Source organism: Dromaius novaehollandiae, chromosome 4, assembly GCF_036370855.1.
Source record: "Dromaius novaehollandiae isolate bDroNov1 chromosome 4, bDroNov1.hap1, whole genome shotgun sequence".
NCBI classification, from domain to species: Eukaryota; Metazoa; Chordata; class Aves; order Casuariiformes; family Dromaiidae; genus Dromaius; species Dromaius novaehollandiae.
In genome coordinates, this window is record NC_088101.1 from 60,909,316 (window position 1) to 60,981,404 (window position 72,089).

Consider the following 72,089-nt stretch of genomic DNA (forward strand, 5'->3'; position numbering starts at 1 on the left):
TCATGGCAGGAAGTGACGAGTTTCCTTTTTCCTCCTTTCTTCCTTCTTTGTGTTTGCTGGCTTTCTGGACATACTTCTATTAACTCTTCAACAGCCTGAGAGGAAGAAAAACCATTGTGGTTTTTCATCACAAGGTCAAGAGCAGTATTCTTCTCTTATTCTTTATAACACATTTGCAAGTAACTTTTTGTAGCTGCAACTTTCTCTACTTTAAGCATACTTCTCTCCCAGAAATGTTGCAAAAAACAGAATAGTTCTGAAAAAAAAAAAAAAAAAAAAAAGGATGAGAGAAAAAACTGTTTCAATGCTGAGGAAGAAGTTACCACCCTGAGGGATGTCTATGGTCTTATTTTCACCTCACACACAATGCTTTCTTAGGCATTAAATTAAACTCTAAATTCAAAGCCTGTACTTCCCTGCTTTCTCTTCCCAGAATTTTGCAGATGTTTCTGAAGTTATGCCATCTACATTAGTTGGGTCTTGGGTCCACTTGGAAAGTTCTGCCCAATGAATATGGAACAGAAGAGGTGAGAACTGTGCTTAATATTCTCAACATGCAGCTAGTCAGAGGAATAGGAAAAGAAGACTGATCTCTCACATACAGTAGGCACAAAAACAAGAAGAAAGAAACTTGTCATCAAGTCTTTTTCTCTAGAGAAGGGAGAATTGAAAGGAGACATGACAGTGGTCTTCAAACACATGAAACGCTTCTACAAAGACAAAAGAAATCCTTGTTACCATGACCTTTGTGGAAGCAGCAAAAGCAACTGTATCAAATTATGGAAAGCGAAATATAGGTTAGACATCAGAACAGACTTTTCAGTAGTAAAGACAACTGAGCATTGGAGGAGACTACCAAATACCCATCAGTAAAGTTTTTAAAGAACAGTGTAGACAAGAATCAGTCAGGAATGTTACAGCTATATCTGAAGCTGGGTAATGGACTAAACAGTCTCTTAAGGTCCTTCCAATCCAATACCTTTTTTAATGACTTTGTGATACCACATACAGTTGTAGCCTATTCAAGCCCTGGATATTTCCTGAAAACAAAACTAAAAGCCCAGAACTACTTCCTCTATTTTCTTTAAAAAAATATATATATATATATCCTTCTGATCAAAAGCCCAAGCAGGAAACCTTGACCTGTGCCTGTGTTTTGTACCTGGCGGTAAAATATTGTAGAACTGCAAGTCACTTGCCTCCTGTAAGTCATATGTTGCAGTGTGCTCTCCAATTTATTGCATTTTTGGGCAAGAAAGCCTAACAGTACCATCAGATTTCCACATTTTCCAGAATTTCCCATCTAGGTCCAAGAGATCCAAACTTGCTCCTGGTATGGACCATGAGGTAAGTGACAGAGACAGCAGCAGAATGGTCAACAGTTCAGTCATTTTATGACTGACTGTAAGAATACTTTATCAGATACATTATATATTTGTTCTTATGACTGAATAGCTTCAAAGATATCACATAAAGGGGAAAGGACAGCAAGGGAAGAAAAACAAGTGCTTCCTTGAAACATGGTTAAAAGATTTTGGATTTCATGGTTGTCTTGCTGATGTCTCAAGGGATCCTCATCATACTGCAAGTTATATAAGCCAGCACTAGCAGAAAACAGCAGATGAAAAAAAGCATTCTTAAAGAGACATGCATACCTTTCATATACTGAGTCTGCACAAAAAGATCACTCCAAAAAAATGTGGACAGAAAAAGCATTCACAGGCAATACAGACATCTAAACTCATGAAAACCCAGAAAATCTCTACCATTCTTTCCTAAGTTCCTGAGAACCACAGACCACAATGTTTTCTCATTTCTTGATGTTCATTTTCTGACTAAAGTTGTTTGTAAGCTACAAAGTCATCATTCTGAAATTAAGTCTCCCAAGTGTCCACCTTGCTGGGCATGTGCGTCTGTGTGCTTGCGTTGCTGATGGACTCTTGATTGGCATTAAAAGGTACAGCAAAAGCACAACAGACCCCTTTTGAGACTCACTACAAAGTGATTAGCTGTGACAATGGTAGTGTAATTTTACCCAGTTGCATAAAGCAGCACAGAAATATTGCTGTGAGATCACCTCAAAATATAAGCTTTACTGAATTCCAATTCAGCCACATCAGGTCAAATCTTCATGAAAACCCTGAACTGCCTTGTACAGACAACTTATGTCCACATGAGTTTGAGGGGAACAGACCGCAGTTTCCTCTCACTTTCTTTGCTGTGATCTTGCCAGTTTTCCAGGGACCATAAACACATGCAAATATAGGTTAGAGCTACTCTTGGAATTTTTGCTGCCTCTCCAATACATGGCCAAGAAAGCACTGGCACAAATTGGTCCATAGCTTCAAGGATTTAGAATAAGTTCCTTTAAGGGTTAACCCTCCCACAACAGAGTATCTTGAACTCTTTGGCCACCTACCTGTAAAGCAGCAGAAACGGTGATATATGATTATGAGACCGTCTTCACTAGACTATGGCCTTCACAGGTAGGAGCATATGTAAACACAAATAAAAGGCCCAAACATGTGTCAATATGCTGATAGCCTCTAATGACTGCCCAGCTTCTGTCATGGGTCACATACATAGGAATACTGTAAGCTCTGCAACTGGTTCAAGATTTCTAGTTGCTTTATTGGCCAGTATGTAGCTTCTACAGAAGTTCTCAGGTGCTGGCCATTTTTCTCTCCTACAACTGTGAAAGAAAACATTCTCTTTATTTTAAATATCACACCTTTTTAAAAACTTCAGAAATACCCTCCTGAGATGATGCTTGTATCCCACTTCCAGCCAATGCCTGTGCTATAGTGACATCTCAGAGACATAGTATTTATTGAAAATGACAGCATGACAGATGGCAGGGCAAACCTCTTCAATCCTAGTTCCTTACACCTTAGTAAATGGCCCATCTGATGCCAAAGAACATTTTACTCATGTACACAAAGCCATGTGTTCTATGAAAGTCTTCAGAATCCTAAAGATATGATAGCCGTGTCTCACTTGTTGTAAACAATACTATGCAGGCCCCAGAAGGTTAATAAAGCATCTCTGGTATGCTACATATTGCACAATATAGCATCTCCCTAGATGAAGAGCTAGACAGAAAGGAAGTGGGAAATGGTGTTAGTGGAAGAGAAGGAAAAGCAAAGATTTTGAGGAGAACGTCTCAAAAAGTGCCTCCCATGCACCCGCCAGGAAACAGCACTCTACCAGTATGAGGCCACAGAAGACAGTGTATCTTTTAGTAGAATACCTTTCAGTAACCAGCTGCCAGAATTAGGAAATCAGAAAAATGAGATGCAGATAGGCAATTTCTATAAATCTCATCTATCCATTACAAAGAAAAAAGTCATTTTTTTTTCCAGACATCAATAATTAAGCCTAAGGAAGAAAACAACAACAACAACAACAACAACAACAATTTCTCAGGTTTTGTGCTTCACCGCATATGAATTCTAACACGGGTAAAGACAAAATGTAGGTTACAAAATGTAGATTACAAGCACTTTGACAAGGTTTCCTCTGAATCAGAATTTTGCTTTACACTTAATATCCATGTTAAAATTGTGAACTTAAATAGCATGACCTAACATTTCTCTGCCTTCCTCCTTTGCCCTGGAGGAATTCAAAGGAAGTTCCAGGCCAGATGGTTGGGTTTTAACACACTTTGGCTCTTCCCTCTGCTCACTGGACCAACTTGTGAGACATGCAGGAACAAGCAAGTGCTTCAAGCAGGTGCGGTACCTTTCAGAATGACTTGTGGGACCTCAGGGTGAAGTATGCAATGATTTAGTTGCTACTTGCCCAAAATACATTGTTTTCCAGTGCACCAGGAGTTGGGACTCAAATGAGGAGTCCCAGATTCAGAGAGAACTCCCTCAGCAAGAATCTCCGTCCAACCGAGGTGAGGGACATTCATAGTTTGTTGTGTGTATCCATTGCCTTACAAAGCCATATGGTCATGCAGACCAGCTGCTCTATAGATCTGGAGAGAGGAGGAGCTCAGTGGCAGCTTGAAGTGGGGGAAAAAAAAGGAAAACATTACATCTGTGCTTTGATGAGGATAATTATGGCTGGTTGTGAGAAACGAAGGCAAAAAGAGGAGGTCAGGCAACCTTTCTTTGGAAATTCACTGGATGAGGTGGCTTAGTAAAACGAGCACAATGGAACTTGGACAGGTAAAAGGCTTTGCAAATGAAATGCATGTGCATGGCTGAAAACCTGTAAGAGTACACTGTGCTAAACACTGACACAAACTTCCTTTTGGCTCATTATGCACAGATGTGATACCCAACCCTCCAGCCTATACCTGATGTGTTGTAGGTTCTGGAGGCAGCAGAACCATTCTTCTTCCACCTATGGTCTACTCTCTCCAGTGGTTATCTCCTGCAAGCCTATCTTCACTTTTCTCTTAGGGTCCCTCACCTTTTCTTTATGTTTCCAGCTTATATTGTTTTCCCATGGCATTGACCAACAGCATGTTCTCAGCTAGCATCTGCTGTGTCAGAAATGCTCCCAATCTGTAGACATGCTTGCAAGCCAGTAAAAGTAAGAGCCATGTAGAGTTAAACCAAAGTTCAATCTAGCTCAGCATTTTATCTTGCAGAATCCAGTAAGGACAGTGGCTAGTAGCAGATGTACGTGGGAGAGTATAAAAATAGGACAAGAAATTTGTGATACTTTCCCAACAGGGACCACATCAAACATTTTGTCTTTGCATTAAGCAGCTTCAGATGGATCTTTCTTCCATCAGTTATTTCAGCTGCTTTTGGAAGCCCTGTAAATGCTTAGGCTACACTAGGAGACAAGGCACCGCACAGCTCAAAGTCTGTGTCACCTCACTAAATGGCAAATGCACCATTTATCCCCCTCAGCTTCCTTTTCTTGAGACCCCTGTGCTGAGACATGGAGTTTGCCAGACATCCCCTGCTCTGTAAATGTAACTAGCTTAATACAATTGTTAAGACACTAATGCATATATAAAGCATATGGTCTAGGTGAACCAAAAGGACAGGTGAAGGCTGTTTTAAACAGCACAGCTCCAGCTTCCTCCTTCCAGGCACCCAACTCAGGAATAACAGTCTTGCAAAGCACCTATTTGCCTGGAAACTCCTGTAAATTGTGATTTGACCATAGAGCTGTAGGATGGCTGCAGATGAGGCAAGGGCATTAACAGACAGAATCTTTGAAGAGTAGGCCAGTAACAAAAGGGGGAATGGCAGAGGAAAATCTTGTGTGAAAGGCCTAGTTCCTATACTCTGAAATAGCATGGAGAATTTTGACTATAATGTGGTGCATCTGTTTGTGTGGGCTACGGCAGAGACAGTTTTGTGAGGAGAAAAGGAATTCAGTGTTGTGGGTGACATTTGTTTTTGAAATGTTTGGCAAAGAAGCTGAAAGGATGGAGGCAATTGTCCCATATTTTCCATCAGAGAGATGATTTATCCCCAGAATTAACAGAGAAAGCCTTTGTTAAGCAAGAGTGGTCATATGTATGCAAAAAATGTCTGTGTGACATTTTTTGTACTACACATCAGTGAATCAGACAACAGCTGACTCCTTCCATCCATTTGTGGTTTCTGAAGTGACTTGTTTGTGGATTCATGCCTTGCATAAATTGAAATCAGCAGGAGCATCTACTCCTAGACATAATCTGGCTGTGTCAGTTGCCAACAGTAATTACAGAAACTCATGGGGTACATTGGCTGCAAGTTACCGAAACAGATGTCAGTTGTAGAAACAAAAGCATGAGATCGAATTTCAGAGTGCAAGCAGCCCTATGTGCCATGTGCAAGTTCCAATAGCTGCAGCCATAAATCAGATCAACAGCTGAAAATCATGCTTTGCAACCCTCATTCACATCCAGAGCACTCCCTACTTTCATTTGCCTCATGGAATCGCATACAAATCTATGATTTTATTTTATTTTATTTTATTTCCTGTGCTGGGAACCTTACCATAGGCATGTAAAGCAGAGAGGTAGAGATGTGACAATAAGCAATTAGAATCACTACATGACTGCTATTATGCTATGACAGGATAGTCATTCTAGTAATAAAGCTAATAAAATTGAGATGCATCATACTGCCTGATTTTTCTTTTATAATCTATTGTATTTTAAAGTACATAGCAAAAAATGTGTTTCTGCAAGTTTTGTGTTATCTTTCACACAAATGTGCACCCTTTTTAATACAGATCCCAGCTCTGCATAGGTGAAAAGAGGAAAACATCTGGAAAATACTGAATACACTACTCAAATGAATACACATGTGTAGGTCTACCTCATGTTAAGATCAGGTTTGAGCCTGCCTCGCCTTGTCTCCTGTTCACAATCCTATGGTCACAAGCTGTCTCCAGTTCTTCCAAGCTAAGGTTTAAAAATTCTACATGCTTTTAAAGCAAGAGCACGATCAGCATGGCAGAGGGAGCTTTAGCATAGCTTTGTAAACAGCACAAGTCAGGCTTGCGATCTAAAAATTCTTCCAGTTCCAAAAATACAAACCTGCAGGTCATCCTATTCCCTCAAGGTACCCCTTCCCCCTCAGAGAAAGCTACATACAGCCTTTCTGCATTATCTGGGGAGTGCTAGAGCAGATTGATGAAAAAATACTTCCCCCTGCACAACCAATTATGCCACTGAACATTGGGAAACAACTTGAAACTTCTGAAAGGAGTTCAGCATAAAGCACGTTTCCACTACCAAGCAACACATCGGTATCTCCAATAACAGAAAAACTAAACGAAGGAGGGTACTGCCATAAACATTGCCTACACAGAATAAAAGCAATCTGAAGGATTTTAAGCAGGCTAAAATGCCAGTAAGCAGCCTGACACCATCAGAACTGAGATTAGTTTTTCATGGAATTTGCTGAAGTACTTGCTGAAACAATCTTCAGTTGTCTGCATAGTTCAAGACAACTATCCTCCCTGCCACAGGAGGACATCAAGAATGGTAAAGCCACACAGGAAGAACAGTGTAAGAGGAAGGTGGAGTGGGAATGAGTGCGATCTTCAAGGCTGAAACGCTGATTTTGCGTACTCATATATTCTATAAAGCTGTGTCTGCAAACCAAAGACCAGCAACATACCAGTCCGTATGTTGTGAGGAATATGCTTTCTAACCCCCTGCTTGGGTGAGTGTTTGGCCATGCCTGTGTCACCCCTACATCATGCCCACAGGGAGAAAGGTATTCATTTTGTCAAGCTGTAGGTGCAATTCCAGGTGCTGAGTGCTTAATGAACAGTAGCCACCCTAAGCATTTTCCCACTCCTGCCTTTGCTGTTACTATGTGATTTGCCTTTCTATGCTCCTAGGAGATGCAAGAAGAGGCAGGAGTGGTGGAGCCTTTCTGCACTACCTACCTAAGCCAGATCCTGGCATAGTTCCAAACCTCCCTGAGTGTCCAATAAAAGCAGCATTTGAAGCCAAAGATCCTGTCAACTGCCAATTTATTTCCCTTCCCCGACTGCACTATGCTTGAGGTGACATGCACATTTTTTCATATTCTTTTTGGGCCAGTACTATCCTACCTGTAGAACGAATAGACTTTATGGGTTTTGAAGTAAATGGGTTACATTATATATATTTTTAGATCTCCAGAAAAGAGATGTGTCTGCAATGCCTGACTTTGTGAGGACTTTGTTAAAGAAATAATGGATGGGGTACCATATTAGAGAGTCAGGGACAATTCTGGTCTCAGGTCTTTCCACTCCTCTGCCTGCTGATCACCACCCCTTTAGCTTGAGGGGTGACAATGAAAATCAGATGAGTCAATTAAAATACTGAGCTATTTCTATTTATTCCAATAAAAGATTTTTTATGGAGGTTTATTCAAGTCCAAATACTGTCTCTGATTCCATGTTTCACCACATGACCACTCTTAAAAAGAGCAGATTAAGGTAGTTTATGACACGTAAATAAATTTCTTCAGGGAGTATTTAACACTGCAACAGTCTATATCTCTCAAAGTTCAAAACAAGACTAACAAATTGGTAAGAATGATCAGTACTGTTCAGTGCCATAGCCTGATGCAGGTTGGGCTGCTCCCAGATGTGTGGAACTACCCCAGCTAGGCAACTGGATATCCGTATGAGATCACTTGGTACCCAGGGGAGAAAAAAATCCTGCAAAAAAAGCAGCTATGCATTAGGAAGACAGAAAAAGACTTTATAATCTGGGCTCACCTGGAGATTTGCTGTTTTGTCTCTAAAACTGCAAGAAGTGCATTTGTACACAGCCACAAATGGTACAATCAGCCGAGAACAGCTTATCCTCTGGAGAGGAGCAGTCACCAGTGTTTGTAGGTATTAAAAAAAAATTCTCCTGGGAGAAGCAGACTTTGATAAGCCTGCTCTGTCTCCTTAGCTCTCCAGATGGGACAAGAAACCTAGGGAAAGGTGTCCCGTGGGTTTGCTGCAACACAGGAACAATAAGAATATCAACAGCCTTGCCAAAACCCAGAAATGAAGGATAAAGACTGAGTGTCAGGATGGATCCGTACAAAGGATGAAGCTTACAAAGCTCTGGTCATCTGCTGAGGCAGAAGGACACTGTGGAATAGTCACCTATTTAAGAGATTAGGTAGTGCAATATTTTACAAATTTCCAAGTAACTATAGAGAATGCCCTACTCCTATGCACTAGAAGTTGAGTGTGCCTGCAGTTTTTTTGTTTCATCTTCATATGAGATATTTAAAAATAAAATTGTGAGCTGCTATCTCCACCCCATAACAAGTGTATGTGTTACCTTTTATCTGTGGTTGCATCAAAAATGTAGGAGGTATTCTGAAGTCTGCCCACAAAGATACCTGATGGTTAAAATAGTTACAGTTCCATTATCTTCCTTTTGGGAAATAATGACCTAGTAACCAAGCTCCAGCAACTGAACTGATAACCACTTTCTAAGCTATACTTCACAATGAGTGTTAGAACTTTTTAGTGCTAAGTCGTTTCACAAAACCTCTGGCTAAAATGATAACTTAAAGAATATCAAGTCAGAACAGATAAAGATCCATCAATAGTCTGCAGCATGTTCTGAAAACTACATACAAACATACTTCCGAACTTCTGTTCAAGCTCCACCCTGATCTAGCCTCGCTGAATGGACAACATAATAAAGAATATCACCAGTGTTTCCAAAAGTAAAGTACTATATGTTGGAAAAAAATCATCTGGAAAATATAACACATGAATTCCATTTTACTGGATTATATTTATTTTCTTTAAACAAGAAAAAAATTGGAAAGGAGCATAAAATTGATTAGGATTCTCTTTCATGCCAGCTACTGAAATCAAGAAACAAAACAGTAAGAATTTAAGGAATATAAGGTGTTAAACATTAAGTAGTTAATGAACCAATGGTTTGCTTCACTAGAAACACTGAATTCAGAGTTTAAAAAGAGAACGGAAACAAAGCAAAAGCAGAAACGGTCTGCAGGGGAAGTCAGCAGTTTGAAAAGAGAATACCATAGAAATCATAGCATTACCGTGTGACGCTCATAGCACTATACATCACTGAAAGCCAAGAAGGTTTTTCCAATAAATACCTATTTACATGAGTAAGGAAGATAGGAAGAAAGCACAAAAAAAGAAACAAGCACTCCACTTCCAGGTTGAAGAAAGTCTGAAATGCCCAAAATGTGCCAACCTTTTCTAATCAGGTGAGTTGTTCTAATAACGGGTACGGCTACTTTTCCTTGCCAAAGTACTCGCCTCTGCAAGGCCTGCACAAACACGTCCGCCACACCGCTGCCGCGGCTCAGAGCTTATGTACCTGCAGAGCGGCAGGGAAGAAGGCTTCCCCCCTCTTCCCTCCCGGCCCCGCCGCAGCCGAGGGCGGCTCCGGCGGCACCATGCTGCCACCTGCCGGGCGCGGCGCGGCTCCCGCGGCCCCGACCCGAGCCGCTCACCCTGCGAAAAGTACCGCATACTTCACATGCAGCTAGTCTGTTAAAATAGCCATTTTAAGGAAAAAATGCCTTTAACTCTAAAATGCAAAAGATAACGCTAGAAAGATAACTCCTCAGATCAGCAACCTTTGTTGGCAACTTAGTGCCACAACCCATTGCCTAGTTGCTGCTAAAGTGCTACAAGATGCTCACATGCTGCTGCTCGGATTCATGCCAGCAGGTCTTTCTGGAATCTCCATCCTGTGTTGTGGTGGTGTCATCTTCGAGGAAGGGGAAGTCTGTCTGAGCTGCTGCTCCTGGAGGTTTCATACCTTGTATCAGAGGCACCTGATACTGAGATGCTGTTGCAGAGTAGATATGCTTGGCCACTTGGGGCATAGGTCTCCTAACAGAGTACAGCCTGCAATCCTTGTTCTCCAGGCATTCACTGATGTGGAGGGAAGGATGTCGGAGCAACAGAATAATTCATGAGAGTTCTGCCTATATCAGAAAGTACTGCAACACAGTATGAGCAGACCTGCACAGTGACATAATCAGCGCTGAGGCCCTGAAATCCACAACACAATTTGAGGGTTTCACTTCAGAGCAGTCCTGAAGAGTGTACGTTGTGTACATTAGGTCCTTAGCACCATCTACATCGCTTTACAGATCTGCTCCTATAGTTCTGCATTACTTCTGAAAATAGCCAGAAACTATATGACTCTTGTGCTCCAAGCCCCTTCTCTCTACAAGTAGAGCTTGGAGAATAAAAGAGCACAGACTTGACTCTACAAGGAGACTCATGACCCCAAAGTAGCCCAGCACATCCACTCTAAAACAGCATTTCAGTGTCAGGTGCCTCTGATATGGTTTAGCTTCATCCAAAAAGAACCAATCTGCAAGCTTTGAGCCTGCTCCGTGACACAAAGCAAAGCACAGTAAAGTGAGGACCATCAGGAGATGGCAAAGGTACACCCACCCCTCATGCCTGGAGGCATGTCTTTCCTTCTTCTCATTCCTGAGCAGATCAGTTCCAACAAGACCTGCACAAGCAAAATGAGGTGACTTTTTGCATGCCTCCTGGAAGTAAAGAGTAGGGGAAGAGGAGTGTTACATTCCACATCACAGGGGTGCACAACACAATCTCAGATATTGCATGGGAAACACAAATAGAGGTGATGAGGCCTGCTGGGAGAGCACTAGAGGACTTTGAGCATGCCAAAGTGACCTCTTCTAGAACAGCAAATGGGAAGGTTCCCTGTAAAATTCTGACTAATGGACCATGCACAAGTTATCTAGGAAGAGTGCTATTTGGAACAGACCAAATTCACACCAAGGAACATTTTAACAGTTTACAAACAGAGATGATTGTGTACCAGTGCTGGGTACATGCCTGAATTTACCAGAACAGATGCAGCCATGATATCCAGCTTTACCAACTTTTTATAAAGCAAAATACATTGGTTTATAGTAACTTTTGAAAAAATCTTTTGAAATGGAAGTCACTAGGATCCAGCTTGTGAGTTCTGCAAACTGTGAAATGGACCAGATGTTAGTACATTAAAGCTGCTGTCTTTCAAAATCAGCAAATATGCATTAGCAACATTAAAAATTCATAGATCTTAATAATAACATTAATAGCATAATCACTTGGGACATTATACCCTTCTGCCAAAACTATAGTAGCTCATATTAGGCCAAGATAAAAGGCTGTGTGTGGCAGACAGATGAATGAATTTTTTGCCTTAAACATTTCTTGGTGCATGGGGTGCAGGCAGGCCATAACCCCGAATAAGCCATCTGTCCCTGGCGGAAACAGGACTGGGCTGCTGCGACTCCCGAGATTGTCTCCCTGCGACCACCCGGAACACACCGAGCCTGCACTGAACGAGACCACAATCGGGCAGAGACTTTGGGATCCGTTTTTAGCACAACTTTATAAAACTTGCTTGGCATGAGTGGCTAAATTTGCTGAAGCCTTAGGCCGCACTCCCTAGTTCGGTAAGAAAGGGCCCCAGAGCTGGTGCAGGCGGGAACGATAAGGGAGTTACCAGCAATTTGCATTCCTGTGCACTGCTGAAACAGTGCTAATTGCTGGAGTTACCACCTCTTTGTCAAGACCTTGAGAGATGATGGTGGGACCCGAGGAAGGAAGACACACCTGTCTGCAGAAACTGCAACAGAAAAGATAAGGGAGAAAAGAAACAGCCTGCCTAGGAACAATGATGAGATCCAATAAGGAGCAGGAGACCCCAGACTCAAAAATTACTATTGGTCTGAACTACCACGTGGGGGGGTGGGAAATTTAATTTGAAAAAGCTATAATTGCCCAGGGATCTCTTTGTTCAGGGTGCCTCTTCGGAGGTACCCAACTCGAGCTGTAACCACTGCACGCATGTCATTCCGAGCTAACCTAGGGTCGGACCCAACTCGAGTTGTAATTACTGCACGCGCACCACCAAAACTTACACCCAGGGTGAAGAGGACCCACCTACCACCAGACGGGAGCCCCCCCACCGCCGAGACTCCCAAAGGAAGAGGACCAACAGGACGCCGCTGGATCCACGGGTGGTGATATCTTTCTCTCTCTCTCTCTTTCCCCCTCTCTTTTGTTGAATGTTGGTAAGATCTGTTTTTGTCTAGCTAGTTGCAGTATTCGCCATTGAATTATCCTATTTGACCACATGCCTTATCTTTGTGTTAATAAATCTTAAAACCGGTTGGCTGGTGTCGTTTCACCTTAATTCAGTCCAAGGGCATCACGAACTTGGTCGTTTGGCCCCAAGGGGAGGGAGGTCGTCCTGAACGACTCCTTTCGGGCCACGACACTGTGTTACCTAGACTCAACTGTCTCTATAAAACCATTATTGATTCCACTGATTATAACAGTCTGTCCAGGCACTGATGATGTGGAACAGTATGTTGTGACATGAGTATAAATGTTATTAGTGCTGGCATAGTGACTTCCTGAGAAAAGATGATCAGAGTATGGATTTTCCCACCATGCATTGAAAGTCTATTTAGATAGAAATCTGAAATGAGCAATGCTAACCAAGTTTTAAAAGACTGTCACCTGGGGTGCAATTCATCTAAGTGTAAACCTCCACTTTCAGGCTATTCACATTTTCTGAAACAGATGCTTAAGATTAATTAGAACATCAACTACAGATGTCTTATTCCTTCAGTCACCCAACAGAATGCATTCTAGAAGCCTAGGCCTGCAGATGATGTGAATCAGCCCACCCACACTGTAATGAGGATGTCTAACTGGACAGAAAAGAGTCTGAGCAAATATCCATATCCAAACCCCTTGACATCCACTCTTGCTCCTTCTTAATTGCTATCACAGTACTCCTTGCAAAAAAGCCTCACAATCAGTTTTCTTGACTTATAAAACATCCATGAAGTACTAGACCAAATAGGACTCTTCGCAGGGGGAAAAAAAAAAGAGTGGCTCCCCATCAAACTGCTTAAAGTAGGGGTACACTTTTTATCTCCAGCTTGTTTCATACCTCTTATCTCTATTTTCAGAAACAAGTCCAGTCAATGAGACAACAGACAGGTCACGTTGACCACTTATCGTACATAGGTCAGCCCAGTCATACTCTTGCTGGAAGAGCTCATTCACACATTCAGCCCAGAGAAATGGATTAGGAGAAAAGTGGGAGGCGAGGAAAGGACAGACAGAAGATTTGGAGACTACCTCCTGAACTATGCACTTGGCATGGGGATAGGCTTAAACAACAGCTGAGAGCACTGTCAGAAGTTTCCCTCAGCATCGAGAATCACAGAACGGTTGAGGTTGGAAGGGACCTTTGGAGATCAGCTAGTCTAACTCCCCTGCTCAAGCAGGGTCACCTAGAGCATGCTGCCCAGGACCGTGTCCAGACAGCTTTTGAATATCTCCAAGTATGGAGACTTCACAACCTCTCTGAGCAATGTGTTCCAGTGCTCAGTCACCCTTACAGTAAAGAAGTTTTTCCTGATGTTCAGACAGAACTTCCTGTATTTCAGTTTGTGCCCATTGCCTCTCGTCCTGTCACTGGGTGCCACTGAAAAGAGTCCAGCTCCAAATGTCCCATACAAGAATACGGCCAGCCACAGATTTATGCACTCACACCTACCAGGCAACTGATACATCAGTAACAAGGGGAAGACAATCACCTGAGAAAAGGTAACAAGCAGCTCTGCCTGCTGGTTTCATTAGGAGATGCCTGGGGAGAAACATGTTGGCATGCCAGACACACACTGGAAAGCCAGCAGGACCAACATCATTTCTTCCTGCATGGCTTAAGTAGTACCAAGTAGCAAACTCTAGCACTGAATCCCTGCTTAACTACACCGAAAAATTTACCAGTAATGAGATGACAGGTTGATGGCGTGATATGTATGTCATGCTCCCCCCACCCCATCATATTTATTGCTTGTTCTGTAGTGACTCTTGCATTCAGAATCAGCTTGCACTCGACGATAATTGCCTATTTTGATACAGATTCTACCAGAATACCCATAGAAAACACCAACACATGGCTTAGGGGAAACAGAAATTACAAACAAAAGCACAGGGTACTTATTTGTTGCATATTCCTGCACAAACTCAGTCAAAGCCTTGCCTATGAAAAAGAAGATGGTGCTAAATAACCATATGCTTCATTTTGTGTCTCTGTCAGTATATTCCTTGTATCAATCAATCTGACGTTTCCTACCTTACTGGAAAATTGATCGAACTGGATTACTGCATAAAAGCAAAAGACATTGCATGCTGTACACTCTCCAGCTAGTAGGAATGTGGTGAGGTCTAATATAATAAAGCTTTGAATAAAATCATGACAAGTACAGGGAAACATAAGCATGGGGAACTATTTTCAGTCTTTGCAAGCAGTAACCAAGGCTTCCAAGTAAATTCAGCCCCTTCAAGGTTATGTTTGGAAGTCAGGTGAAGTTACCAGAAGTCCAGCATGCTTCAGTCACAGAAGAATGGAAACCTATTGAGCTTGTGGCCTAAAACAGAGTCCATCAAAACAGGACATCTGAAAATTAAAAAAAAAAAAAAAAAAATCATTTCCATTGCAGTTTTCCTCCTTTTCTCCCTACAGTTATTGCCCTTTAAAAGGTTTCAGTTGCTATGTTATTTTGTATCCACATTCACCATCTGCCTGGTACACAGCAGAGTTTAATTTGTAAGAGAAATAGTCACAGTCTTTCTTTTTTTTTTTTTTCTTTTCCATCTTTTCATCACTTCTTTGTCAACCTCCACTTTTAATCCCTTACTTGGCAAGAATCTTCTTTGCAACCTTTTTTGCTTTTTCTTAGAGTCTTTGCTGTGTATTGATTTACTACAGTGAACTTCACTGCTAATTGTCCCGCAAAGCGGTCTGATTTTTACTATGTTTGCTGCGTAAACTGGCTTCACAGATCTCCACATGTACTTCCCAGCACTGGTTAAGCACTAAGGACTAACACCAGATAGTTTGAAGTGAAGGCGTCAGGCCATTAATTCCCCATGGAACTGCAATTAAAATTTAAGCAGATTCTACTGAAACTCATTAAGTCCACTGTGGTCTGAGCAGATCAAAGTTTTTGAAGTGCAAGGTTGTACTCTGTCCCTAGTGAAACACAAGTGGTCCTGTAGCGCTGAGTTGGGAATATTTTGCCATCTGGGGATCTGCAACGCAGCCACTTAGCGTCCTAGTTCTACTGAGGCTAGCATTAAAAATGAAAGGTGAGGGACACAGCTGGTCCTTGGATGGGCAGTTGCTCACCCTGCTTGATGAGTAAGAAAGACAGGAGTGTGTTTCGAGCCGATTGTATGGTTAAATGCTATTACAAATACTTAGGTTGAGTCATTTTACTTTGTAGGTCCCAAAGTTGGACAGAATCCTTTGTTCCTCAAACTGAAAAGGAGATTATCACATCACAATCTGAAAGGTTAACTACTTTCTTAAAAGACTGGATTCACCCTTCTCAGTTTAGGTGACCCTCCTTAGGTAAAACTTGATTCAGTTTGGTTGCTATTGAAGCACATCCAGTTTAAATTCCAAGTCACTTGAATATATAGACACCTAAAGAGTTACAAGTTAAAAAAATAAAAAATAAATAATACAAAAACCACCTGATCACAGTGGATATATAAAAATCAGATCAACATGTTGAACAAATCACTTAATACTAAGCAGATGAATAAAGCATACAATACTGAGCAGAAAAGGCCACTAAGAAAAGAGCAGAAAAATGTATCAAAAGGGACTGTTTTTAGAAGCAGTAAAAAAGCACTGGGATTTTAAATACTAGGACTATGAAATTTTAAGAAATCTCTAGCCACACTACTCAGCGGTCTGAAACCTAATAAGAAATTAAGGCTTTGCCTAATTACTTGCAACAACATTCAGTGCATACACTGCACTATATCTACTATTAATGTGAACATATTATTAGAAAGGAAATTCTGTAGAAAGACTTGGGGAAAACATAACCTATGCATTAGCATACTAACAAGGAAAGATAGACTTGAATAAACTCACAAAGAATGAGGAATTTGTCTGACTATGACTAGAAGAAGCAATTGATCATATTGCCAAGGCATGCTAAAAGACAACAGACATAGAGGGCCATTCAGAATTCAGAAGTGGGGAGAAGTGCAAAACGTCCAAAGCAGGAAATAGCATATTGCATATTCTCTAACCTCCTAGAGAACATGCAGTATAGGGGAGTCTACTATTGGAATTTTAAGCTAATTTTTCCATTAGTAATGATCAAAATGCTGAATTTAAGTGAAATTTCCTGTTGTGGAAACTAGAGGAATTGTATGAAAGACTTAAGATTGCTATAGCAGCTCTACTTGTACAGTGATAAACAAGGCCAAGGGGTCTAATTATACATATAGATAGGGTTATGAATAGCCTTGGAGGGAAGAGAAACCTGAAAATGGAATGACACTGTTCTGCCACTCTGCCCAGGGAAACTGAGCTAACGCAAGTGGCTGCTCTTACTGTACCATCCATTTCAGTGTGCTCCACCCTCTTCTTGTCAACCCCATCGGCAGGTAGCAAGTATATGTTAGAGGAATAATCCTCAAAAACAAAGTACTGTTTTGAGACTAAAGCAGCACAGAAAGAATTTGAGGAAGTAGAGAGGTTCATTGTTGCTACCTTCAGGAGCATGGTAAGGTTGTGTCACATAAAAGCAGGCAATCCTAGGGATGCTGAGAGCAAAGAGACAATCTTAAACAGAATAGCACTAAGCTGATGAAGGGGGACACAGTTATACAGATGGATACTTCACCATCAGAAAATAACCAAGTAACCTTTTATATTAAGCTTACATTTCTGGGAACAGTGATTACCAGCAGAAGGAAAGGATCTCCCCTACAATTCTGAAATGTGATTTTCAGGTGTACAGGTGTCTAGGTGTGCAGGAATCCCAAAGAAGGCTATACATTAACTTGTCTGCTAGATGCAGAAATGGATTACATTAAAGTATGGTCAGATAAAAAATGTCAGGGAGAAGCACACAGTCCGCCTGGGGAGGAAAGAGAAAACTAGGGGCAGAATTTAGGTTGTTACATAGCAGCTGAAAATCACAGCCTCCACAATAGCATACTCTGAACCGCTCCTGGTACTACACAAAGGCTGAGAGGAAAGCAGAGGCTCAGAGTGTGACTCAAAAAACATATGTAAGAGAAAACACTATTCATTAGTATCTGGTGAAACTTCTAAAATAAAGCCTTCCTAGGAAGAATAGGCTTCACCTAAATCAAAACAGGACCAAGCTGCTGGTATTTAAAAGTTAAATTCAGAAAGTTAAAGCACATATTTTAAAACAAGGGTAAGTTTCTTAGTTTTCTGTTGAGCCCAAAAGACTCTGGCAAAACTTACTCTTCCCATGGCTTTGCAAATGAGATCTTTTATGCTCATAGCAAAGCATTTCTCAATCTTTTTTCTAAACCATCTTGCTGTAGCTCTAGAGTCAGGCTACAAAAAGGAAAAAAAAAACTATTCTCCTCACATGGGTATAACTTTGCATTTCTGACATTTTTTTTTCCTCTTATTAACTTCCCTCACACTGGTCTTCAACCACTTTCTCCAGTACTTTCCAGTAACAGATTTACCCTGGTCTCCTAACACAGTAAGTTCCAAATGATCCCTATAACATGCATACACATATTCAATTATATAGCTTGCTCTTAATTTTTGCAATTTCTCTACTCAATTTTGAAGTTGCTCCCTTTAAGAGCATTAGCCCTTTTGCAACCACTAAGATCTACTGCACAATATCTATGCAGAACACAGCCTAGCTGAATCTATAAAACTGTCTGACCACTTTTAAAGAAGAAAGTAGAGAAGGGGAGAAAGAAGCTCATGGTAGGGGGGGTTGCTTTTTTGCAATAACTGAAAGCAATCTCTTTAGTAGTTGCTTCAACCACATGCCTAAGCTCAGAAGAGGGTTTTTTTCTCATCAAGATCTCAGCACTCAGCAGAGTCCCACTACCTTCCCCAACTCTTCCTCCCCCAGAAGCAGGTCCTTGAAAGAAAGACCTCGACTAAAGGCCCTGCCACGAGCCATAAGGACACAACTGCAAACGCAAGCAGCAGCCTCCAACCGCCCCACAGTTTCCCAGGTACCGGAGCAAACACTGCCCTTCCAGGGAGAGCTCACAACGACCCCACCACCCAAACCCTAACCGCCATCAACAACCGCGCCCACTTTTAACGGCCGCTGCCCCGCGCATGCGCGGACCCGCTCCTGCCGAGGCTATTTCCGGTGCTCGCCGGGCGCTTCTGGCCGGCCGGCAGCGGTGGGGGGTCTCGTCGTTGCGGAGTGCTCGGGCGGGCTGGCGGCCCTTCCCCGCTGCCGCCTGGGACGCCGCCAGCCTCCGGGGGTGAGCGGCGACCGGGGAGGGGGCTCAGCCTCACTTCCTTGGGGGGGGGGGGGGGGAGAACGTGGTGCGGGAGGGGAAGGTGGTGCGGGAGTGTCCGCAGGGCCTGGGGCGGCGGCCGTTGGGGCGGCGGCCGCGGTGGGGGGAAGTGAGGGCGTTGGGGCTCGCCGGGGGCCTGGGGGGGGTGGGGACGGCCCGGCGGTGGGTCTCCTCCTCTGAGGCCGCTGTGGTCTCGTCATGCCGAAGATGTTTCCAGCTGAGAAGTCGTGGTCGTTCAAATGCCTCTTCCCGAGCCCCCTTTTTCTCCCCTTCCCTAACGAGCATTACCATTTTCCTTGGGGAAGTTTGTTTTGTGTTTCAAACAGAATATGTTCTCCTTTTCTAAGGATAGTAACTTTTTCTTTGTAAAAGATCAAAATTCAAAATGTGGCTTTGTTCTCTTCTTGTTTTAGATTTTTCTTACAAATTGCTTAAATTTTACATTTGAATTTGAATAAGTAACTTCTGGCTGGTATTTATTGTTTAGATTCTGTAGGTGCTTTTTTGATTGTTCCACAGTGCTGCAGTTTGAGCGAGGACTGCAAGAATACAATATATTTATGCAAGTAAAATATCCTTTTTTCATTTAATGCTATGCCTAATCACTATAAAAGGTGATTGTTCAGCTCATCTTATTTAAGAGGTTTATAGGTATTCATATGGTGCTTATTTTAAACTTTTAACATTTTTCCCCAGGTTTAAGTTTATTTTATTGTACAAGTCCCTCACTGCCATAATGCGACTAGTAATCCTTGAAGATTACGATCAAGCTAGTGAATGGGCAGCAAAATACATCTGTAATCGTATTATCCAATTCAAGCCAAGTCAAGGAAGATATTTCACACTTGGTCTACCAACAGGCAAGTTTTCTTCACAACGTCTGTAATTGACTAAACCTAAAAATGTATTTGCATCATTGCTGACATAATTTCTGTAAGAACATGCAAAATAATTATATTTTTGGTAATACTCCCAACATATTTCTAATTTAAATATGAAATATTCTTGTTTTAAAAGAAGCTGTGATAACGATAGATGAGACATGACAGTTTAATTCTGTTGAAAAGCATTGTAGCAAAATCTGACTGTGAAGAGATTTAAATGCACTCTGAAAATGTCGTGTGGATATATAGCACAGTAGAAAAACTTTATTCAACAGGGAGTACGCCTTTGGGATGCTACAAGAAGCTAATAGAATATCACAGGAATGGAGATCTCTCTTTCAAATATGTAAAGACTTTCAATATGGATGAATATGTAGGTAAGCTGTGGTGTTCACTATTTGAGAATATGGTACACAAACTTTCTTCATTGAAGTTGTTAAACACTTAGATAAAGGACAAGATCAAGGTCTGATATGTTTGTGCTTCTACATTAGATTTAGGTACACTGGGTAACTTAAGCATGTGTCTGTCTTATATATTCTCAAAAATGCAAAGAGTTATTAACTAGTCCAAGTGGATCCTGAAATAAATTCAATACTTGTAAATAACTGAAATACTCTCACAGGAAGTACTTTGTCACATGGTATTGTCACTTCATATCTTTTGAAGATTTTACCTCCTTTGTGATGTTTGTGTGAAGTGAATGCATTAAACCAATTACCTTGCTGCATAGCAATAGGGAAAAACTCATCAGTGTTGTTTCAAATACTACTTTGATTTGTTAGATTGTTTTAAAAAAATCTTTGTCCTCCATGCCATGTTTGTTACATGTAGACTAGAATGATTAAGGTTGGTTAAATAAATCTTGTAATATGTTAATTTCACTTTAAATGGTTGCAGGGCTTCCCAGAAATCATCCAGAGAGTTATCATTCTTATATGTGGAATAATTTCTTCAAACATATTGACATAGATCCAAATAATGCTCATATCCTTGATGGAAATGCTCCAGACCTACAGGCAGAATGTGATGCATTTGAAAAGAAAATTGAAGCAGCTGGGGGGATTGATCTGTTTGTTGGAGGTATGACAAAATATTCTGTGATTGGTTAATATTCAAATGAATGCACTAAATCTGAAGTCACTATTTTTAGAAATTTGCTAAAAAAAAATTATTCTCAAATATAGTACAAGAAAGTTCTAAGACTAACAAAGAACCAGTATGAATATCAAAACAGAATGGTTGCTGTCCAGTTTCCAATAATAATGTACTCTGAAATAAGTTTTCAGTGTGTTTTATTGAAAGTAGGGGACTAAAAAGAAAGAATTCATCCTTTTCTTTTACAATGTCTGAGGATACCTGTTGACTTGTAGCTCTGGAATGATTTACTTTTTTTAACTTTGAAAAGGCATTGGTCCAGATGGCCACATTGCATTCAATGAACCAGGATCAAGTTTGTCTTCAAGAACAAGATTAAAGACTTTAGCAATGGACACCATTTTGGCAAATGCTAAGTACTTTGATGGAGACTTATCTAAAGTACCAACTATGGCACTAACAGTTGGCGTGGGTACAGTGATGGATGCTAGAGAAGTAAGAACTCATTTAGTTTTAGTTGCATGTATCTGTTTTCAAGACCTTAGCTGGTGTATATATATACTGAGATTGAAAGTAAACAGAGACCTTTCTTTTGCAGGTGATGATTCTTATAACAGGTGCACATAAAGCTTTTGCACTGTACAAAGCAATTGAAGAAGGGGTCAATCATATGTGGACAGTTTCTGCTTTCCAGCAGCACCCTCGCACTATCTTTGTATGTGATGAAGATGCTACTTTAGAACTAAGAGTTAAAACTGTAAAGTACTTTAAAGGTGAGCACTGAATCAGAACAGTTACCCATATTTGAAAATTAAATTTTAAATTTTAAGTCTGTGTTTTCCAGCACATTAAGGTAGCTAGTATATAGTGTTCTGTATTCAAAATATGAAATGTTAACTTCTGTCTTGAGTGGAACAATGCTAAGAGACATCTTGTGTTCCTTACCTATGAGGTCAGAGTCTATCAGTTGATACTCCTGACAAATCTCCTTTGAATAAGATCTTTCCTTTGCTCCTGATCTGAAATTGTAGTTGAGTAATCTTCAACTGCATGTTTAGAAAACAGCAGCAGTCTGTGTCTAGAATACTGGTCTTAAACACACTGGAAAGTGTTTCACTTAAAGACAACTTGATACATCTATTAATCATGATATATTCCATGATATTTTTGTTATGACTTGTTTTGTTATTACTGGCAATTTGATATCTTGTAAAGCATTGTCTGGTAAACTTGATGTGTGGTGCAGGCTTTGGAGTTAGTTGAGGACATCTTGCATACAATGCAGTTTGCACAACAATCTCTACTGGCTTTTAATACATTGCACACCTATTGTGCTTTTCATATTTGCAGTAGGTATATTTAGGTAGGTTTAAGGTAACTTTGAATTTTTGATAGTCATTGAGAATTCCTACTTGGAAGTTTTGCTCCACTGAGGCAGTGGAGCTGCATTTGCTGTGCTAATAATAGGTGAAAACGGAAGAATTCTGTTTACATCACAACAGTCTTTCTCACTTGAATTTTCCTATTACTGAGGTATCTGAGACTAGACTATTTATGAAATTATTCTTAGAGTATTGTATCAGTAGTGTCCATAGATGCATTAGATTCCAAAATCTGACATTAACTAGATTTTTAGTGTCATGTACTTTTAAGTAATGCTTTAGTTTTGGAGTTTTCAGTACCCTGTTTGTGTATTGGGGAGGGATAGTCTTCACCTGCATCACACTACTAGATACTACTTACTGCTGTTTTCAGAGCTAAACTTCAACGAGTTTAGATTTGTACCTAGACTACTTGGATGAAATGAAGCCTCCTATGGTATTCATACAAACAAGCTTTGTTTGGAAAAGATAGAAAAATACTAATGTAGAATTACTAGGTATGACACTGATACTCAACATTGCTTTAAAAAAGTTAAGGGCTACAGTACGTGAATGTATGCTAGTCTTTCACACCTTATTTAATTACCCTGTAATATGTACGGAGGAATAGAATTTTTAGAAATTGTTTACTTTAAATGGGTAAGTTTTCCTAACTCAAATCAATTTGAGGTTTTTTCATTTTAAGATGGAAGAGAAATCAATAGTCAAATTTGGAATTCTTTCTGAATGCTGATCTTCAGGTTAGACTTAAGATGCTAGATAGTTCTTAAGGGCTGGTAATTATGGTAGTTGATTACTACAATTTCTCACCATTTAAAAAAAAAATCAAGATACTGTATGAAACTTCAAATACTGTTAGATAATAAACCATCATGCTGGCTGATAGCTAGAATAACTTTTACTCCTCTCTGCTTATCCATAACTTTTGGAAAGCCTATGAAGAGGCTGAAATCATCAAATCTACTTAAACCTGCTTAATCAAAAGAGAAAGGTAACTTCTATTTACTTTGGAGAGTGAGGCCAAACTAATTAGCTTTTAATTTATTGATTAGTCTGCAGAGAAGAGTAAATGCATGAAAGCTTTTTCCATACCTGTGCATGCTTCTCTGAAACTATATATACATAACATTTATTCAAAGAACACTTGAGTTGAATAGGTAGCAAGATTTTTCCTTTGAATTGAAGAATGTTGGATTTTTTTTGGCCTCCATCAACCAAGGGATTCTGATATGCCTTGTAAATATCAGCTCTTGTTTCTAACTCTGTTCTTAAAACACACTTTGACCAGTAGGATTTAAATACCCTTTATTAAATATGGCAGTGGCAGTACTTGTAAGCATTTTTCATGCCTCTAGGAAAAAAGTGGGGAATTGTCTCCTTTTCTTTTCTAAAAGAAAAACACTGGCGGGAAGTGGAATGCTTTGAAATTCATAACATGGGTTCTAATTTGAATAGTGACTGCAGCTGTTTTTTCTGCATCAGTGACTGTCAAATGTCTACATACTATTTTCCCACTTCCTGTTAAACTCCTCAGAAACACTACTGACTTTCTTTCCCTTGTATGTCAAAGCAATACTTATGCTTGGTGAAATCTGAGAAACTCTTCAGTAGTACTATTATGTTGTGCAAAAAAAAGCCTTGAAGGCAAAAATCTGAAGCTAAGTCATTATCTTAAAGAAAAAAAATGAAGAGTTCTTCAGCGTGTTCTAGCTGTTGGCTATTCAGTATGGCTAAATGTATTACTCAATGGAAAAAGGAATAATATCTGCATTTTTAAATAACCATATACAGATTAGGATCAGGTGTTGCATGGTGTAGTCACTTAAAGTAATAACTTTAGATTGTATAGTTAAATATTTAAATTTAATATTACTACAGTGACAGTATGTTTGCCACATGATGCATCATGTGTATTCTTGGCTACAGATAATCTTTGGGCTGTGCCCTACTGTCAAACTTGAGTTTCAGGGTTTCTAAGAAAATCTCTATATTCTTCCTTATTTTTAATATTGCGTATTACTTACATTTGTGTAATTGTAGAAAATAATCTTTAGTCTGGTGCTAGACTGGACTCTCAATTTGCAGATTACTGAACATGGATTAGTTACTGCTATTAGTCATTAAGATGGCATGAGGTTAAAAACATCAAAGTGACTAAAGGCCATACAGAGATGTAGGTAACATTTTTACTAAATCAGCTTTAACATAAAGAAGAATGCTGCACCTTTTTGATCTCTTCTCAGCACTCTCCAAAATTAGGGTACCTGATAAAATACTCCCCTACTTACTGTGGTAACTTGTATATGACCAAAATAACAATTCTGCTAAGATACAAAACAGTTGAATTACTAAAGTTCTGAGGCTGCATTAGTAGTCTAGATATTTTTAGTTATTTTCTCTTGCTTAGGACCACAAGTATAGCATTAATCATAAAGATAGTAACACCACAATGCTAGAATGCTGTAAACATATTATGAATAAATCCAATTTTTTTATTACAAATTATGGAGTAAGGGAATTTTTACCTTGCCGTTAGTTTTTACATTAATACAAAGGGGAGAGATGAATTTCTATCATGCACTTAATTCATTTGGCAATACTCCAAATCCATTCTCTGACTAGTCTGCTACCAGATAGGCTGGAGGTCTGAGATGTTTTTCACATCCCTGATCAGTTTAAGCTGAAGATGTCAGTAGTATTTCTGAGTGGTGCAGGAATAACGCTGTCTAACTTAATCACTTCTGTTCTGAAAATACTTTGAATAGCCAGTCTATTTTTTGATGAACTGTTTGAAATGTGTACTTGATGAAGTAAACTCCACAAATAAAAATGTGGATAGGAAAAACTTGTTGAGAGTGTTATAACTGATGTAAAGCTGGCATTGTTGCTTTCCCCTCAAGGTTTAATGCATGTGCACAATAAACTTGTGGACCCACTGTACAGTATGAAAGAAAACTGAAAGAAGAATTGAGGAGGAACTCCATGTGGGTGAACAACAACGTTTTTAGGTAGCAGATGAATTTACTGCTATGCAATATGCTGAAAACTGGCTAAAATGGGGAATCCTAGGTACTGTATTTTTTTTAAAGGTCCAATATCTGTACATTCACATTCCATATCAAATAGGTATTGTACATTCTGTTTTTACATTTGGAGCTCTGTCTTTGGCTGTTACAGTAACTAAATGGAACAGAACAAACTTACTGGAGGCTGCATGTTGGGAGGGGGGGAAGCAGCTGAGCACTCATTTAGTAAAGCAGTGTAATGCCTATGTTAGAATGATACTTCCAAGCATTTGTAATTTTTGGCTCCATTAGTGCAAATACACTTTGCATTTGTGTCTCTAGGCAGAATGGTTTTGGTGTTTGTCCATAGTATTAACTTGTAATAGTTGCACAACTTTGACTATGAAATGTTCTGTTTACATATATCAAATGCACACTGAGCTTTTGCACTTGGTTGCCTTAAATTTATCTTGTACAAATAGTTTTGGGTATCTTAAGTCCTACTGTATATTCAGGCAAATAAGACTTCAAAACAGTGCCTAAAAATGCACCTGATCCTTCAAAGTGTTGTAACAATGTACTCCAGTTACAAACATTAAACTTCTGCAATGGCACTTTTTCTTCTCATGTATTTCAAATTACTTTAGGATTTTTATATTTTTGGTATTTGAGCTTTATACATCAGAAATCTAAGTGTTCTTTTCTGGAGGTAGACATGTTTAATTGTATCATTGTTCCTATTAAATGCCTGCAAAGAGGTTAATTTACAGAAGATCAATGTCTGCAAGTTTAAATGATCATGCATTAAAGACAACTGTTATCTGAACTGCTTTGCAGTAGTTGCTTCTCATTGTGTCATTGTAAACACTGAATTGTTACAAGGAATGCTATTTCCTACTTTTAATACAAGTAAAACTTAAATATAAATCTATCATGTCAAAATTGTTTTGTTTCCAATGTAAATTGTCTCTAATGTGAATTGTCAGGACTAAACACTTCTGGATTTCATGGAGAGATTTACTGTTTTCCTCCTTATGTAGAAGAGGAAAAACTAAGAGCCTACTGATCTGGTTTTCCTTTTCTTTTGGTGAGAACATGTCCTTTTGCAAAATCCTTACTGGCAGAAAGGGCAGCAAAGCATAACTTTAGCATTTAAGAGAAGAGCTGAATTTTTATCTGCTACTGTATGCTCCTCTTCCATAGCAGTCTGTTTAAAAAAAAAAAAAAAAAAAAAAAAAAGCCCTAAATATTATTCATTTTGAAAGTTTAAGTTACTAAACAGGTGCTAAGCAGAAGAATATTTTTCTGCCTTAAAAACTGAGTAAATATTACTAATGTCAAAAACATTTGTTTGATAGCTATTATGTAAATGCAAAATTGCATGTTTTAATCATTTTTTGTTAAACTCTTACCACATGCACATGGAAAGCTGGAATTTGATTTGCTTGAGTTCTTGTGTCTTCAGGTAGACACAACAGCAGCCAAATAACTGCAGATAGCTACATGCATTTTTGTAATATCTCAGCCCAGTGCAATCTGGGAAAAATGGTTTGGAATAGAAGCTGGCTCTTCTAAATATGTAGTGCGAATCAGCACTGGAGTTCTGGAACAAGTATCCTGTGTACCTACAGAGATGGAGGGCAGGAGTTCAGACCAATTTAGCTACATGAAATTGATTCCTGAAATTCTTTACATTGACTTGTTACAGTAATACTACAACAGAAGAGATATATACTCCAGTGTGTGTTAAGCTTTTATAGAATACCACACATCTAGAAGTGTCTTGGTTTGATGCAGCTTTCTCAGGCTTTTTCTGGGGGAAGGGAAGAATTGGCAATAGCACTAGTAGTATAGAAATTGCTGAACTAACTAAAGTCTGCATGTTGGATCAGCTGAAAGGAGTATTCATAATTGCATATTATGACCAAAGTAGAATTCAACATTGGTATGTGTCTGAACAAGTAAAAATGAGGTAAACTTGCTTGTATTAAGGCAAGGCATATGCTTGGGGGGGGGGGGAAGTGATATGAATAAAAATAACATTAAGGACTATGGAAGTGTACTGACATTGAGAGCAAACTAAGTAAATTTCTGCTTTAATATATTGGCATTTTCATTCAATGCTTTCCACATCATTTTGAGTGGAAGAGCTGCTTTGTAGACAACTACTGGTGATGTAGTTGTAGCTGAAGAATCAACCACTCAAACTCGGTTCCTTGTTTTCTAGTAACTTCTCATAAGCCTGCATGGGGTGTATCTTTCTATTGTGGAATCTCTGTGCACACAAAAAATCAGTGGGAGAAGAAAAAGCAATACTGCTATGCCATGTGACAAGCACAAGTTTTGAAAGGCTCAGTGCTCAGATTGTCTGTTAATTAAGAACAAAGTGGTTATTTCTGTCATTAGATTGCAAACTATCTGTATCATAAACTTCATTAACTCCCTCTTAATGAGTACCAGAAACTGTGCATTAAAGTTGGGGTTACAGCCCCAATATGCTAACCAAAAGTTGGCCTAAACTATAATAGGATGCAAGAATCTTTCTGCATCAGTGTAAGAAATCAGACCTAAGCTGCTTTACTGCAACAGCTGCTGGCGTTTCAGAGTTTTTAACTGTAGCTCTAACAGCTGAAAGACTGTTTTAAATCACTTGTAGGATTCAGCTTGTGTACTTGCTGTTTTTATAAGGTGGGGGGAAAAAAGTTGCAAAGATTGTGCTGCAGGACAAGACTTACAGGTAGCATATGATTCATGAAGTACCCCTACTTTAGGCTTTTCTACATGATGACTTGTCCTTCTTGATCTTTACTTAGCTGCAAAGACTTCACTTTATAAATACTTGTATTAAAAAAAAAAATCAGACTATAAACCTTGAATTCAGGTTGCTATGTTCTTAATGATTACAATCCATCTTGTAGCAAAACTATTTGGAACGTCGACTAAGGAAATTCAGTTCAAGCCTAAATGGCAATCCATAGCCTTTCTATCCCTCCTTTTTTTTTTAATGCTGTTCTGAAAGTTTTTCCACTCTGTAACTCCTTATTTTTCTTCATGCTGGAACACTTTTTAACCTTCTGCCTTTCTTGCAAAGCTTACCAAGTAAAGCCCTCTTTTGTGCTCTCTCAAGACCTGTGAGAGTAGAGAAACTAACATCTCCACTCTTTTATAATTATTTGAATTTGTCTGTGAAAGGCAGACACTAGTAGTTCAAATACTGGTAAACTAGTATATCTGCCTTTTCATGAATAGTCTTCAGTTGTTCTCTGATTAGCTTCTGTTGTCAAGCTGCTTTTGCTTTAATTTGTGGATTCTGCTAGATACAGAACTCCATGCTAGTCCCTGTATAGAAAAATGAAGTCATGAATTTACTACTAAACTCTTTCTACCCATCATGTCAGTCCTTGAGATACTTCCAATTATTTTCTTATGAAATACCAATTCTTCTGTGAAAGTACCTTCCAAACTTACCAGTTATTAAGTTAATCTTACAGAGTTGCATTAAGCTTGAACTGTTACCATGTGCTCTGTTGTTAAAATGAAAATAGTAGAGCAGGTATTTTCAAGTTCAGTAAGTCTTAAGTTATGGGTTCCTGGGTAAAAAAGTAAATCCTAATTTAGCCTAGGAGATCTACTTTTGCATGTTATGCAAAAAATGCTCCTTTTCCTGTCTTTCAAATATGTCTTAAAGGAAAAGTGACTTGCTGGAACGTTTTTTTTTTTGTCAGAGTAAGAACTACTACTTCATTTATTGTTTTACAGTTAGACAGTACTAACCAGTTCATTTAAAATCTTTGCTTGCAAAACTAACATCATGTACAAGTACCCTCAGAATTAGACTAGGAATTTATATTTTTTCTGTTTTAGATGACTACTGTAAGGCTAAAAGACTGAGTTCCAGTCTCAGTCCTTCATTAGACATCTTATATTTGACATGGCATATTCAGCAACTTTATGAAAGATTAATTTACTTCTTGAATAATCTCTAGCTTACCTTTTAATTTTTAGCCCTTCCTTCAGCATAGAGCTAGACTTTTCACTGCTTTTAAATTTATTTAAAGAAAAAAAAAACATGCTTTAGGAAAAAGAGCCTTTGCTCTCAGCAAATACCACTATCTCTGGACTTTCCTAAAATTGTAGCTCTGGTGCATTCCTCCTAGGTTTTTAGGGGGAGGCATAATATCAGTGGTAGCCTTTGTCCATAGTAGCTTTCCTTTCTTTGAGATGGTTAGTAGTAGCAGCAGCTTATGTAGCTTTACCTTAAAGATATGGAATACTTTGTTCACATGCAGTTCTTTGTTTTTTTCAATACAGCTGAAATACTTTTAACTTCTCAACTTTTTCTTTCTTAATTTGAAGCTATCAAAACTCCCTCTCCATTTTTTCCCCTAGACTTTGAGAATAACTTGTGTTTAAAGGAACCTCTGAAGGTCTTTGGTTTAATCCTGCTCCTGCAAGTATTTTCCCAATTCATTCCTGTACAGAGGCTGAAATAAAGGAACCAGCTTACAATCATTTACTCTCAAATCATACATTAGGTTGTCCTCACTAGTTACAAACCTGAGTCTAAGAGCAGCTTTTCCTAGTGATTCAGTACTTCACTAGCAATATTTCTCTCAAGTATAATATTTTAATAGCAAGAAGTAATGCTCTGTCCATTTCCAAATTAACCTCTGAAGATCCAGAAACAAAAGCAGCCTAGAGGCTTTTGGGGGTAGTTATACCACTGTGAACACTGTATACAGCATGGTCATTAACTGGTGTTTTTGACTGTTTTATTTGCACTTCCAAAAGGAACAGCTTACATTAAATCATTTAAGTACACTTTTCAAGTGACAACTGGGTGGACAAATTTTAGTATGTGCACAATACAAATAAGACTGGGAAGTAGAGAGACATGTCTTAAAGAATTCCTTCAACCTGAAGGATTGGTTAATGCCCAAGTCTGTTTTATTGTTGGAATGGTCATATATTCTTGTGTTTTAATATAGTAAAACTTTTGATTACATGAGATGAGTATAGCTAGGCTATATTCATGGTAAACTGACACACACCAGCAAGTTTAAAATATATACTGTAGTATACATGAAAAAAATTACTAGATTGTAGCAAAACATTTGCTGACAACAGCAACTTTAGAAAGTAAATCAGTAAGTATCGTGGCATTTTTGTGGCAACAATTCAAACTCTTTAATAAATGCCAACTTGTTGTTTAAGAATATCCGAAAGTTACTGTTAGGAATTTTTGCCACGTGGTTCCTATTTACTCATTCAAAGGCTTGTAAAGCCAAAATAACACATAATTGCTGTATTAAAAATAATTAAGTATTGAAAGTATAAAACTTCAATAAAGTTAGAATAAAAACTTTCAGATTCAGTAATGTCAAATAACTTTAATTTCATGATTTACAAATATCTGTACATTTTTAAGCATAAGATCCTTTTTTTTTGTTTATATTTAACTTGCACCATTTTAAGTCAAATTTTCTCCCTCTTCCAGTGATAAATTATACGTTAACTCATTGTGCTACTGCCAACAAAATTTTAAGAGAATAGTCAACTGCATGTTGCTGATCTATTTGTCAGACTGTCTTTTTAAAACATGTATAAAGGCATCTTTTGGCACTTCCACATTGCCAATTTTTCTCATCAACTTCTTCCCCTCTGCCTGTCTCTTCAGAAGCTTCATTCTTCTTGTAATGTCTCCACCATACTAAAACAAGGAAACAAATATTTTAATAAGTTTAAATGCAACTACAGTACATTTCAGCAACTAAATTCAAGGACTTAAAAATGCTCCGAAAGGGTAGTTATATTATTCACGACATAAGATTCTCTTATACTCCAAATAGTTATCCCAAAAGACCACTACTAAAAAGAACGTGAGCAAGTGAGCAGTCTCATTTGGACAATTAAAGGTAGATTCAGTTACCGAAATATAAATTAACATAAGTCTGTCTGACATTTCAGACAACCTAGAGGAGATCCAAATCCTTTTGGAACAGCACCTGGAGGCCACGTCAGATACACTGGCATCCTGGAATCCTAGGTGCTTATGTTTAGATAAGTGAACTGAATCCTTACACACGTTGAACAGTCAGCATCTGTTTCATAATGCACATGCCTATCAGAAGAATTCTTACTAGTTTTGAGAAAGGGGCAATATTTCTTTAATCTCTTCAACATGTTAGCTTCAGAGATCTAAAGACAAGATAACTAAGAAGCATGTTTTTCCTATAGTTTTGTCCAGTCTTGCTCATTGTTAAGTACTGCATTTTTAAGGTCTTGTCATGATTAATCAGTGAAAACAGAGGTAAAAGTCTAATCACAGTGAGTATCTAAAGAAGCACCTTTATACTTTATATACTTTTATACTGCGTGAAAAAAACAATTTAGGAAACGTGTGGAATTATATATATTTTGTGTATATATATACACACACACACACGTTTACTATATGTACACAACTATTAGAAGATGGTGAGGAGACAGGAGTGAACACAGACACAGTCCCTGTTCAGTTCACTCTAAGTGTGCAACTTTGAAAAAGCCATTACTTTTTCAGATCCACACTTACAGCTGATGCTTGTAGTAAGAATTGAATTTTAAACTAAAAGCTTTAAAGTGGCTGATAATATTCCATTGACACTTAGGAGTACAAGCAGAAAGTTTATTTGGTTTCTACATAAAAATATGCCTATCACATTAGCAAGACTACCAGGTTTACATGCATTAGAAACATCAAAAAAACACCTACGCATTTTGCCACGACATTTTTTCTGTAAGCTTTCAGCCTGTAAAATAGAATACCATACATATGTCAACATATTAGTGCATCTCCTATATGTAATGCTAAATACTGAATTGTCAAAATGCTGTACGTTGTTTTTCTACTAGTTTTGTAAGATACATCATGACACATTTTCTTATCTTGTATACAGAAGTCAAAGCTCTAAACAAAAAATATAAATTTCTCAGTTCTAGAAATAGCTCTTAAAAAGGTGCATAATTATACATAAAAATTAAAATCCTATTTTTTAATTAGGTTTTCTGCTATGATTCACAGTATTCTTAAGCGTTACGTTTATATAGCTTTGCACACACCTGAATTCTCACAGCAGATCTTAAATCTTTTGCTTAGATCCCTATTTTTAATTCTTTTACCACAGTTTAAATTCCATTTCAACAGCAGCAGCACAAATACAGCATGAACACAATTAAGGAAATTGTTCTAAAGGAAGTGCTACTGCTAAGAAATAGTTGTGCGTGCTCAGCTTGCAATACATTTTGTTTGGAATTGCACCGTTCATCAGTTCTTTTTTTGCTGACTCTTTCAGAGATTCAGCTGTTCCACATATAGCTAATTTTTTCCATTGCTGAGAAACTTTTCCCGCAGCCAAAAAGGAAGTGGACACATGGGTATTGCAAGTTATACTCCATCCATTAAGTTCAATGCTGACCACAAGCAATTTAAAATAAAATATATTTTTTCAGGTAATCTTACAGGAAGGGTAAAGGTAAGGGTAAAATAGTTCCACTTACGTTTCTCTTGCAATGATTTTCTTGCCAACAGCAGCCTGGATGGCTATTTCAAACAACTGTCTAGGTATAGCATCTTTTAAACGTTCACACAGGAATTTACCAGTGGCATATGCCTTATCACTGAAAGAGAAAGTCACTCATGCTTTTAGAAGGAGCAATACAACCTCAAATATATCTGTAGACCAGAATGTTTAAGAAGATGATTTTATCATCTTTTAAACTCAAATATAAGCTGACCAAATCATAATTTTGCACCTCATGAGTGATCACTTCATGCCACCCATTTCATAAAACAGGTAATAGGATTACATTAACAGAAGGTCTTCAAGTAAATTTAAAATATTCATAATACATGCATCAATTGTCTGTCATACTAAAGCTATACTGATTACTGTCACAGCTTCAACTGCTGTTTTAAACTAGAAGCTCAAGGCAGATTTTTAGTGATTTTTGGCATAGTAGGTCAGAAGATCTATATATAAAAATATTTTGAAAACTTTTTTCCTTGATATAAAAACAATTTTCTAAAGTGTAATCTGCTAATCAAAATTATCAAGACATTCAACATCTGCACATACTTTAGATTTTGGAAAGAGAAAAATCAAAACCTTTAAAAGAAGCTACAAAACAGGTACTTTTAAAAACCACTGAAAACAACTTGCTGTCATGTCTAAAAATCTGCATTCATGTAACAATAGTGTGACTTCCTGCTACCTATACAACACAAACTGTAAAAAGAGCTGTTGTTTAAGCATTACGGTTTTAGGATATACAGATTTTATTTGCATATTTAGGACACTGAATACTGGCTAGATTACCGAGGTTACTGTCAGCGTAATTCTTTATACAAAAACAGAGGTAATTAGTTACAGTGAGAGCAGTCTGAGAATAACTGAAGCAGGAGGAGAATGAATGCTGAGTACATGTTGAAAAATCATTTGTAAGCTAAAGGTAAAAGAAAGGGTATTAGTTTCAATAAGCGGAAACAGTTCAGGAGAACATGCCAAATTGACCAAGAAATTAAAGCAATAACTCGCTTTTACATGGTTGGCCACTCCATTTTGCATCTTTTCAAAGTAAAAGATGCAGGTAGATTATTACACACACTCTATATTCATGAAAAATGTTAAATAGCCAATGTAGAGCAGAGAGATTTATTCCAGTCCATTGCCATGATCTCTCAGAACAAGATAAGGGTATCATTTTCCCACTCTGATCTTCTGAGGATACTGCATTCAAGGATTTCAGGACTGTAGCTATGAACAAAGCTAATCAAATGAATATATGAACTTTTAGCAACTGTAAGTTAGTGCTTTGAGATAATCAAGGAGAAAAGAAAAAGTGGATCCCAGCACTACTGGAAAGGGATGGTGAAATTACAGAAGGGAGCCCTACAGAGACTTTGTGGGGAACAGAGCAAAATTGAGAAGCTGTAAACAGGAAGAAATTACTCGCACCAGCAAATGAGGAATTCCTGAGAAACTGATTATTTTTTGCGTAGGGAAACGCAATCATTTTAGCAAACATTTGAGATAATTATATCTTGTAAATACTTACATTCTCCTGGTAGTCTGGCTGGAGACAAGATAATAGCAAACTTGCATAGAACAGAAAAGACTGGGGGCATAAAACCAGTTTTTCCAATAGTAAATAACAACATACCATAAATGATACATCTGGCATCTCCAAGACTGGTCTGTCGTCAACCTTTCCAGCCCTTCAGAAGACTGGCATTTTGTATTTTCTTCTTCTTGCCCCCCCCCCCCCATTATTACAGACACATTTTATCTAGCATTTAAATTGAGAATGGGTAGCAGAACATTTTTGAGATTTGTTTTTAACTGACATGTATTCCCTAATTCTGCCCTAATTATAAAATGCCTCTCTTTTTCAGATGATCTCCAAAAGTGATATGGTGAAATCCTCAATGCTGTGTTCATATATACTCATCATAAGATACGTATTTTCATTGTATATTAACAAGAAGTCTAATTATTTGAAATAGAGAATGCAGTTAACCTACTTGTGTGTGATTGTTGCCAGTTCTTCAACTGGATTTCCATTTAGAAGAATGTCCATTTTGATAAGGTCTGCTGCCTGGTATCCTGCATCCTCATAATCAAAACTAAAAGAAAAGCAATTTAAAAGTTAGTGGCAACTTTGTGAAAATTATATTCTGTATTCTTTGTTCCAGATATTTTAAGTTTTGTACACACTTTTTAATAAAATACTTGAACTTTTAATAAAGTAGGAGCACAGTTTTTAAATAGTCTCTCAATAGGTCACCCTTCTGCAAAACTGGAGGAGCAATTTACTGCAGATAAATCTTTGCTCCAAGGCAGCAGACGACATCATCCTCTAGTCCATATTCCAGCTACTGAGCAGAGTAAATCTATCAAGAATCTACATTCTTACTGCATTCCCTAAGAGTTTATCCAAAGAGACTTTTCCTATCAGTTGGAAGTTCATTAAAGCTCAAGTGAACAGAGCCCTTCAGAGCTTTTTGACAGCATCCTTGATGTCACAGGATTCAAGCACCAACACTGGATTGTTTTCTTTTCATCTTCCCGTTTGACAGACTGTTTATATAACCCACATTATCATTATCTTTGGCAACCAAGTTTCTCTCCCCATTTCCAACCCCATTCTTCCGAGCCATATTTCTCCTTTAGTAGAGCGGGGTCTTGCTAAGTGTGTGTCAGTAAGCAAGTATTCTTAAAATGGAGATGCAAAGTTGTAAGTAGATTATGTGCATCTTATATGTAAGTATAAAAGTGAGGAATGCCAATACCATTAAGTATGGTCAGATCTGAAATATCAGAGGAAGAAAGAAAGCTTTGAGAGTACTTTAAAGTACTTCTATCTGGCTTAAAGTACTTCTAATTGGCTTAGATAAACCTTTGCATAGTTGTGTGAATAAATATATCAGAAATATGATTAGTGAGAGTGTTAAGTACGTAAAGCAAGATTTGATAGCCAATTAGGAAATAAAAGTCAAGAAATATGATAGTGCTTTATTGATTGCTATCACACCTGAATAAAAGGAAATCCAGCATAATTCTGGTAATCAGACAGTTTCTTGAGAGAGTTCCTATCTAGTTGGAGAAGCAGATCCTGAGAGAAAAGGAGAGGGGGAAAAAAAGGAAAAAAGCACTCTCCATCTACCTGCTTTTTCTACCTACCATCTTTTCTTTTCTTCCCCACCTTTCCTTATGCTTCTACTTCAAATAAACACAAACCCTACCAAAATAGTAGGTTTCCCTTACCCCTTACAGGGTATATTTAAGAAAGCAGAGAATCAAATCAAGTTCGGTCCTTTAATAACATTTGTTGTATTAGGCTTATAAAATGGAGGAGTCCTGTTAAAGCATAATATATCTTACTAACAAAATCTCTGCACATAAGGTTTACAAGAGCCATTGAGTCTCCTGTGATGTAACCCCATCTGCCTTGCAACATTTTCCCTTCGATTAAACTCAAAGGCTCCTGACAAACAGCTGAGCATTGTTCTAGCATCTGAATTTACAGAATCCACCCAGGAGACACAATTAACACAATAAGCAGTATGTTGTCAGGGAATCCTTTGTTACACAATGTCTGTTCTCTTGTTAGATGAGAGATTCATCTAGGTTACTGAGTGCCACCTTATGTGGCACACTTGAAAAATACAAGCCTGACCAGAGGAGGATTATAAGATCTGATACATGTGATTCATATTAAATGGTTCTCAGAGTTATTTCCACTCATTTTCTCAGTGAATCTAACTCATTAAAGGTGAAATAGGACTAGATTTGCAGCACGAATATTCTTTTCTTGTGCCTTTCTAGGTCGTCTTCTCAGGTTCTTTTTTTCTTTCCCTGCCTCAGGGGAATGGAGAAGGACAGGAAGAACAGAAGTTGTAGTTACCTTGCATAACCGGAAGACAGAGATTTAAGAGCATCATAAAAATCCAACACAATTTCATTCAGTGGAAAGAGGTATTTCAGCATAACCCTGTGTTCATCAATGTACAACATATCCTTCTGTACTGCCCTGTGATCCTAGACAAATAAAAAATGTTTTAATTCCCTTTGACAGAAATGTCCTACAATAAAATAAACAGCCATCCAATTACACTAGAAAACTGCAACACTTAAAGCCTCAGGGTAACTTTTCTTGTTAGTTTGATTAGGTCCCAGAACAAATAAGGAACTGCAAAACGGTAATTAAAGAAATAGCTGAAATTAACTAGACAAATGGTTCAAATATATCTTTTTCTAAAAGCTGAATTTCTGAAATCCTTAACAGCTCCTGCTTACTGCTGCCTTTTAAGTATACAGGTATTATGGTCACAAACTCACGCACTGAAATTAGGCTTTCAGTAGGGTATTATGCACTAGCGCTGGCAGGCTTATGTTCTTCCCTGCCAGCAGGGTGTTGTTAAAATTGTTTTGTGATTTCTTTTTAATAGATCTTACGCCTCTATGAGCTGACACAGAAGTACTACACTGTTTTGTACTACACAGCTTGAAATGCTAAGATTAAAAGCTAAGAAAAATATTTTACAGAAATTACAAAAAAAAAGAGATATCTATGGCATTTAAAACTTTTTCACTTAAAAATAATTTAGATGTACTTGGGGGACACGTTTGACCACCACCATTCTAAATGTACTTCAGTGAAGTACTGAAAATGTGTATCAGCAAAATGTTGACAGAAGTCACATTTAAGTGAATTTACTTCTGAAAACTAATAGATCTTATTCCCCTGCTGCAGACTGTTTTCTCTCAGGAAAACAAAACCAGCTATAAATTTTCTACTACAGGATGCTGGAGCAGGTATTCTATTGTCACTGAGTTTGAACACTAACTTTCAGTATATGCATTCTGTAGTTCAGAAGTAATTTTTATATAAGCTTAAAATATTTATTCTCCTTCAAGAAATATATTTAATAATTACTGTCCAAAGATACTCTTCACTAATATTTAATATCTCACTATCTAGTATCTTCACTATTATGTTAAGTACCATAAAGAACTTAACAATACAAATGACAAAATTAACCTATATACCAACCTGACACAGAGTAATTATTTTCCCAATATATTTGTGAGGTGTTATAATAGTACCAAGAACAGTTGGCTCCAAATATTCAGATACCGACAGTTTATCAGGAAACTGAGCAGGGTTGATAATAGTAATCTCCTCCTTACCATACTCCTAAGGAAAAGAGAAAAAAAGAAAAATAAATAGACACTGTGACTTTACAAAGAAATAGACTGAATTACACACTTAGGGAAAAAAGGGGAGGAGGGAGAAAAAGAGAGAGAGAGTGAGAGAGAGAGAGAGAGAGAGAAAGATGAATATAGCACTGAAAAAAATGTTATAAATTTCAGTTATTTGGGGACACCTGTGAGTTATACAACCCGAATTCATACCAAGCCTGATTTCAAAATAAAGTAGTCCCTGATCAGCATATCTCTAAATATGTCATCTAGCTCATCATCATCACTTGTGTAATGAACTGTAAAAAATGGTTTCTCTGCAGTCTGGTGAAAATGCAGGCTGTGAAAACAAAACATAGCACTTCATCTTTTTAGTGTCCTAAATTCTGTGTAGTTGTCCATTTCAAAGTTCAGTTTCATACATAATTTAATTCAGTCTCTGTAGGTAAAATTAGTGAGTCTTTCCAGTTATACATAATGTGTAATGTTACACTTTGTAAGTACAGTGGTAATCATAATCTCTACAAATTAAAGATACAGAATTTTATAGGAAGCTACCAAAAAATTGCTACAGCTGAAAAAGTGATCAGTGAGGCAGCTGTTCAGTATTTTCTGTTCTCATTCAGTGAGAGATCTCCTTGTCTTATTTACTGTACATCATTCAGTCCCTACACTGCACTAAACATGAGTGAGAGATCAATATACTCGATCTCTTCACAGATTAGTTTTAAAACTCTTGACACTGAAAGACTGAAATCCCAGGTAGTACAAGAAAGCTGGTCCAGACAGTGATTTAGCAGGAATAGCTTAAGTTAAAGAAAAAGGGTAATATTTAATATCAGACCTTATGACCTGGTTAGATTAGAAATTATTATTCTGTTTTGAAGTTGAAAATAAATCACTCCATATACCATTCACAGACCCAAAAAACTGACTGAAGATGGACTTGCTTCTTTGGAATATATTAATATTTCATGTTCAAATCATTTGAATATACTATTACAGAACACCATTTTTCATGACCCAGTACTGAACTTTAAGAACAAACGAAGTCAATAGTTTGATTCTTGACCATATTTTAAGCCTCCTGCCATTGTCTCCCCCAAACGAAAATGGAAGTACTAAAAGAATGCCATTTTCCATAATTTCGGTTAAACTTGGTTGCTCAAGGTTTTTTGAGAAAGATTATAGAAATTATTTTTCCGCTAGGAAAAAAACATGTTTTTAAACGTTTTATCCAGTGACTTTTAAAAGCAAAAGTGGAATAAGCACTTCGAGCTAGGACTAGAACCCAGGGTTATCCACAGAAACTTTTTTGTTCGTCTTTCCATCTCTCTTGCCTACAGAGCAAGAATCCTCCTTGTTACTCCACTCTAATCTTATAAGGTCTTTCTGCACAGCTTCATCCCAGTTTCAACAGAAGACCTGCTCCAAGCCATTCTGCAGTTTGGTGCTGGGGTCGTTCTGTAAGTAGAGCTTTGGGTTCATGCTCCCTTACAGGCTGAAGTGGACTTAGAACTTAAGTCAGCAATTCCTGTGCAAGTGCTTTCACTACTGATTTTTTTTTGTTCACCATCTCTTTAGGAACTGGAGTTCTTCTGGAGTAGGAAAAAAGAAGGTGGGTCACACTTCCCATTGTGTACATGCAATCCTCCATACATCGAAGCAAGCAAATATATCATTCCTACTGTCAAGGGAGTGTTCTGGAATAGGGACACAACTTCCAGCACTGTGAAGGCTGGAAACCCAAATACTCAATTTCACTGTGTCCCACAGCAGCAATCCAGGACAACTTATGCACTGAAAGTGTCAGCTACTTAATTCATAGCTGCTGCAATGCCTAAGCACAGCAATATTGTTACATAAACTGTTTGGAATAACTAGATTTTCTTAATATTTACATGTTGGATAATAAGCAGTGAGTCTATTTGCAGCCTCCTCTGTCAACAGGTGCTCATAAGCCCTTCTCTGTTGAGTTCTGAAACCCACACACATGAATTTTGTTTGCATCCACATCTATGAGGTTTGCATATGCCTGTTCCACCATGGTCAGGCTCACTTGTCTCCACCTATCCCTGCCACCATCTACAGTGGCATTACAAGCCCCTCCTCAAAACATTCATGGTTTCTGACGTGTAAAGTCTGTCTGGAAGTATTATTTCACCTGTTCATAATTCAGCTCAATCAGTATGTGCTTAAAAGGATACAGCAAGAAAGGTGTACTTTATCCCCCTTTTCAGCTATTTTCAAGGACAGGTGTAAGTCATGAACAGAGTGCTTAAAGGCAAAAGAGGAAGGAAAATTAACTTAAGAATTATTTTAATAGAATATTTTAAGAATGTTAAATATCCGTGATTCTAAAATATCCATGATTATTACAGGAGGTTTTTAAACTGCCACTGACATAAAGCTGTAGTAAATTTAACATACCTTTATCAACTTTGCTGAGGAAAGAATAGCTTTATATGGAACGGTAGGTGCAGTCAAAATAACGGACATATTATATTCTTGCTCCAAACGTTGATTAAAAACTTCCATATGTAAAAGACCAAGAAAACCCAACCTGGAAAAAAGAAAAAAAATCCTGTTATTCAAAGTACTTGTATGTCCCTTGGAAATTCAGTGTTTTTTTCCCCTCAATATGTTTACACCGCTGGTCTGACAATATTAAACACTGCAAAGAATCTCCAAAAGATCAAGTCAAAGTTCTACAGTTGAACAGTATGAGTCTTCAAGAACAAAAATTATCAATCACAACAAATTGCATACTCTGTGCAAATACAAGCTCACATGCTGTCAATTTTTACCTATCATTAGTTTGAATTAAAGCTTCTAAACTTGAATTAAATTCAACTATCATTTGCCTTAAACCTGCATTAACAATTTATAAATGGTTTGAAAAACTAAAGTAACATAAAAGCCTCACCTCCATCCAGCTCCTAAAGCAGGGCTACTGTCACGATGAACACTTACACTGGAATCATTCAGTGTCAGTCTTTCCAAAGCACTTTTGAGATTATTATATTCTGACTGGTCTACAGGATACATTCCTGTCAAACAAATTAGATAGAAGTGATGTGATAAAGAGACCTATCTGATTTAGTATGTACTTAACTTTCAAATATGCTTCTCAGAGTGAACACAGTAATGAAATCAGAAATAGCTTACTTCTGATCCAACTCAAATTTTAGACTTTTTAAATGCAAAAACAGGATATAAGATTTTTTTTCAGAAACTAGAGATACAGTTACAGTTTAAATGTAATAAATTTTAGATTACCTTAGAAAAACATGGATTAACATTCAAACAATGCTAGGAATACTGTGCTCTGCTAATCCTTCATAGTCGTGGAAGATGCACAAATGTGTACAACCATTATTCTGCAGGGCTGCTATGTAAGCCTGTTGCTAACGAATAAGCAGACTAGTTCCTCCAAGATGCTCCTTCAAGAATACTAGTGGCAAAAAAGTGTGTCATACAAAACTATCAAAGTTGCTAATGTTTCTATATCTTTTTGAAATGAATAAAAGGAGCTGTCTGTATAATAAGCACTGAAAATAGATTCTACTGTACGACTTCCACACTGCCACATGTTCAGAAAAAGTTGATTACTCTACACCAAGAAGCAACACACAGACATGACATACTCATCTACAGGATTACACTTTCCCTTCTACATTCGCTGGCAGTAAGTATATCCTTCATGAGCTAGTCCAAGTGAGTTTTATCTATTCCCTCACAACAAGTCTAAGAAGTAATATACAGAATTCTTTTCTGAAGTCATCTTTCATAGTATTTGTTGCCCTTACTGAAGCAAAAGATGGTGACAACAGCTCAAGAGAACCACTCAACCTTACAATCAAGTATTGAAAATCAGCTTTGGTAGTTTATCACATTTAACAAAAGTGAATGAAACAGCTGCTAGTTTTTAAAAGAAAAAAAGAATGATAGAAACCTGATTATCAAGATGAAGAGTTCCAAAAATAGACTTCATTTTTCAAAGTCTCACCCTTCTTCTCCAGCTATCATGACTGTAGTGGCCATAGAAGCAATAATCATGGCTAAAACTAAATGCTAGTCTTGTATTCATGTAAAACCAATCTGCAATGATTATCAGTCCTACCTCTTAAGTCACCGGAAAAATTATACAAAGCTATATAAACAACATGTGCCCCTCTAGCTTAACTTTGCTAAGCTTCTAATCGTTACTACTCTTAATACACATGTAACCATTTACTTCTCACCTGCAAAGACCATTGGTTTCGCTGACTTAAAGCCAGGCAAAGGCTCCACTGGCTGTTTATGCATAAACAGCGTGTCTCCTATTTGGGCTTCCGTTACCTCTTTCATGCCAGCAATCAGGTAGCCCACCTGTCCAGCATATCTAAATAAAATTTACATTATATGGAGATGCTTCCTGTAATTATCACTTTTACCAGCATTCTTCCCCACCTGAATTCACCCAATCAGAAATTCAAACAAACCATCCCCAAAAAGCCCATCCACAATCCAAAAGCCAATTTAAGTTGTTCCTACTCTGATTTGTAAACTTTGTCTCAAATGATGAACTATCTGTTGACTGAAGCAGTTGTACTTCTGTTACAGATAAATGATACATTTAGTTGTGGATTTCCAGTTCTGCACTATTCCCAGTTTGAAAGTAGGAGCTAGGAGGAACTCCAAGGACCTAAGACACAGAAGCCAGACTACTTCCCAGCTGCCACACCACAGCAAGGTTCATATATTAAACAGGAGAAACAAAGACAAATGCTCTCCGTAAGCACATAATGCTGTTAGGACAGGAACCCGTGATACATAATAATCATAGGTAAGACACACTAACCTAGTCTCACTGAGAATCACCACAGAAGTTATTAATATATACTTGACTGACAAAGCTTCTTCACTAATTCTACGTACCTGATTTCCTTCCCACTGCTGCCATGAGGAGACAGTTTCTAGAAGCTGTTGCACTCACAGATTTAAAGTTTTCTACCCACAATATATGTTGCAATAATAACTAAGATGAAGTCCCATTCCTGTCCACTCTCAAACAAGGTAGCTGTTAGAAATAAACTGGACAGCTGAATAAGAACATCAAATGCTAGTCTTAGAAAGAACTAGCTGTCCAGATGCTCAGTATACTACAGACTCTCTGATGCAATAGCTTTCTTCCTCTAGATTATCAGCTCAGTGCCATCAGAATATTTAGGCAGGAAAAAATTGCAAAATAGAATTAGAAAAAAAAATACAACTTAAACAGCTTTTATCTCATTTGCAATAATTCATCCTGAAAGCCCTATAAATATTTAGAGTAATTCCTTGAAGAAAAAACAGTCCTGTTAATGCTAAACAAAAGCCCCCTTTTTATGCCTACTGCCAAAATATTAACTTGCATTAGATGCCAATAATTTTTAAAGATATTGACAAGACTTTTACAATACCAACTTAAGAATTTTTGAAAAACGTGATCCCAGTGTAATCACTGCAACAGAATTATATCACCCTTTCTAAAATCCTGATGATTGTTTTGTATTTCATATGTATAGCCTTCTCCACCAGTAAGATATAAGATTATACAGATCTTTCACAATCTTTTAATAAGATTCATGAGGGAGGTTAAAGATTCTGCCACTTCAAATTATTTTTTGATTTATCATTAACAGTGATAATTAACTTCTTGAGAGAGTGGTATTTTTGAAGAGTACTGAAAGACCTGTGTGAACTAAGAACTGCAGTACCATGGGAGAAAATCTCAACTTAGTTCCAGAACCACAGAGCTCCCTCCATGAGTGCATTAGGATTAAACAAACTACTGAAGAGATACTTCTATCGCTAGATTTACTGCATTAATTAAAGCAGACACAAATTTAATGACAGAACACAAGTCCTAGGGAAATTCAGGAAGCCCTCACTATCTCATTGCCATTTAAGAATTTCCACTCTGATTTTTTCTTTACAGCTGATCAGAAACTATGCAGTAAGCTTCTGATGCATTTTAGCTTTTTGTCTACCTGGCTGAAAAGTGGACAAATGCAAACACGATAAAGATTTCACACACTATCCCCTTTGTCTTTTGGTCGATACTATGAAGACGGGCTGGGAGACCGTATGCACATGAGGTGGACCTCAGCTGTGCAATGAGGTAATAAGAACTTACGCATGAATAACTTACACCATGCAATAATTTTGAGAACAAGTTGAGAAAGGTGTGTAGCTAATGTTCCCCTCTCCAAAAGCTTTTGCCTCAGCATGACTAGAAAGACTAACACTGGTCATTCACTCACTTATAAATAGTAATAAAACCTCCCACCGAGAAACAAAAACAAAAAAATCCAAACCTCTCCCAGCTTTTACCACTCACAGCAAAAACTGAACAGGTGATCTAGAAATGCAAGCTTTTGTATGTTACAGTGTCACATTTTGTATCTCACACTAATTTATTGTTTGGTCTACTCAAAAAAATTTTTACTTACAGTTTCTGCATTGGCTGTTCATTTGGAGTCAGTATTCCTACTTCATTAACTTCATACCTTTTCTTTGTGTGAGCAGACACAATTTTATGACCTTTCTGAATCTCCCCACCAAAAAGTGCAATGTTAGCTATGACACCTCGGTAGTGGTCAAAGGTGGAGTCAAACACTAAGGCTTTCAATGGATCAGTAGCATTAAATTGGGGTCTGTCACAAAAGATGTAAAACAATGTATTAAGCAGCATGTTTTAAATTCAATAGTTCCATTCCCTCCCTCCCCCAAGAAAGAAAAAACACTTTTGTATTATTACAGACAACACTATGGAGCAATTTTCAGCATAACATGCCCATATCAGACCTCACTTCAGTGTTTCACTATGTATGATGCAGCAAATCGATTCACTTTATTTTCTCTATGTGCAATAGCAGCACAAATAAACTAAAGCAAATGCGTATCCACCATCCCCATTTGCCAAGGGGTGAAAGTAATTATTGAAATATTAGTTTATTTGGGACAATAAAAACTCAACAGTAACATTTCAACAACTGAGTTAAAAAAAGCCCACTGATATTTTGGTTTTACTATTTTTAGGTAAAACTAGTTTAGGATTTTCTTTCTGTTTTTTGGGTTTTTTTTTTTTAATTAGAATCATTAGCTAAGAGGAAAAAACACAAAAAGCAATATGCTGACTGAAACTGAACTGTAATTTAGCAACTTTGTCATCAAGTTCCTAGATAAAAGTCTATTTTAAAACTCAAGTTCAGGATATGAAACTTGGTAAAGACAGGAGATTTCAATTACCTATATCATAGTAACAATACAATATTCAAAACCAGTAATACACACAGATTTTGAAACACTGAGTTTCATAGGGAAAAGCAGAACTTCTTTCTAAATTGAAGCTATATAAACATTTATAAAAGTGTCACCCTTAGTGGCTCACTTTTCAGCTTTCATTTCAGACTGCATTCAGTACAGCACTGTACAAATGTAACTCAGTTTCCTAGTTAACCTTATAAGGCTTCGTAACTAAAATACAGAACTTACGGTGGAATCTTTTCAATGACTTTTTGTAGAACTCTTTCAACATTTGTTCCTTGTTTAGCAGAAATCTAAAACAAGTCCAACAACAATTTTATAAGACATCTGTCTTACACTCATTCAGTATTTATTAGTGTTACATTTAGTCAGATAGTTTTTGGTTGCTGCAGTTGATACTACCCATAAGAGTATTCCAAAGTGAGAGAACAATGAGAAACAATTTCAAGTTTATCTGATGCATCATCAAGGCATATTAGAATATTTAACTGAGAAGTTTTTTCTCCATTCTCGTCTCCATTGTCGTCGAGACAATACTTTCTAAAGAAATTCATACCATATGTCAAAGACAGACAGTAAATCAACAGGATGTTGTCTATGTGTACACATCTTTCATTAGCTACAAAGTATCAACAGGTATACAATCCGCCATATTATGAAACTTAAAAGATCTTACCCTTATACATTCATCTACAGGGATATCAAACAGCTTCTCAATTTGTTTTTCAACTCTTTCAGGGTCTGCATTCTTCAAATCAATCTAAAAAACCAACATACTGCTAAACATACAGCAACTACATCTTATGATTCAGCATGGTAGTTCCCAAAAATACAAGTTAAGGAAAATTTATGAATTTACTTATAAATATTGGATGTCTTCAGCAAAAGATCTTTATCAAGAGGCTTTCACTATTATGGCTTAAAACAAAACGAAGGATTTCTAGAGATTTGAACATGAAAGATTTTTTGCAAGTTTATAATGAATAAAACTATTCACTAGGAAAAAATGACAATTTCATAAATTAAACCACAGGCTAACATTAAAAATTCCAGTCACTCGTTTGTTTTAGGAAAAGTCTTCCTTGCTTGACTTCAAGAAGGATCTTTTCTTTAACTATGCTATTTTTTGTTTCTTTCAGTTGACAGTGTAAAATGAAGTTCTTGAACAAAGGTACTAAGTAATTTGAAAGCATAAATACTACCTATACTTGTTTATAGGATCAAACATGAAGTACAACATACATCTACCAAAAAAACCCCCCAACATTTAAGCTAAACAGTGACTGGTATTGTTATTCCAATCATGAAGCCTATGAAAGTCTTCTAAACTACAACACTCGTATTTTCTTTAAAATTAAGACTACACCTTTTAAATATTGAGCTGCTATTCATGTAATCTCCTATGTGTATGAACATTAACGGAAAAAAAAAAGATTAAAGCACATGCAGGAATACATTGGTTATCATGGCAAGAACTTTTAAAGCTATTTCTGCAAAAAGCCACTGGCAGATTTGCCGGGGGGGGGGGGGGGGACGGGGGGGGATTTTAATAGGAAGAACTTCTCATGCTCATAAATTGGTGGACTCATATTATGATAGACTACAGGATCACTATGCGTAAGCCACTGGTAAAGAGCACATTCATTTTTTATATTAGTTCTTATTTTGTTAAATTATCTAATTATCTTCCTATCCACAGATACAAATAAATGCTTTCAGGTTAAGGAGTCAAATCAGAAGCAATACAGAAGTTATGCATTGCTAACACAAGTGTATATATACAAGTATGAGTAGGCCTAAGTTCACTCTGACAGCCTTCCAAATTGCTCACATCAGTCATTTCCAATCTGAAAAACACAGCTGTTAAAATATGGTATTTCAAAAAGCAGGGCCAGTAATGTCCAGAAGCCGCATCACAACCACACTGCTACAAGCATGGCATAGCCTGTGTAAGTTCATCTACACCCTTCTGGTCATACATGCCCTAGGATAAACTGATTTACATATCACTGTATTAAAAAAAAAAAAAATATATATATATATATATAAAAAATAAATAAATAAAAGAGACTATTTCCTCAAATTAAAGCCTGTCCAAATTGGATGTTACAGGTTACAGAACCATATCACCTAAACATTCTCATTTGTATATAACATCTAGTCAATTTGAGACCCTGAAATGCCGTGGCTTCAGTTTATTCTCAGCAAGATAAAATACACAGTATTGAACAATATCATCTAAACGGTCAGTTGCTTTTCATATCACAGCCCCTATTTGCTTCAAGCTTACCTTTTCACAAACTAAAACAGGTTCATACTTCCTTATCAAGATGCAATTTACAGAATGCTTCTGAACTTAATTAACCATGTGGACTCCACAAATATTTTTTCTCACTGCTGCTTTTAAAAAATGCTTCTACATGTATTTTATGAAATCAATTACTCTAAAATACTGAACAGACAGAAAATGCACAAAGTTTTTATTATATATTAGTTAAGTTCATTTTTCAGTATACCATTCTACCTGAAGATACATTTCTTGTCAGTTTTCTATACATTTACACAACCACCTATTTAATATAAAACTCTAAAACCTTATTACCTTGTTTATGACAGGAATTATTGCAAGCTGTGCTTCAAAAGCAAGATAGAAGTTTGCCACTGTCTGAGCCTGAATACCCTAGAAAACATGCATGAAAAAAGTTTACAGTGTAATCTTACTGGTTCTTTTTTGGCATATCATACAAAATAATAAGACTACTTTGCTACTCTATCCATTCCCTCTTCTGGGGAATGGAAAATAATTAATGGTAATTGATTATACACATTCTTGAGAAAGAAAACAAAATCACAAGATCATTTCTCATAATGTGAATATAAATAGGACAACTAATAATGCTTTGTGTGTGACACTACATATGCAGTAACTTATAAATAACAGTTATCCATCACAAAAATATATACTTGGTGCTTAATGCATGTTATTTACTTCTGAATAGTCAAGATTGTAGCAGGTAACTCAAAGACAGATTCTTTGCCTACAGCAAACCGTATTCACAAGTCAACTAACACAAAGTAAAAGTTAGTCATGTAATCACAGTAGTAAAACTTCAATTACTCCAGAGGGCAGAAACACACCTTCACATTTACCTTACAGTTATTCTGGAAGATGAAAACAGATAAGCTTTGTACCTCATATTTCTTTCATAAGCAAGATAAAATAACAGTACTGGTTAAATATGGAGGAAGACGGGGGTGGGGGGAGGAAACGAGGGGGAAATAGAAGCTAAAGTCTAACTTCACAAATGGACCAGAGATGATATGAAGGGGAGGGCAGGGGGAGGAAAGACTCACAAAAAAGAAGCTACTTCTTCCCCTTTGTTTCCAACAGCCCCAGCAGAAAATTACTTAGATGGGGATAATCTGTATGGATACGTGGCCATAAGCTTTTGAACAATATAAGGAAGAAGCAAAGGAAAGTGATCAGGAAAAAAAAGAGGAATAAAAGAGAAAAATCTTGAAAATGACCTCCAGAATTCAGGCTGGGAGAGGAAACATTAGCAACTATAAAGAAAAAGGTGGGTTTGCAGATATTCCATCTGAAAGGCAGATAGAGAACACCAAATCATCACATAATATTTAAATATAACATCAAAAATATGTGTACACGCTGAATATAAAAATATCAACATATTTAGAAAATATATTTATTACCAAGGTTTACTTAAGAAGTCCGCTTTCCCACCAAGTTGGGAAGAAGCAAGTGTTCATAAACACAGAAAGGAAGTTAGATATTTTCCCACCAAGAGAAAACAGTGAAAAAGTGTAACATGAAAAAAGTAAAAAAAAAAAGTTCATTTGATTCTTGTACAACCTAATCATAAATATACCACAGGAAAAAAATCATCCAAATACTGTGCAAATGTGTCCATATTTAAAATCATGATCCCCTAATCCTCCTACTCTAGTCCATTAACTGAATCTTTAAAATGTTTTTAGCACTATACAAGGAGAAGGATATCCAAGGTCTTGGATTTCAATCCCTCCTAGCATAGGCTTTGTCATAAGTTTCATAAATTTACAGAGTGTCACCTTAAAAACATTTTGCCCCTTAACTCCCCTGCTTTTCCTGAAAGATCAGTCCAGAACCCATTAATCTAGTGGCTATAAAACTTCTCAAATGTACATAATAAGTTCATTGACAGTCAGCTTATACTGTACTTTAGCTTAAATTTTCCAAGATCGACGTTCAATATAGAAGACAATTAGAAACACAACACCAAGTAGTTATAGTCAACAGTTTGGCTGAATGCACTGTCAAGCTTTCCAACAAGAAACTGAAGGTACTCAAATGGGTATTAGTACCACAAACTGCCACTTACAAAGTTCATGCTCTGTAAGAAGTAGGATTTGATTCTTCACTGATCTGTGCTTTTATTTCTATGTCATGGAACTGCAGTGTCTATAAGCACAAAAGGATTTGCCTATAGCTTTTTTTAAACTGTCATTACTCTTCTTCTGCAACATAATACTTTTACAGAGCTAGACCAGGAGCAAAAGTATTGTTGGAAAAACTGAGGAACACCAGTCTCTCTAGGCTGCTTAAAGAAATTGCTAAAATTCTAAGCAGAAAAAAAGAATTAAGAACTCCACCTCATTTGCATCCACTACAAGTATGACACCTTGACAGGCAGATAGTGATCGTGATACCTCATAGCTGAAATCTACATGGCCCTGTGGAGAAAATAAATATTTGTAATTTCACATATTTTTAGAGTCCTTCGCAAGGATTTCTATGTTATGAGGTTTTCATTTGTATATTTGTTCATGCAAAAGACAATTCTTGAATAAAAATTAAAGCACTTTATGAACACAAGACGATGGAAATCTGCTAGATAGTATTTTTAAATATAAAGACAGTTGTGTGTGTAATTTAAACACTGTTTATACTTAACTTACTGGCGTGTCAATGAGATTTAAGAGGTAGTTTACTCCTTCATGACTGTAAAAGAGAGATGCAGATTGTGCTTTAACTGTAATCCCTCTTTCACGTTCCACTTGCAGCTTATCCAGCACTTGTTTATTACGGTCAGTTTTAGCAATTGTTCCTAAGGTCAAAAAACAGTTTTAATACCTCATTAGTGTCTAACTCCATATGTGTGTAAAGTTATGCTATGATGAAGCGTACCACACTGATTTTAATTTAGCAGCTAATGCACAATTTGAAAAACAACTATAAAATTAAAGCCTGAATATTAACCCTCCAAATAAACAATCCTTGAAAACATCACTAACCAGAAGAACAAGGGACACTTGCAGCTGCAAATGGAGCTTTTCTATCTGATTAAGCTCAAGTTAAACTTTCATTTAAAAATATCATTATGTTTCAAGTCTTAGTATTTGTTAAATAGATTTTATACATATGAAGTTACATACAATGATACACCAGGGAGCTGTGCTGTGGGGGCAGGGGAGTGGGGGGGGCTGTGCTTCAGAGAGACCTCGACAGGCTGGAGAGATGGGCAGAGAGGAACCTCATGAAGTTCAACAAAGGCAAGTGCTGGGTCCTGCACCTAGGGAGCAATAACCCCATGCACCAGTACAGGTTGGGGACTGACCTGCTGGAAAGCAGCTCTGTGGAGAAGGACCTGGGGGTCCTGGTGGACAACAAATTAACCATGAGCCAGCAATGTGCCCTTGTGGCCAAGAAGGCCAATGGTACCCTGGGTTGCATTAGTAAAAGCACTGCCAGGAGGTCGAGGGAGGTGATCCTCCCCCTCTACTCAGCCCTGGTGAGGCCACATCTGGAGTGCTGAGCTCCTCAATACAAGAGAGACATGGAGCTACTGGAGCAAGTCCAAGTTGTAAAATCTCCATACTTGGAGATATTCAAAAGCTGTCTGAACACAGTCCTGGGCAGTGTGCTTTAGGTGACCCTGCTTGAGCAGGGGGGTTGGACTAGCTGATCTCCAGAGCTCCCTTCCAACCTCAATCATTCTGTGATTCTGTGATAATATTTTCCTAAACAAACAGGCTACAAATCATCATCTAAATCTAAACCAGAGACTAAGAATTAGGAAAATTCCATTCAGTGCTAAATTATTTTGATGTTTAAAGAAACTTCTCCACCTCAGATCACTGGAGAGCTCATGACTTCACAGCTCCAACCAATACCAATCTCAAGTGGGAAAGGAACAGTATATCATACACATTGGCAGACCTGACTTCAAAGATCCATTCTGTTGCACCAGGTAAAATTGTCCGTAGTCACACACAGGAGACAATCCAAAAGGCTGATCAAAAGCTTCTCTCATAGGTTTTGTTTTGCCCTTCCCTCAGACAAGAAAGGGAAGAATCTTCCCAAAGAGTATTTCAGAGTAGCTAAGTTAAGCTTCGTTCTGACACTAGGCTTCTCTTGGGAGACGCAGTGAATAGTTTATGGTTTACCTTAGAGTATCCTGTAAGGCAAACTCGGTCTCCCTCTTCCAAGGGAAGCCTAGTTTCAGAGCCACTTATATTTACAAAGGCCCTTTATCACTTCTGTGTCTCACTCTCTCACTTTAAAGGTGGGTAGTTTTCCTTTCCTAACTCTCAATGATAATGCAAAAATAAAAACACTGAAGATGGAGATGCACTCAGACTGGGACAAGATAAATATCTTTCAAGAATAAAGTAACACAACTTCAGCATCTAGCTCAAAGGAGAAAGCAAATCTATATAGCAACTGAGAATCCACAGAATTTGCACTTGACTACCAGCAAGATCTTCTACACACTAAATCTAAATAAACATATAGCTCTACATTTCTAAAACTCACTATATAGCACGTTATCAGCTTCAGTACCAGTGAGCTTCACCACCACGAAATGCAGTTGTCCATGGTCTGCTCACAAGAGGAAGCTGCACCATTGCACTCTCATCTAAGTACAAGCAGCTGAAGTTCCTCCTGTTTCCATCACGCTTGCAAACTACTCTGTCCAGAATTTCTAGGTTATGACAGTCCCTTTTTGTCCATCCCAAACACTGGCAGTAAATACAATAAACTTTCCATGCACTGGTCTAATAGATAACTGATCAGGAATTGCAAAGAGTAGCATCTTAAAGAAGTTCAGCTTTTTCAGTCTCTAAAATACATTCCTTCCTTGAGAGGTTTCTACCCTTTCTTGCTCCTACTTGTAGAAAGATCTCAATCAGAAAGAAAGTATATCATATTCACAGGTGTAACACTACACTACTGACAGCCTAATAACACAAGCTGCAAAAATTTGCATATCTGTTTACATAATAAATAAAGGTAATACAGGTGATATCAGAACACTTACCTGTAATTTCCAACAATCTGTCTGCTAGGGTACTTTTGCCATGATCTACATGAGCTATAATACTGAAGTTTCTAATACTTTCAACAGAATATGTAGACATATCTATTTTTTCCTGAAAAACAGAAATTCCTTTTCACAAACCATGGATACTATCTCTGCATACAATATGATTAAGTCTTTAAAAGAGCTTATTAAGTTTTCAGAATTGTATCATCATTACCATTTTATAAAGTCACAAAAACATAACATTGGAAAGAATTTAAGACAACCATACAATGCAGCATCTTTGCTATGTATGGAACAGGATCGAGCTTTATATATATATATATATATATATATATATATATATATATATATATGCAAAGGAGATACCTTTTTCTTAAAAAACCCTCTATTTAAGATTTCCCTAAATAAACCACACTAGTTTTTCATTACTCTTATGGCTCGAAGGTTTCCTTCCCCATTTGTAGCAAGTTAGGATTAACATGATTACTCTTACTCTTCCAAGCATTCCTTGTCAACAACTAAGCATACTAGAGGATCTAAGATCATATCCATCTTCTCTTTCCTAAACAAATCCTACATCTTATTCTTATTACTATTTCCTATATGCTTTCAAATTTATATTTATCTTCATGCTCAAATTTCAGTATCAGTGCCACAGCTACCACAAAAGAATCAAAGTACATGAAGTTTTGCATGTGTTTTAACACTGCAAACAGTAACAAGGATAAGGTTGGTAAGCCGTAGTCCTAGTCACGTGTGAGAACCATGTGTGTATTTGTATTTTGCTACCATGCAGAGAGGAAAGAAAAAAGTAGAATGAATAGCTTAAATTGCCACCAGTGTTTAAAATGCTAACCTTTTCATTCTAGTCACATGCATATTTACTAGGCTGAACCATCAGTAAGTATGCTGGAAAGTGTTGTAAAGGCCATTGTATTCTTATGAAAATAGGGAGTAAGAAAACTTAAAACAGTTAAGGTAAACAGCTAAGGTTAGTTAAACTGTACTAAACCTGAGGATTAAGAAAACTGTACTCAGGGGATCATTAAGGACATCATTCTGCATGACAGGGGTACTGTGATATTAGCTAGCAGTCCAGGCAGCAGCAACAGCATTATTTTAAGTCTCCACTGGTTTTCGTGGAAAAGGCAGCTAAAAATAACACAGAAATCATGGCCAAATTAAAAAAGGGGGAACTCCCCCCAAAGGGATTGACTTCCTTGGTTCACACGCAGAGAATCTAGCAATAACAAACTCCTTTGTTTGTGTTGTTCCTGCTCATTCGAAGGAATATAACATTTTGAAGAAAGGTGGTTTGTTTGCTTTTCAAAGTCTTCAGCATCAAGACCCAGGAGATCACTAATAGCAGTCAATTACACTTTACTAAAACACTCTGGCCCCAGTTTTAGAGGCACACGTAGCACCTCCCGTATACAAGCTGTGCTTTCAGTTCCAGGCCAGGCAGAGGAGGAAGCAAGCCCTGGGATCTTTGCTAGCACCCAAGCCTGGCAGCCAGCGGCAAGTCGCTACCCCTGCAGGGTACCGCCCGCCCGGTTAGCCGCCTGCCGAGCACAGGCCCGCCGCCTTCGGGGACGCGCCCCAGGCAAACCTGGGGCAGGATAAGCGACCCCCGGCCCCGCGGGCACATGAAGGGGACTAACCTTGTCCCGGGAGCTGTACGGCCGCACAAAGACCACGGGCCCCGCGGGCAGCCGGCACGGCGCGGCGGCAGCCGGGCAGGAGCCCCAGAGCTGAGCCCACCGCAGCGCCACCCTGCTCGCGAAGGCCATGACGCTCGGGGCCGCGCTCACAACCTCGCGGCGCGGCGGCCGGCGGCCGCCGCCCCCATCGCGGGCCTCCCCCGCTGCGAGGGGAGGGCAGGGCAGGGCAGGGCAGGGCAGGGCAGGCCGGCCCCAACGGCTCCCCAACGGCCCCGGTCCCAGCGGGGGCCTCCCACGGCACGAGGCAGACGCGAGCACCGGCCACTCCGCGAAACGCAGCGCCTCTCGCCCCACGCGCCGGAAGCGCGGCCCGCCGCAGCGGAAGTGACGCGACATCCGGCGCCCTCCCTGCGGCGCGGGGCGGCCTGAAGCGGGGTGTGGCTGTGGCTGGCGCAACCTGCCATTTTTTTTTCCTACCAAACTGCATTAATTATTTATACAATGATCGCAGCAGTCGTGTTTGTTGCTATCAAAATCAAATATTATGAACACAGCAAAGAACGGTTTCCGTTCTTTTTTGTTCTTGTTAATCTTCCCTTTTCCATAGTGTAGAAATTGTGTTCTTTTAATCATTTCTAGCGGTGCTTCTTCAAACTCTAGAAGAATGTGCTTGGCTTTTTGTCTAAGTTCTGGCTTTCCCAACAGAGCAAGCCATCAGCTTGATTTTAGAATTGTTACTCGGTTTTATTTTCTGCAGCCAGTTCCTCAAGAAGCAGCAGAGCAAAGCTCTGATAGGTCATGGATTGAACTAGAGGGCACCAACTCTTGTCACCTAGAGCTAACAGGTTAAATAACTGGTTCCTTTCTGTGTGGTATATATAAATGTGTTTCTTGTTGGTAAAAGTTTTATTGGCCTACTTGACATTTCAACACACAGTAGCTTAATCCTCCTGAGCCACACTTTGTGGGCACTGGCTCTTAGACCATTTGCTGTTCATGAAAAGAATTTGGCTCCATCAACTCTGTAATTGCTCTTCAAAATGTTGTGGATTTCTTTTAGGTTGTGCCATAGCCTCCCACTTGCCAGCCTAAACAAGTGCAGCTCCTAGAACCATTCAGTGTGAGGCAGGTGGTCTAAGTCTTTGACAATTTCGATAGCCTGTTTCTGGATCCTTCAGTTTCACCACCTGCTTCCTCGACTGGGAGTTCCAAACTGGACACTATTTTAGGTGCAGCCTATCCAGGGCCAAGACAAGAGAAATTAAAACTTTCTTTGATCCGTATTCCTCCTAGTGTAGTCCATTATGCAGTTGGCCGCACACTGCTGGCTTACATTCAGCTCGATATCCGCTGTGACTCCTACAGCCTTCTCTGCAGGGCTGCTGCTGACTTGGGAGGTTCCCAGCCTGTGCATGCAGCTGTTCCACCTCATAAACTGCAGATCTTTGCATGAGGTTTCTGCTTGCCAAACCCTCAGCTTTATTGGAATCTCTTTGGATTGCACCTCTTTTGTAATGCTTGCCTCAACCACTCCCCTAAATTGAATATTGTTCACAAATTTACTGAGGGTGCATTGTGTCTTTTTCAGGTCATTGATGAAGTTTTACAACATGAGTTTCAGCATCAACTGTTGAAGTACTTCAGTTGTTACTGCCCACCTGCTGGACGTGGTAGTCCAGCTAATTTTCAAACTGTTAGCAGTCCATTTGTGCAGCCAATAATTCCCCAGTTCCCAAATGTGAATACTCTGGGAGATGGTGTCAACAGCCTTACTAAAGTCAAGCTATAAATTACCCACAGTCCTTCTTTCATCCACTTATCCAGTCATTTCATCACTGAAGGCAATCAAGCTAGTCAAATACGATGATGGTGTTAAATCTGTGCTGACTGTTCTGTTTACCTTCTTGTCCTTCAGCATTGAAAACAGATTCCAGAAGGGCATGTGATTACGATCTGTTACACTTGTAATACGTATAATACACAATAAAATTATCAAGCCGTATGCTCCCCAAGAGAGACCTTCTGATAAAAAGTGTTATTTTAAGTACTATTTAGCATACCTTTTGTATAAATGGCTTTATAATAATTATGCACTATTCATAACTGTTTCATTCTTTTGTCTGCTTCCGCCATCTATTGCAGCCCCTCTCTTTTCTTTCATCTTATGTTTTCTATTATCTAATAAGCTTTTGGAACTTTCTTGTCCTTTTTTTGGTATCAACTTGCTCACCAAAGCAGCTTGATTCCTAACTGTAACACCTCAGTGCTGCTGCAAGACGTGTACTACTGTTTCTTTGAAATATTTGCTTATTGGTATCACAGAAGGACCTGCTGTCTTATATGACTACTCCATTGCTGGCATACAGCTGTTCTAGCCTTCTCAGCTTTATAGAATTTTAGAAGCATAATTATTATCGAATTATTCCCAGATGTTTCCATGTTTAATCTTTATTAAAGGTTAATGGATTAATATTGTCTTTTCCAGGTATTTTTCTAGTTCATGTTTTTCCTAGTTTAGCTTTTATTACTGCCTGCATGTTCTACTTTTTTTTTTTTCTTGCTTAAAAATTCTGCATGAAAGATTCACAGACCTGGGAAAACATATGTAAGCCTAGGTCACTAATTACTTGGTTTACATGTATTAGCTTTCTCTTTCTCATTTGCTGAATCTAATCAGAATTTCAGCTGTAGCTGCATAAAGTATTTAAGGATTGCTAGCAGACCACTTAACTGAGAAAACTGTGAATACTTGTATCAGATTCACAGTCTAGAGCTGTGCTAAATAAAGCAAGAGAGAGTGTATTTTGAGGGGAAAAGTATTTAAAGGAGACTTAATAGCAGGTTATCAATACAAAATAAGTACATTCTTCATTTTAATTTAGAATGATTTGGCCTCAAAAGGCTGCATAAAAGTATTTGATGAATAGTGAAGAGGGTGCAGGAGTTCAGTATATACCAGCATGGGAACATGCAGTTTCTGAGTAAATTTGCTAGCATAGTTCAGTGCACTATGCTGAGCACATTGAAATTAGGGAGTAATGGGATGCAGGGATCTTACCAGCAAATTCATGATATTATGTAGGGGAAGAGAAACATGTTCTTGAATGGAGAATAAATGTGACAAGGGCCATGAATCTAAAGTGATGATCCATAGCATACAAATGAGGAGTATAGCAGCCATTTTTGAAGGAAAACATTGTTCCTGCTCTACATGGATAAATTTGATGAGCTACAAACATTGGCTTACCCAAGTGTGGTAATGCAAAACAGAAATAAACACTGAGAGCCATCCAATAACTGCTAAATGGATATTGTCTTCACTATCCCAAGAGATAAGAATAACAGCAATCTAAGAAAGCTCCCTGTCTATTAGCATGAATTAAATTAATGTCCTTTACATAGTATCCAAAAATATCATTACCACAGAGCAATGTATATAGATAAAAAGTCTAAATAATTCCAAAAAATGACTCCTGCAGAGGTAGCTGAATCACACATTCAAAGTGGCAACGTGCGTGGTTCATTCTGTATAATGACATGCACAAAACTATAGACACACAAATACTGCAAAAACACCAGAGTTGCTACAAAGCAGATACCGTGACTAAAGATTGTATCTTCACTCCTCATACCTACTCCTTAGAGAACCAAGACCTGTATTTGTTCCACCTGCAATCCAAGCTGGCTGAATGCAGCTCTGATTCAAGGAACTGTGCTCAAGTAGTCACTACATGAGCTCACATGCTGTATCTTCATGCTGTAGCTCATTTTTGTATTACTGGTACGGGACACCGACAGAGTGAGTGCTGGTCTGTGAAAAGACTGTACAGATAGATCCGTCATTGTTGTTAAACTATCAAAAAGTCCATGTATTTTAGAATTCTAAAATAAAAATTGGAAATGCAGCTGCTTTTCAGATGTGCCCCCTGTTAATGTGAATGCAATATATTAAACATAAATTCAGATTGGCGTTCTTTCAATAAGGCAGGATCAAGCACAGTAAAAATGACAGGTATAGTCGTCTATCTTCTCAGCTTGCATAAATATGTGAAGGAAATATTAAGATCAGCTCCGTATGCAATAGAGTACAATTACAAGAACAATTATGGAAAGATGTCCAATTCAACAGAATAATAAGTGTGAAAGTATTTATGTGACAGCAAATTAGTAGCATAAATATAATTTTTCAAGTGATCCATTTAAGTGTCAAAATGTGATGGATGTACATACACAATTAGCATTTCCTGTACTTCAAAAGTCATTAGTTATAATGAGGATAAATTAAACATACCTGTCGCTAGCTGGATTGAGTAACATTGAAACCAACCACACGTAATAAATTCAGATATTTACTGATTCATTACTGAAAATGTGAAAACAAAATATAAACATAAATTTGTTGTCTAATTTCCAAGACACATAGTTCGTTATAGCCACACGTCTATGCAGCATTGAATGTCCTATAAATAATTGAGTTGAAGAGATAATATCATTTTGTCATAATTTAAAATCAGTAAGTGTTTTGTGTTGTTTCTTGGCAGTTGTGTTCTCTAGAAGCAAATATGTTGCCTAATTGTAATGGTGTCATAGTCTGAGTTTTAATAGGGGCACTTTATTTTCTCATAAAGTAACAAAATTGTGAAAGTAACCATTTAAACATTCACTGACTTAGACATCAGCTAAACACCCGTAAGTGTGACAGAGTATGGAATAGCACACATGAACAGTAGCATTCAGTGAATAATATAAAAGGTAAACAAGCATTTCCCCAATAGTAACATATGAGCAGATTAAATGCAGCTAAGATTTCTTAGCATAATATATATGCATGCACAAGGCCAAGCAGATTGGTAAGCAATGGTATCTGTGAAACATAGCAGAACGTATACTGCTTTCTCATCAATCGGGAGCACACTTCATTTGAAAGCAATCTTTAGTAGCACTGTGAGACTGTGGAAATGTAGAAATAAAAACAGAAGGAGGTTTCACAGTGGTAGTAAAAAAGAAAAGCAATTTCATATGTCATTTGTGAAGATTTCTGTGACAGGAGCACAGGTAAACCGTGAAATCAAAGATTTCTACTTTCTCCTCATATAGTTACTGTGCAAATGGAATATGCATGAAAAAAACCTTCTCCTGTCGCTGGGAAGCACAGCTGTGAGCAGATGCTTAAAGGGAGTGACTTCGCTTAAAGTCAACATTAGCAGAAATTTCCCTTTCTGTAAAATGTATTGTTCCAAGCCAAATTCACAGGCTTTACATTTGCATAGGATTTAACTGAATTAAAAGGACAAAATTTACCCCGAAAAAAAAGGCAAACAAAACTGGTCTTAATGCGTTTCAGCCTTAGAACTCGTCACCTAAACACTTTATATGGCAGGTCACTAACACTCATCTGCTGTATGTATGTATCCATGGCACAATGGGATGCCTGAAGGGGTACCTGAACTAATGAGCATGATCTGCCTGTTAGTCTTTTAACCAGAAGATGAGACATCCAGCTCTTCTCAAGTTAGTTATCTGAGTTAGGCCCTTGCTGTCCTTGGGAGGACAAATATCAGCAAGTCCTTTTTTTCTTTTTTTTTTTTTTGCAATCAAGATGCAGGCCTGTGCCCACATGGTACTTGTCATTGTATCTCCTATAAGCATTTCCTAATCAAAAATTACAACAAAGGGAGAATGGTGCAAAGAGACAGCAGTGGCTGGAATAAGTATTTTGTCTTTTCATGTTGACAGTGAATTTATGTTTTAGAGTCTTTCCTTGAAATTAACTTGTCGTATTGCTACAATATGTTAAGTTGTGCTTGAAAATGCAGCCAAAACTTTTATTCCTCATCACTTTGTAGTGATGATTGCCAAACATTTCTGTTATAGTCACACTGACAAAAGTAGAAACATGTATCTCTTGCCTTAAAAATAAAATAAAGCAGAAGAGATAGCTAGAATCTTCTTGTGGAGATAGCTAGAATCTTCTTGTCTGAGAAGCTTATCTTCAAAAATCGTAGCAGAAACAAGCGGTGATGCAGTCTGTGAAAGAAAACACCTGAGGTTATTATAGTCTATCTATCTAATAAAAAAGAGAAAATGGGACATTTCCTTTTTTCTAATGTCATGTGAAATTATATGCCTCTAGGTTGTAGCCTAGAGAGGAAAACAAAAGCATAGTGAAATACCTAATTTAACAGAATAATTGTTATTTTTCTTTAAATTGGAAAGCTTTGTCACTTTAGACATTCATCATCTATATTCTACATGCTAGAAAGTCAATGTTTTAGAATTATATTCTAATTACTTCTCTGGGTTCATAATTCCAACACATTTTACTGAGTACTGATGAAGAATATTTCTTCCTCTCCCTCATATTAATTTCTTGAGATATGGACTGTAATTAGCAGCTTTACATGCATTTACCAATTTAATGGAAAATTGCCTATTTTAAGATTTTCTTGAGAAGGCTTAGTGAATGCTAACTGGATTCTTATTCACTTGATTTGTGTTTACAAAGTAGTTCAAACGTGTTTAGTAGGTTGCATCATTTTAACAAACTGCATATTGAGAAGAATGCTCAAAGAGTAAAGATTACTGATGATGGGAGTTTTATTGCTTATGAAGTCTCTTCTGCATAGTAATGTGGCGTTTTAAAGTGCATTTTCACCCTTGTATTATTTGGTTAATTTTCCAGGAATGTTCTAAATCCTAGAGAAAATTTTGTCAATGTAATAATATATATAGCAAGCTGAATAGATAAATTGGATGTTTAATAAAGTAAATTGCCTCACAAGAGAGATGACCGTGAACCAAAGTTCAGTCTAGACATTTCAAAATACTGAAAAAAGTTTCATAGTTACATGGACTAAAAGGTTGAAAAGGAAGATGTCCCTTATATTTCACCTGTACATAATTTTTCTAAGACTTCCTGGATTTAATTCTTTGCACTAGTATGTGATTATTAATAAAAAGAATGGAATTTTGATTTAGAAGGCTGTCAGGGATGCAGAATCCTTCTCGACTCTGGACAGTTATTCTAACAATTAATTTGTTTTAAATCTTTGGAAAAAGAGATCCGCTTCTGTTCTGATCAGTCTACTTTCAACTGCCAGTTGCCAAGACTGAAAAGACTGTTGTCAAAGTTCATCCCCCATGTAAATTCTCATGTAGACAGTAGGCCTCCTTTAATCTCTTCCTTACAAGTCAGGTTAAGTTCCTAGAGTTTTTGATCGAAGGAGTCACATTTATTTTATTGTTCTTCTTTCATTTCTCCCTAATTAATTCATTTTTTTCCTCATATTTGGATAGTATTCTACTTATGATCTTTTCAGCAGGAAAATTTCTAGTGGTATAGCCTTCCCTTTCTCACTATTCACCCATTCATATGTTCAAAGATGGGTGTTTTTGCCCCCTCTGGCCTCCCAGGCTGTTCAAACCCCAAACTTCTGCAGTTAGTGCTGACACCACGTAAGCAGGGACTGCTCACTTTTTTCCTAGGTGCATAGCTTTACATTTGGCTGCATCATAAATATCTGGTTTGTTGATGCGTAGCATACCTTACTGTAAAATTCAGATTGCTTTGTTTCTGTGGCTTGTCCTTTTCATTATTTAAGCAGTCTTCAATCTTTGTGTTACTTTTAAGTCTATTAGCAGTTGGCTTCCTAGAGATTATAGACATAAATGTTAAAATATGTATACTTCTACTAGAAACACAAGTACTTGATCATTTCCTCTCACCATACGTTTTGAGACCTAACAATTAGACTAATCCAACAGTGCAATGTAAAAGTTGTTCTGTTTCTTAATCAAACATTGCATGTTATCAAAGTCACACACCATATAGAAATCTACATATTTTATATGGAGAGTCTTTTCTATCCCCTCTGTCAACCTAACTTGTAACCTCTTTTTAAAAAAGAAATCAAGTTACTTTGATGGGATATATTTTTCACAAATTCAGGGTGATTGGCATTAATTATCTTATCCTCTTTTAATTCTTAATTAGAGTCCTCTAGCATCCATTCCATTATTTTGCTCATGATTGACATCAAGCTGACAAGTCTATAATTGCCCTTTTTAAAAGCTGAAACACTTTCTTTTGCTCTCTACCAGTGTTCTGGAACTGATGCAGTGTTTCAGGAGTTACTGAAAATTAATGTTAATAGTGCACATAGCTTGTCAGTCAGGACTCTTAAAAGTTTTATATGCAAATTATCTGGATGCAGAAATTTCAAAGTTTCTAACTCTGCAACATCTCTTGGTATTGCTATTAGAAGGTAAAGAATTCAACTCTCATTATTATGTGACATACCTATATAAAATGTTTCTGTTCTGTGTTTGGACAAAAATTGACTGTTCAGTGTAATAAATACCATTTTTCATTTAGCAAGTGAATCACCTAATGAATCAATGTAACTGAAGGGTTTTTCTCCCGAAGAATGGATTTTATTACTTAAAAACATTAGAGTCAGCACTTACCATCTTTAACTTGTTATGTTTTTGGAGGGCTCAACTAGGCAAATAACAAATCAAGAAATGGAATAGTATTTCCCTTGTATTTTCTTCTATTTTTGTGCTATGGACCAGACTGTATTGTAGCTTATTTAGTACAGAAGTCATTTTCGTTCTCTTTCCCTTTATTAAAGATTTTCTGTTTTGGCTGAGGTTGTGCTCTTTCTATATTTCAGTGATTATTTTTGTGAGCTAATATTAAATAAGAGCGCTGTAAGAGACATTCTGTAATTAGCTATGAGTAAACTGAGGTAGGAAAGGCAACAAATGTGCTTGTTACTGTAGGAGATTTATTTTCTATTCTTCAGTATGCTTGTAGAGCATAAAAGTGAGTCTTTGTCTATCATGACCTTTTTCTTTCAGCCGTTTAGTAAATATGTTGCTTAAACTTTTAAATAATAATAATAAACTTAAGTATTTGGGGCATCATAAACAACAAAAAAACACACTGTCTTTTTCTCACTGCACATATTTTCCTTATCTTCCATGAAGATGAAGAAAGTGTATAACATCTTTAGACTGGCTAATACTTTCTTCCAGGTTAGTGGCCTGTATTCTGCGTTTTCGTCGAGTTTTTCAACCATAAGAAGTCAATGTGAACAGCCTTTTAGGACAAACAGTCAGTTCTTTGTAATTTGGATAAAACGAGCAAATATAACACATTATTTTACATCTATATCATCACAATAGTTGCCTGCAAAACAGGTGATTCAGTGGATAATAGGAAGCAGTAAAAAAGAGATTTATTTAAAAAATCAATGCTGTATGTGGCCAGAAGAAATAAATACTTGTATTTAAAAATATTTCCTCAGGCAAAGAGTGAATTAGTCACTGAAGCAGCAATATCTTTCAGCTACAAGCAGTATGTGAGAACAAGCCCATACTGGTTATAAATATTTTGGATAGTACAGAACCTACAACATCAAAGTGATAATAAATTCCACATTTTTTGTCTTATTTCTGCTGAAAAAGAAAGGTTGTTTTTTCAAGTGTGCCTTTGATATAAAACTTTAACTGCCTCTGTACACATACTGATTTTAATTGCCTCTGCTTTAGTGAGAGTAAACATTTCTGCTGAATTGTATTCTGCTGTATGCCACATCTGTAAATTGCAAGACTTGGAGATGTATTTTCCAAATGCCAGAGGTCTACTCGGTGATGCATAGTCCGTTGATCTATCCATTTTACTTATTCCTAAAGTGCCATTTCCCAGATACTGAAAGAATAAGATTACGAAGTGTGAAAGTCTGCGGAAGACTCTCTCCATTTACTTTATTGTTTGTCTTTGACATGTCCTGGAGGACAGCCAAGTCTCGTTAGAGAAAGAGAGACCTAAATGAGAGCGGAGGAAGACCTGAGAACCACTAACTATGATACCCAGAAAAGCATTAGTGCTAACTATGTAAATTGTAATGCCTATAAAAAATAAGATAAAAAACAGCCAGGATGGATTCATTGAGAACAAATTATGTGAATCCAGATAGCTATCCTTCAACAGGGTGGTTGGTCTAATGAACACAGGGGAGAACTCACAACTCACTTTCAGTGATTCTCAAGCTCAGGTCTGAAGACAGGTAGGGAACTTATTTCCCCAGTGTCCATGAGCCTGTATATTTATAGTTAATATCAACACCTACCCTATCAAACTGCTGCTGGTCCATCTCCACCTTCAGAAGACTCAGTCTCTGAGCTACTATGGCCTGTTGTGCCTCTGGTTATTTTTTTCAGTTTTCCTAAGATATTGGACTTTGGCCTGATTTGCATTTGAAGTCAGCATCTCCTCTGCTACTAAGCTCCTCGGGGAAATAGGTATTTCTTTTTGTACCATTGTAAGTCAGTCAGTCACTGTCTGCTGCAGCTGGTAGTTCATTAGGCCTCCTTCCCAGCCACACGTCTGCTCTGTGTCACCATTTCAGGGATTCCTTGTCTGTATGCCTTAGGAACAAATTCCCTGTGTGCCTTATGAAAAGTGTGGCATGTCATGGCATATGGTCACATCCTGATTTCTCCCCACCCCAAGGTCTTTCATTTTCTGTAGCACCCTTCCATGTGCTGCCTCACTCCTACCTGCGTAGTTACCCTTCCTTAGTATTCACTACCCTTCCTTAGTATTTAGTAGTTACAAGAGCACTCACAGTCACAGGTTGCTTTAACCAGGAGTGTTGCAGGAATGTGATACTGCAGTCATTTTGCTTTCCGCAATACGCATGTCTCAAAGACTAAGCACTTCCTCATGATGGGCCTAGCAGAGAAATAATGTTATTTCAAAACTAGTGTTTAGAACAGCACAGTCTGAAAAGGTTTCTGACAAAATGGGGGTATTCCAGAGGACAGGAATAGAAATACTGAGAGGTTTAGAAAACAACTATTCCAAAAATATTTTAAAAATGGCGTTGGAGTCTTCCAGAGAGGGGAAAATTACATGCAAAATACAACAGCAGAGCCTCGACACATAAAGTGCTTTCTCAAAGGTGATGACTAGTTGTTTTCTTTTTTCACTGATGGACGTAGAGGAATAAGTTTTATTTTCAACAAGGCCGTGAGGCTTTCTCTCTGCTGCCAGCCATAGCCATTTATCAGAATATAGCGCACAACACAGTGCACAATAAACTGCAAATGAGACAAACACCCTCCTGATGCCCCATGGCTGGCACACAGGGGAGCTCCAAGTGCCCAGGCTGGGACAGAACCGCAGCAGTGCTTGCAGGAAGTTTAGATGTGGCTTGTGACCAAAGTGCTTGTGTTTTCCAAGGCTCAAAATCACACATTTGAATTTGTGAATTCACAGCTGACAAGCGCGACAATGATCACTGCAGCTCAGTATCCTTCTCTATCATCTCACAGGTATCAGATCCTCTACAGCAACTTCATACTACTGTATGGCTCAGGCAATAAGCCGTCTGGGCCACAGGCATTGACAAAACAGGCTGAGCTGCTAGAGGGAAGGTTGTATGTATTTTAAATCCTTTCCCGCCACAGATTAAGGGACCCTATAGAAAGGATTTGCATGCAGAGAGTGGGAAAGCTGTCCAGTCTGTGAATGCATGGCCTGTGCACTTAGCAATATAATTACTCATGCAGAACATATCTGATGGGTTTCTATAGTGCAAATCGAAGTTTCATCATTGCCTTCCAACCACCTCAAGCACCCCCTCACAAACGTGATACCATTCAATACTTTAGTGATCCAGCAGCTACCTGATTTTGAAGATGAACTTCTAGGTTTTTCTCTCAAAAAAGCATCAGTCAAATTTAAAGCCTAATGCATACATTGTAAATACAGCATACAGTGATAGCAGAAGGCTGGAAATCAATGGGAACACTAGCATTTCTTAAGGTCAAGAAAAATAAAGAGGTTACCTATGGGTTAATATAGCTAATTTAATTATCCACAAAAAAAATGGCCTCAATTTCATTTTCATGTATGTCTGTCTAATAGAAGAAAACCCTACATAACTCAATGGACCTAAGTCACCTTTATCTTTCTATTGATTAAATACATACTTTAAGGCAATTTACCACAGTAGTTGAAATGAGCAAGAATGTAAGAAATGTCACCGGATGAGATAAATGGTTTGCCTAGCCCAATATCCTTTCCTCAGCAGCAGCAGCAGCAGCAGCAGGACATGGTATTTATAGAGAGCAGCAGCCTGGCCAAGTCCTGCGGCACCTTCTCCTTGCCCTCAGTGATGTCCCCCGTTGCCTGCTCTCCAGCCGGAAGAATCCCAGCCTTTTTAGGGTCACAAGACAGCACCACTCCCTTGATCATTTTTGTTGCCTGTCTTTATATCCTCTTTAACTCTCGTGGCTCACCATCTTTTCTCTCATTCTTATTTTCCTGAAGCAAAACAGACAATTTAGCAATTTACTGTTTAAACATGAGGTCCATTATATGGGGCCGTCCTGAGGATGAAAACAGTAGCCCAGCAAGACTATGATCCATGTCTGAAGGAAGGAGATCCATGTTCCTTGCTACTTCTATTAAATTCCCTCCAGATGTAGATCAGTCCAAGGCCATTAATCCCTATCTTAATTGCTTTTCTCTCCCATTGATTTGTCTGCGTTAGAAAGCTAGATTTATCCAGCTGTGGAGAAGGGGGCAATTAAAATATGTTTGCCAGTTATAACCTCGAAGGATTTGCAAGTAAAACAAATACTTCTGAGCAGAACAGAAAGAATTGATCATACTAGCCATAAATATTAAGGTATTCCAAAAGGATGGATTTGAGGATTTGATTTTTAAAACCCAGTATCCTGTGAATGAATGTTGGATCCATCTTGTTTTTTTTTTTTTTTTTTTTTTCAAATATAAGAGAAGCATACATTTCTTCTATACCATAGTGCTTAAATTTCTGATGGTTTGTGTAAGTTTTCCATGCACTAGCAATATCTTTGCTGTATGATTTGTCCAGCCAGATAAGTAAACTACTCTGTTTGAAAATTACATGATACATTTCTGGATATTTCTTCAATCTCTAACAGGAAGAACTGATTAATAAGACAATTCATGACAGTTTTATCAGTTTTTTTAAAAAACTTTCAGAACGGAGATTTAAAAGGAACGACCTGATATACAGAAAGCACTCTAGTAAACCTTGCTATAAAACTTTTACATTTTTCCTTTTTTAGTTATCCTAGCAACACGATTTCAAACATTCGTATTTTTCTTATTATTCACCTTAATGCTAAAATAAAGTTAGCGCTGAACAGTGATCATTTTAATAAACACTTCCAAAAGGACTTCTCGCATTACAAGTTTAGCTCTGGATATTTGCATACCTATAGTTTTATTTTTATTCTGATGTGGATCTTTTCCATCTAAGTAAGAATAAAAATACCTTGGCGCTATCTTTGCTGAATTTCTTTTTTGGATTTTAGCCAATATGTTTTATCTTGTTTCTGTATCCATTCCATATTCATTTCTTATAAGGGGTGCAATGATTTAGAGAATAACCGAACACAAAATCTCATTTAAACCAATGTTAACCACAATGTCAGGTACTGAAAAGTTTGTAAGTGTTGGGAGTGAGATTCTCATTAGAAATATGGTTTCAATTCTTTTTGTTCATGCATTTTAATACTGGATCGAATACCTTTTCTTTCATAAACTCCTATTTTTTCCCTAAATTAATTTTCAGAAAATGGCAAGCATTTTTTTTCACTGAATTTTCTTTGCTTTGAAAATAAAAGACATGGAAAGTCTAAGCCCAAATACTTAAGATTTTACAAATTTATAAGCCACAAGGTCTTCATGAGGCCTTTAATTACAGCATGGGCTGCTGCACTAATCTGTTGCTGGGATTATGACTGAGTACTTTCAGTGCCCTGATAAACCTGTCCCCTGGCTGACCCTGGCTGGAAGAATCAGGAATTCATAGATCTCTTTTGCTCCATTTTGGCATCCAACATTGTGTCAGTATATAGGATATTGATCTGGTTCTGGACAAGTGTGGCTTGTATTTCTTTTTCTTATTCAAATTGGGTTAGACCCAGCTAGTCCTTTTTTCAATCACAATTTTCGTTGCTCAAGGGAATATACTGTATGCCACTATCTCCTTTCTCGCTCTTAGTAAGTTAAAGGGTCCTGTGTTGTATCTGTCTGACTTTTGGCAAGGTCAGGATATACTCAGCTAAATAGAAATTAATTAGAAGCCCCAGATTTATTGTTAGCAAAAGCTTTCTCTGCTGCTTTAGGTTTGTTTCCAAGATTTGGATTTGTTTCCTCTTCCCTTTCTTCCTGTGGGAAGAAAATAAAAACAGCCAACCAAGCCATATGCTTTTCTCTTAGTATAACATTTATTTTCTAAACATCCTATATACACATAAAATAATATGAACAAAGCAGTGTGTATCTCCAGAGTTCCATAGCCTATTTTACAAATACCAACATCTTTTTTCTACTTTATATAAGGCTCTAAGCCTGGCTACACTTCTCTAAACATAATTACTTCAAGCACAGAAAGGAAGCTGAAATTTTACCTGAGGAGTCTTTTAGGGATATCAAATCCATCTATGTGTTTTTCCAAAAAGTAAAACTCACGTCCTGGAGTTAACATTCCCTTTAGGCAACTTGTGATCTATAGATTATTGACACAAAATGCCCTAGCTGCTCTTTGGGAACCTTAATAGCTTACAGAGCCTATGAGTGCTATTCTAAAGAAATAATTAGAATTTGTCCTTAGGAGCTTTATGACCTCCATGCAGATGAAAATATTTGCTGAAATGTTACCACGTCTCCTGTTCCCAGTACAATTTCAGAAGAATCATTATGATTATGCAGGATGCAGTGTTGCAGTTTTGTTACTCCACTAAGAGCCCTATGAAAAACAAATATTGTGCAACGTCCTTCTCAAAAGTTGAGTATATTTGTTGTGTTTGTTTAAATAAATCACATTTTATTTTAAGCTGGTTCATAGTCTTACATAAAACCTGCCACAGATTTTTTTTAATTGAAAAAAAATTCTATGAATAGTAGAAAAAATACTGGCATAGGTCTCAGAAATTTAAAATTCCATTCCCAGCTATGTTGCTGGATGAGTGAGTTAAAAAGATCAGTTAATCTCTTTTCAAGCATAAAGCAATAATGATGCTGACTTCTTGCAAAAAACGCTTCATGATCTATTGAACAAAAGCCATACAAAAGAGTAAAAAATGACTGAATTTTACTACATGTTAACTATCGTTTCCATGTAACTGGAAGTATAGGTTGTATTAACTTAATGCAAGGACAAGACAATAAAATTAGATACCTACACTTCAAACCAATATACCTCAAGGTCCAACAGTTCTCCTTTCTTTTTCCTCAATCATGATTGAGGAAGATTCATATTCTGAATTTCAATTTTGAGTTCTCCTGGAGTGTAAATACATATTTTACATTATGCACCTGTACAGTTTGATTTCTCTGCAAGCAGAAGATTTGAAAGAAACTGAACTAGACTGCAACACAACAGAAAGGATATGGCAAAACAACAAAAAAAAGGCTTTTCTATAATGTTAAAATCTTGATTTTCTATAGAATTCTATAGATTACTATACCATGCTGCTTATATACCTATTCTATCTTTCTCCACAATAACTTTTGAATCTGTTGGGTAATTTTGAACAAACTGAACAGAGAGGCACTGCTCTTAATGAAGTTTCTGCAAGTTTCATGAGAATAGGCAGCTACAAGGAGGTGAGAAATCTGCTTCATACCTCTACTGAGAAAAAGATTAAAACATGAACTCAACCTTGTGAGACACTGAAGAACCAATGTATCAGCCTGAGAACAAGCTATTATGTATGCTTAAACCACAGAAAAACCTTCAATAGACATTTCAGTCTAGGTAGATGAGTGATGTCAACCACAAGGTACAAATCCACTGGCAATCAGGCTTTAACTGTGATACCAGAGAACAAAATTTTCTCTTGAAATTATTTTTCTTCTCATAAGAAACATTGTTAATGTGAGTAGACTTGAAATGCTTTTTTTGGCATATCCAGACAGTTGCTCCAAGGAACAGAAACTGAGCTCTTCAAGACCTTTTGTAGGTAAGGCACAGGAATTCTAGATTTCTTTTGGAAACATTACAGATTACAGATTGCAGAAGGGTTATATAGGAAAGAAATTTTTTAAACTGAGAAGCTCTGGAAAATCAGGAAAACTTCCTTTCACTTTTTTGGAAGTCATTAATCTGAGTAAGTCTGTTAATCCAATTTCAGATTCTTTCTGCTGCCAGTGCATTAATATGTGGTGAGTGCTGGCGGGGAAGGTATGCATTATGAGTCAGAAGTTGAACAGTAGCTAACTCGGAATGGAGACATGAGAATAGGGACTCTGATATGACGTACAAGCTGTGTGGAAGGAGGGCTATATTTGAAGCAAGAACAAAACAGTAGTTTTGATAATCATTGTAGACCAACAGATACATCCCACCTAGAGTTAAAGAAATTACAGTCTTGTGTGATGGTTTTCTGTTTCTTTTCTTTGATTTGAATCTATGCGTTTTTTTCTCTTTGCTTTCCTCCTTCATAAACATTAAGAATAAGAATGGCTGTAATTAGTCCAACCTGAAAGTTTTGTCTAGCCCCAAATGCTGTCTTTAGCATTGACAATAATTGGATACATGGAAAGGACAAATAAAGGGATACATATGGAAGAATATGAATGCATCCCCCTAATGCCTTCCCAGTCTTCTACTATTACCAGTTTCTGTGCATTTAGTCATCTTCAGTGGATTTGTCTTTCATGAAGTTGTTCAGGATTGTGAGAAATATTCAACACGCATGAATTCCTTTGGCAAGGAGTTCCCCAAGTCTGTTACCCACGGCGTGGAGAACCCTTACCTTTTTGCCTTGTTATGAACCTGGTACCTGGCATCACTTTGTGATGCCTTGCTCTTCTTTTGGAAGAAAGAATGAACAGTCCATCCTTACCCACTCACTCCATGGTGCTCATAATTTTGTCAACCTCTACCATGTCCGTCCACACCCCCCCCCCCGCCCCGCCCCATTAATGCTTTTCCAGACCAAAGACTCCTTGCTGGCTTTGTTGTTCTTCATGTGGAGCCTGTTTCTTTCTTGCTTTCCTCAGCATTTCACTGTTCTACTGTCCCTTTCTGAGATGAGGGAACTGGAACTACACACAGTATTAAAGCTGTGGGTGAATCAAGGGTTTATACAGTGGTATAATGATGTTCTGTTTGATTCTTTTTTCCTTTCCTAATAATTCCTAACACTGGATTTGTGTTTTTGGCTGCTAATGAGTATTGATCCATAAAACCACTCATGCAGGAGCCCATACCTTCTCACTTGTTTGTTCAAGTCTAACAAACTGCTGAATATAAAAAAAGGAAAATACTACTAGTTTAGATTTTCTGCCTTCTTTTGGCCTCTTACCCACCCTCTAAAGACCTTTCATAGGAAATAATTAGGGTGTTACAAAGGATGTGTCTGAGGCCTCTATGCATATAATTCATTTAGTAGACACTTTATATTGTAAATAATTAATTCGGTAAAAAATTATTTTGTAGTGGCAGTAAATGGTTTATTTCTTTGCAATTTAATTTTCTTCTGCTGTTTGGTAACATATTTTAATAATGACTCACTTATAAAATTATTAATAGGGTCTGTAAATGTAAGTAATTAAGCTTAAGGCTTACTGAATTAATCCTTAATGTGATTAATTGATGCATTTGAAAAAACTATAGAATAATTGACTAACTATTTTAATGGATTTGCCATGGTCCTCAGTAAGCTTTGAATACAAAATGTAGGGTTATATATCTGAATTGCAAGCCAGAATTCTATGGCCTTTTCTATCTTATTTCATTTGATCTGGTTTAATAAAAATGCTTCATTACAAATAAAAATACATAAAATATATTTTAATCATTACCCTTATTTTTACAAAAAAA

At 37.7% G+C, this 72,089-nt stretch overlaps 2 protein-coding genes across 4 annotated transcripts; one reads left to right on the forward strand and one right to left on the reverse strand.

Annotated features, from left to right (window-relative positions):
- Nucleotides 1-18,590: 18,590 nt before the first annotated feature.
- GNPDA2 (glucosamine-6-phosphate deaminase 2) lies at nt 18,591-25,993 on the forward strand. Of its 2 annotated transcripts, XM_064511206.1 has the most exons (8): nt 18,591-18,762; nt 19,286-19,360; nt 19,495-19,662; nt 19,962-20,059; nt 20,583-20,765; nt 21,091-21,275; nt 21,379-21,553; nt 25,063-25,993. In XM_064511206.1, the coding sequence occupies exons 1-8, from the start codon at nt 18,611-18,613 to the stop codon at nt 25,119-25,121; spliced, it is 1,095 nt and encodes a 364-aa protein (XP_064367276.1). In that variant the 5' UTR covers nt 18,591-18,610; the 3' UTR covers nt 25,122-25,993. The 2 variants fall into 2 exon arrangements, with proteins under 2 accessions (XP_064367276.1, XP_064367277.1); XM_064511207.1 differs by lacking the exon at nt 19,962-20,059 and having other exon boundaries at nt 19,495-19,658.
- Nucleotides 25,994-30,537: 4,544 nt separating this feature from the next.
- On the reverse strand, nt 30,538-54,575 carry GUF1 (GTP binding elongation factor GUF1). Of its 2 annotated transcripts, XM_064511204.1 has the most exons (17): nt 54,193-54,575; nt 52,526-52,637; nt 50,163-50,311; nt 49,857-49,937; nt 47,806-47,883; nt 45,880-45,963; nt 45,432-45,496; nt 44,387-44,590; nt 42,155-42,294; nt 40,837-40,960; nt 40,341-40,473; nt 37,762-37,905; nt 36,613-36,746; nt 34,730-34,831; nt 32,707-32,826; nt 31,922-31,958; nt 30,538-30,877 (listed from the first exon to the last, which is right to left on the reverse strand). In XM_064511204.1, the coding sequence occupies exons 1-17, from the start codon at nt 54,319-54,321 to the stop codon at nt 30,740-30,742; spliced, it is 1,974 nt and encodes a 657-aa protein (XP_064367274.1). In that variant the 5' UTR covers nt 54,322-54,575; the 3' UTR covers nt 30,538-30,739. The 2 variants fall into 2 exon arrangements, with proteins under 2 accessions (XP_064367274.1, XP_064367275.1); XM_064511205.1 differs by lacking the exons at nt 49,857-49,937; nt 50,163-50,311; nt 52,526-52,637.
- Between the last annotated feature and the right edge of the window lie 17,514 nt (nt 54,576-72,089).

What these genes read in the sequence shown, in the direction of transcription:
- GUF1 (XM_064511204.1), bottom strand. Translation starts at nt 54,321, where the DNA reads ATGGCCTTCGCGAGCAGGGTGGCGCTGCGGTGGGCTCAGCTCTGGGGC. An exon ending in GAACAGCCAATGCAGAAACT is followed by an intron (nt 42,295 to 44,386) that starts GTAAGTAAAAAT and finishes AATTTTATTTAG; the next exon opens with ATATGCTGGACAGGTGGGCT. An exon ending in GCTTTAGGAGCTGGATGGAG is followed by an intron (nt 40,474 to 40,836) that starts GTGAGGCTTTTA and finishes TCTTTTTTCCAG; the next exon opens with GTTGGGTTTTCTTGGTCTTT.
- GNPDA2 (XM_064511206.1), top strand. Translation starts at nt 18,611, where the DNA reads ATGCGCGGACCCGCTCCTGCCGAGGCTATTTCCGGTGCTCGCCGGGCG. An exon ending in CAAGAATACAATATATTTAT is followed by an intron (nt 19,361 to 19,494) that starts GCAAGTAAAATA and finishes ATTTTTCCCCAG; the next exon opens with GTTTAAGTTTATTTTATTGT. An exon ending in GATTGATCTGTTTGTTGGAG is followed by an intron (nt 20,766 to 21,090) that starts GTATGACAAAAT and finishes AACTTTGAAAAG; the next exon opens with GCATTGGTCCAGATGGCCAC.